The sequence below is a fragment of the Carex rostrata genome, chromosome 19, assembly GCF_964058835.1.
Source record: "Carex rostrata chromosome 19, lpCarRost1.2, whole genome shotgun sequence".
Taxonomy (NCBI): domain Eukaryota; kingdom Viridiplantae; phylum Streptophyta; class Magnoliopsida; order Poales; family Cyperaceae; genus Carex; species Carex rostrata.
In genome coordinates this window covers 3,002,675-3,074,763 of record NC_135936.1, presented here as the reverse complement: position 1 = coordinate 3,074,763, position 72,089 = coordinate 3,002,675, and the positions used below count along the sequence as shown (strand labels likewise).

Sequence of the window (72,089 nt, the reverse complement as noted above, 5' to 3'; positions counted from 1 at the left end):
CGCTATATCTGGGTATGTAATAAGCGCAGGTTTGTCATGGTCGCCATAAACGGCCACAGATACCGGTCCGTGGTGCGTGTGTATGTGATGCTCCTGAGAAACGAAAAAATAAATCAAATATTAACAATATTGCAAAATACACCCAAATCATGCCAGAATTACCTTGGTACAAATCAACTGAAATTTCCTTTTTTTTAGTTTAAAAAGAGTGAACCAGTGCTACAACGAGAATATTAATATTCCTAACTTGATGAAGCATTTGACCACCAAAAAGAATAGCCAGAGCCAAATTGAATGCAGACAGCTAAGAAATGTGATAATTTAGTCATCTACCAGGCAAAAGAGTTTACCCAAAAACACTCGTGTTTTGCAAAGAGTAAAAAAGAACAGTGAAATACAAAGCCCAACCATTAAAATATAGAACGCTCGTACCAACGCACTCTCACAAAATTAAAGAGAAACAAGAAAAGAGGTAATGCGGGCTCTTAACTAGATCCGAGATTTCGCAAACTTCAACACGAACAGAAATCGAAACAAAACAATTAGAAAAAATTTCAAGAATTAAGCGAACAAACCTTTCCTCCAAAAGAGATCCTCTCTACATCCAGAGAAACTGAACCACTCGATTCCCCCATTAATTATTTGGTACTTCTTCAAGAGGAGGCGTCCACTAGACGAGACCCCCTCCTTTTTTTTCTCTCTCTTCAGTATCTAAGCTTTTTCTCTCTCTTTCTCAGAGAGGGAGGAGGTTCGCCTCTTTTATTTTCTTTTCTTCTCTTTTTCTGTTTGGAAAATTTTTCTTTCTTTCACTCCTCTTTCTCGTTTCTTCTATTTCGCTTCACTTTTTTCTTGGAGCTGTGGGTTGGATTATAAACTAGCGTCGCCTTCTATTCTCTTCCCTTCTCTAGCTCTCAAGGGAAGAATAAGAATTAAGAAATAAGTCGCTTACTCCAGGTGCACGCTTTTGTTGTGCCTTAACCTACTCCTACCCTATTTTTATATTCCAAATGTTTAAAATTATCTTTTTCCAAACAAATACAAGTACAGACTAATTATAACTGTGATATACGAGTTCTTAGTAAAAAATAACAACCGGAAAAAAAAATCTACTAATATACATTTTGGCCAACTGAATTATCTCCTTGAAATTTAATGTATAATAAAGTATTTTTTCCATTGGAAAAAAAAAATGACTTATCCAATATCTTAGAACTGAATTTGGAAAACTTATTAATATATGTAGGACATCCTAGAAACAGTTAATATAATTTTTAACTTTTAAAATTGACATGTACATTTATTTGTTTTGCACAAAAATATATATTATCCATTTATAGTTTTTTTCCATATTGAAAATAATCTGCTATTTGATAAGATTATATCTAAATTAAGAAACAAGATATACTAAATTTTCAGATCCATGTTGCTCGATTAGCGTTCTTTTTTAGCTCTTATTCCATCAGATAATATATTTGTTCCCTTTCCCCAGTGAGTCAGTGACTAGATTTCTAGCTTTTGATCTTTATCGTTATTAATTGTTAAATATTAGTTTAATGCGTACCACTAATATTTTTCTAAGAACATGTAAATCTACGTGTATAACACTGTGTGAAAATGATCATTTAGTCTGACTAATTAGCCAATTTGTCGTTGACAGTGATCAAAACGTTACGAATCGTCTGTTTATCATTTATACTGTTAATTAGTTTTTTTTTTTTATTATTTTTTCTACATTTATATGTTATATGTACTATATTTTGTTTTTTCTTATCTGAGTTTTCATAAATTACAATTTTATAAAAAATTATTAATTAATAATAAAATTAAGTTAAAATAAATTTATTTAATGAGTTTAATGAGTTATATTAATTATTTTTAATAATTAAAAATATATGAACATAATTTTATGAAAACATAAAATAATTTATAAAATTTTAATTAATAATCCGCACATCCATCCCACAAGCACATACTCTTATTACAATATTGTATAACTATAAGAACTTTTGGCTATGCCAATATAATTTCTTAAAAATACAGGGTGCCATTCATGAAAATTCTTCATTAAAATCTTTCGTTCTTCACCGAGGCCTACTGTCTCCTGTTCCTGGTCCATGCATATGATGATGATCCGTAAAATCATATATGTTCTTCTGCAAAGCCGACTAGCCGACGAGGATTTAACCCACCGACGTTTCTCTCCTCCCTGTTCTTTTTCCGCGAGTAAGCGTACCGACACTCAGCCTGCCTGAACAGTGCACACTAGCTCTATCTCATATACTTTCTAGCTCATATAACAGATTACTAAAATACCCTCCACGAATCCGAGTCAACCCAGTCATCGTTATCCTCCGTTTATCCAAAATCGAACGGTCCTCTTTGAACGTGATATGCTGTCGTGACCTGGCTGGAACAGCTTGGGCCGCACACGTGAGGACAAGACTTCGCCGCTCAAATGGTTCTTGCATACACCCGGAATAGTTACGGTGTCCTTTAAGATTCACTGACAGGTTGGTCACAAATTAAGGCAACTTTTCGCATGCTTTGCTGTCAAAAAAGGATGACTCTAGGCCGCTTGTGGTGTCCCACTAGGCGACCGTTAGATTCGTGTCTTTCGGAACACGTGGCTGGTTTTGATTGGAGGAAGGCCCACAGGTGGCGTCGGCAGGAAGCAGTACATGGATCAAGGGGAAGGGGGTACACCTGGCATCCGAACCAGATTCGGTTTCAACGGAGAGGATCTCGTCACGCATGCAAATTATCTGCCTCGTGATCCTTTGTGATTGCGGTATCTGTTGCCTCGAACCAGGTTGATCATATTTTACAATTAATTTTACCATGAATTAACTACATACAAGAAGCAGTTCGCTAATGATTAATCATGCACTAAAATATATCTTTTATCATTTTTTCTGCATTTTTTTCCCATTTGTCCACTGTTTTAAAATGTTTAATTAGGCTTGATATCAGTCAAAGTCAAATGGTTAGTAAATTGGTTTTGTTCATTTGTTGTGAATGCATTTAAGTTTTCCTTAGCTTGTACCAAAGCAAGGCATAGAAAATGCAATTTATTTACATATTAAATTTTCTAGAACAGATAATTTTCAAGTAACCTCAGTATTTTTTATATTTTTTTTCCTTCAAATACAAGTCTAAAGACAAATTTTTTTTCTTGTTTACTCCATGCATATCAAAAGTGGAGTAAGTTTGAACAGTTTTAAAAAATATATATATATATTTACTTCAAAATAACTTTCAGTACTATACTAAAGGGCAATAATAATCACACAAAACTAATTCACTTTGTAATTGATGTTATGGAGCCATATTTTCAAACTACGGGGTTAAATACAAATCAGAGTCAATCATATAAAATATTCATAGTGCAAGGTTATTTTTTTCATTACCTGTAGCGTTTGCTCTTAACTATATAAAAATATATACATAAGCATGAAAATTTTCAAAATGAATGGGATCAATCGATTCTCATTCACTAAGAGCGAATCCGTCCTGGATGTTACCGTGTTGAACATAAGTACCGATTATGTTTGTGATAAGCAATCCATATTTGCGCTTAACACAAACAAAAATAATAGTTTGAGTAACATGACGCACGTTCCTTGATGGACAGAAGAAATCAGTATTCATAAATATATAATAGTTTTATTACAGAGAAAATTATTAAATTAACAAGCTATATAAAAATATATGGATAATTATATGAATAAGTTTGTGAAAACCAATATATATACCGGAACTAAGATTTTAACTATCCGTGCATTATATAAAAGGAGGAGAAATAAATTAAGATTAAAGTTAATATGATATTGTGATAAATTACATAACAAATTTGGTATGATAAGAATCGTTATGTCATAAATCAACCGTCAATAATATTAAATTGTTAATTTTCTCAATTTGAAATTAATTCCGTCAGTTGTGATTTGTAACTATTGTTAAATAATTTTGTTATGACTTATGATCATCACATTTGTAAATAAATTCATTTTTAGTAAAATATTCTTAGGATCTACTACATATACAGTACTACTTAAAAGAAAATAATTAGAATATGGATTTAAATCTAAAATCTTTGAAAAGGTAAGATCACATACCTATATCATTTAGTACGTTCAATGCATGGTTTATCCACCCATTCAAGATCCACATCAAATTTCCATAGCTCCAAAATCTCTAGTGGATCCAAGTGATTCCTCCGACCAGTGTGTGTGTGTGTGTGCATGCACTCTCCATATCATTGTCCTACATGGCATGTTGGCATTTTTTATGGATTTCGTTTTCATCATAAATGAGGTGAATTTACTAACATACGGCATATACTGTAGACTGTAGAATCTTTTCTTTTCTTTTGGTAAAATATTGATAGGTCTAAATTATATACATATTCGATCTAATTTTTATCACGAAATAACATTAAATATCTTGTATTTTGAATATAAAGTGAATATAATACACCTAGGATCAAGTTACTGCGTTTGTTTGATTTTAATTTGCAGAAAATGAAAAAAAACGATAAAAAACGAAGAAAAATGTCCAGTGCGGACGCACGGTTTGCGATATGGCTGCACTAAGTACTTAGATGGATTTCTGGACGCGTGCCAATTTTAAAAATGTATAATAAGCTATTCATCAAAATTCGTGCGGACGCACGGATTTCGATGCGGACGAAATCTGGACGCACAGGAAAAACCGAGCCCAGTGCGGATGGCCTGGACGCACTGTAGCAAAACGCATAACTGGAGCCTGAACTTAAAATAGTCATAACTTTTGACTCGTAACTCCGTTTTCGGCATACGACCACTTTTTGGAAAGCTAAGAAGAAGATCTACAATATGAGAAACTAAAAAAAGGAAATTTGGAGTCAGTCGGATGCACTAAACTCGCAGAAAGCCAAAATTACACGTTTTCAACACGGTTTCTATTTTTGGCGCACCAAGGACACGTTTTTACAGCTAAACTTGGACAAAACATCCTGGGGAAACAATCCAAATATAGCACCCACTAACTCCACTTCCTAGCCTCTTAATTGGGCATAGTCTTTGGCTATAAAAGAGGGGGTTCATTCTCCATTTAAGGCATCTCTTCGCAAAGATCAATTTCATCTCTCAAAATCTCTTCTTCACCAATACTTAGCGTAAAATTCTGCAATCAAGGAAGCAATTCAAGGAGGAAGAAGAAGAAGATTTCAAGAAGAAGGCAAGAATAAGAGTTATTCATCTAGATAAGGGTGTAATCTATTTCTCTATTTAATTTCTCTTTATTTTAGCCAATGTTTGTAATGAATCTTTTGTTGAATTCTTGCATCTCCATGAGAGGCGAGTTTTCCTCTCTAGGGGTTTAGGTCAATGCATGAACTTGTTTAATTCTATTTTATTCGGATATTTGTTTTTGTTATGATTGTTTTATGGAATTTGAGGTTAATTTCTGTGATTTATCATTTGTGTTAATTACATAATTAGTACTTGAAATCGCAGTAGTCCCGTGTTGGATTCGAAAGAACCAATATTGTTAGGATGAGAGGAGAGTACCAAATTATGAATGCAAATACCCTAGGTTTGGATTAGGATCTAACCAATTTGTAATCTAAGCTGGAACTATAGAAATTAAGGTTAGGAACTTGGTGAAGGACCTAACCGTGAAGCCAAACCTTAATTAGGACATCTCTGTCACACCCCGCGGCCACGGGTCGTAACAGTCTCCCGCCGTAAGCATACAACGCTGTGTATGCTTACAAGGCTACTCACAATTCAAACCAAACAACACGCAATTCAAACAAGTTTCTAATATAAAGATTAGAGTACACAGTCTGGACAGTAAATAATACAACAAAAGTATCACATCCGGATACCAACCATGAGGCCTACCCTAAATCTATACAACAAAATATCTAGGGTCCTGAGATGGTAAGCTACTATGGCCCACTACTCGCGTGCCTCTCCGGAATCAGTCGTACCTGTACCTGTAAAATAACCGGGAGGGTGGGGGTGAGAATAAAATTCTCAGTGCGAATTTGCCACAATTCAGACTATTGGACTTGCAATCAAACTCTATATTCAAAAATGAAACCCAAACAATAACAATGCAAACAGATATACATATAGTCATAAATAACAGTATACCAATGCTCGACAACAATTAATCAACCTGAAACACAGTTTACGGAATTTCCAAGATGAATTTCAAACACAACAAATATTTGTCTTAACTTAATTCATTAGGGCTTGTAGCAACTACAGATGTTCTTTCGAGCTGGACCGTTATCAAACCCACATCTGTAGGGTTACAGACGCCTACAGATGGCCAACCAAGCTGGACCCTTTTTCTGACACCCATCTGTAGCTGTTTGGCTTAACCATTTCCTAAGGTCCGGTTACAAGTCACCTATGCAGGTCAACTTGACAAAAATGCAATCACACGGAATCAAAGTCAGCCATACCGCTCAACTTTGCAATTTCATTCAAATCGAATCACAATCAGCTATCAGCCTTGCACAATTCATTAAACAGGTCAACGGATAGGTCACCGTCACCTTATCCAGCCACCTAAACAGGTCGGTCTGGCAAATTCATAACAGGTCAACGCATAAGTCAGCAGCGTCACCTTAATCCAGCCACCTAAACAGGTCGGTCTGGCAAATTCATAACAGGTCAACGCATAAGTCAGCAGCGTCACCTTAATCCATCCACCTAAACAGGTCGGTCTGGCAAATTCATAAACACAGGTCAACGGATAGGTCACCGTTACCTTATCCAGCCACCTAAACAGGTCGGCCTGGCAGATTCATTCACACCAAGAACAATTAATAGAACTAATCAAATAATAACCATACCAACATGCCAATTAATCTTAACCGAACAATTCAAATCATTCTCATTTATGCAAGAATCAATATACAACATGAATTCCAAAATATGCAACAATTAAGCATTCAACATGACAAACGAATAAACAATTTAATTCCTGAAAATAAAGTATCAAACAAGTCCAAGAATCCCGCACCTTATTTTGATGAGCGTACCGCTTAGTTACGGATCGGGCGTCTCGAATTGTCTCGCGACGTCTTGCTCGACCAAGCCTACACCTATATTACACGTATACTAGGTTTAATTCGGGTTCAGTGGTCTATACGTTTACTTAGGGTTTGTACAGTCCTAAATAAATTCTTATGTTTTGGTATCGATTCTTTTCGGTTCCTTCTTTCTTACCAAAATCTCACATAACGGTACACAATTTCAGCTAGGCCCTCCAGCCATATATTATTTCACTTTGGTGACCATCAATCACCGTTTCACTACTTTGGTTCTCGGATCAATTCGATTCACCGTTTGGTTAACCCTAATTTGGTCAAAATCTCAAATCAGCCGTTAAATGTTCTAAAAATTCACGATCAGGAGGTAACCCTACCGATTACAAGTCTAATTGGTCGGGTTAAACAAATCAAATCACGATTATGCCAACTTTCAATTTTGGCACGAAACCCTAGAAATCAGATTTCATAAATCGGAAGAAATCGGGAAAAATATTGGCAAACAAACTAGTAAGGAGTGTAGAGGAACTAGTCCTCGAGAAATTCAAACACAAATCTCGGGTTTAAAACGAGAATCTGAGAAATCGAGAAAATTCGAGGTTTCGAAAGAAATACCAAATATGAGGGTTCGGAGAGATCCTCGGCTGCTTTCTCGGTTCCAAACTCGATTTCTCGCAACAATCGGGAGTCTGAAAGAAACGGAAACTCACGGGCTCTTTTTCTTCTCTCTTGGACGAAAATCACTTAAAAATGGGGAATGGTGGAAGAGAGAGCGAGAGAGAAGCTTTGATTTGGATTTTAGGGTTAAAATTACCCTGAATGCAGATGCACCCATCCGCACTGCGGGTGGCTTGATCCGCACTCGAGACTTAGAAAGTTTTCAGACCAAATTCAAGAAAATCCGAGCCTAGTGCGGATGAACCCCACCCACACTGCGGGTCAACCTCATCCGCACTCACTACTTAGCCGATTTCAGGAAAATTCAGTGCAATACAGAAATTCATGAGTGCGGCTGGACCCATCCGCACTGCGGGTCACTCACCCGCACTCAGTACTTAGTCAATTTTGGACCAACACAGAATTGCATGAGTGCGGATGCACCCACCCGCACTGCGGGTCAATCTCATCTGCACTGAGCCTATAAAGTTCCGAAATCTCAAAATTTCGACGCGGTTTCGATTCACACTTAACTTACTTATTTAGGGGAACCTTAATTAAGGTTTAAACTTCCATTTTATTAACACAATTCACTTGATTCTTGTTCTTAATTCATTAGAATTTAATTGTAAAAATTTCGTAACGTAACAATCTCAAATCGAATCGGGTATTGGTATGATGGACTTAATCGTGAAGTACCAATATTTGAGGAGATGAGAGACTAACAAGAGCTTATGGTCTAGGTAGCTAGGGTAAAGGACCTAATCGTGAGGTCCGAATTACTTAGACACGTTATTTATTCACGAAAGTGACCCTTAATGACATATTAGGTTAGAAACCTCATCAAATCATACATGAACTTAAACAAATACCGAATAGATAGAATTAACAAGGAATTGTAAACCAAATGCCCCTAGATCTTCCAATTCCTGAAAGCAACCAAGATTCGATTTTACTTTCCTTTTTTACTTTTATTGTTTTAAACCTCCTCTTCTCGGGTATTGAACCCAAAATCTTAGAATTGTTAGAACAAAACCCCCCATTTAATTTTACTTTCTTTCAAAAATCTGAAACGAATCAATAGAGTTAAAGATTAGTATTTCCCGATTTCCTTGTGGATCGATACCCAAAGTACTACAATGATAGGTTGTGCGCTTGCAACTAACCTTTCTTTGAGTATTTAGGTTTATAAATATAAAGGCATAAAGAGTATAAAATAATCATAATTCTCTATCTCCAAAATACTCAACAAATATATTGTTAGAGAATAGAGATACGGTATAAATGTATAATTGACTACGACAACATTGCCAAGTCATGAGAATCTTAAAAAAATCTCCACTGGATTTATTAATAAATTGCAAAAGTTGATTTTTTTTTTTTTTTTCTTTTTTTTGGAAAGACTGGATCCCGGAATTCCTTCTCACCATTCCTTGTTTTTCCCCGCATTCATTTAATTATTTTATTTGAGATATAGTTTGATTGTTGCTAAAAGGGAAAAGTATTTCTAGATCCGTTTTTTATAAGGAAAAGATTTTTAGACTATTTAATGTTGTAGATTCCATCACCTTTGCTTGAGTGATTAGAAATGATTGTTTGGCTGTCAATTTAAAGTAGACTTAAAAGGATAATATCTTATTTATTGATGGATTAAATTAATGCCTATTTGCAGCGGGCCATGAAAACTAATGCCTATTTCCTTCCTATATTAATGACTTGCATTTGATTTCAAATTTTTCTATCCTTATACATAATTTTTTTATATAGTTTATAGTAAAATATTATCAAACTGAAACATTGACCTCATACCTATATAATTGATCTTTAATGTGTGTTTTGACCCACATTATCACATAACTTGAAAATCTGACTCCGCTCCTTATTGAACACGAAAATAATATTAAGACAGCTTTAATTAGACAGTTAATATGAATGGGACACCCTGATCACTGTTCATGCTGAAATGCAAAAGAATAAAGATAACTCCAACTTAAGTAGAGAATGTATAAATGCAATACTAAAATGTCGACCATTAATTTGGCTAACAACCAGATTTAAATGATTAGACTGCTCTCTAACTTTTTCATTGTGCAAATCATTCAGGGAGGACATCTGGTACAGCTTATGCCCTTATTCCACGCTGGTGCGGCTTAAATTATTTGTCTGCTTAAAAAAAAACATTATAAATAGCTAGAATAAAGATTGACATCTGGTGGCTTTGAAGAAAGATTGACATCTAGGTATGTGTTTGGATGTGTCCAAAGTACAAGTTATTTTAGAATATGAGTTATTCGGAATAAAAAAAGTATATTTAAACGATATTTTTACCATTATAAATAGCTAGAATAACTACTATTTTCTATTTTTTGTAAATGTTGAAATAACTACTATTCGGAAGTGTGAAAAGAGAGACAATAATGTTTTCTTCTCGGATTTCCACCAACATAGTTCCAAAATGACAAAATTGACATCACTTTTGTTATCCCCACATCGTAACAATTTGTTTGAGACCTCCCTTGCCTATTTTTTTTCTTAATTAGCACCTTGTTATATAACACTATTATTTATTGGTTACAGTTACTCATTATTTCAAATATACAATAAAAACAACATTTTTATTAATCCGAATAGCACGATTTTCACACTAATCTAAAAATCACTATTTTTTATCTATTCTCGTTTAACATTCTCAAATTTTGTTATTCTAACTATTCTAGCGCTCATCCAAATCAATATATTTGGTGGGGTTGAGAATAGAATATTCTTGAAGTTGGGTTGAGAATAGAATATTATTAAATATATATATATATATATATTTAATCAAACGTACTCGTTGGGATGATTAGTTGGTTTCTTTTAGCCAAAATAAAAAATAATTAATCAAAGATGGAATTTAAGTACTGAACTTTTAGCCTCTGGGGTTCACTGCAAAAACTAGTTCGCAACTTCATTTTTTGTTTATTTTTTTGCAAATTAGCAAGCTTAAGTTTTACAAAAAAATCGACGCATGTATAACATTCTAGATGGTTACCTCATCTCGGTAAATATCAAGAATGGATCTAAATGGATTGAATAGAAAATCGATTGACTTTTTTTTGTGTTTATACATAATTATTTATATAATTTAGAGTTAAATTAATCTCATACTTAGTATAAAATTTTTATATAATTGAAATCTAATATGTATTTGATCATCATAGCTAAAAAATCTAACTCCATTTCTGATAAATAGATACCTATACTATATACAAAGCTCCAAATTACACATCACAAGATCATATTCCAATTTAATAAGAGAAGGGTTTATCTAAATAAATAGTAAAAAAATTCCAAAAACTGTAAAATTTGGTCTCTAAGCATATTTTAATATGTAGAACAAGATGAACGGTTCGGATCGACTGTTTGAAATTTGTAAACGGAGATAAATACGTGGGATATAGTTGGGGCACAAAACCAATGGTGCATTTTAACCCTACTCTTTAATAATACTGTTAATATTTTCTGGTAGTGCAAGTTTTAAGAGCTCTGTATTCATAACATTTCAATAAAGAGAGGCTGATTAAGTCTTCATCTCCGATAGGAAAATCAAATTTCAACGGATGCCAAACAGGACCAATTGTGACTATGTGAGCTTATGGTTCCATATATACCAACTTATTGAAATTGTTAATCGTACCGCAAGTTATGGCGCTTGATTGGAAAACGATGTCAAGTTTAGGTTTATTTAATTTTATTACAACTAGTTACAAACGCATGCATTGGACTATATTTTATATTTTATTTTTCTATTACAAACTAGTAGACAAATTAAGATTCCTCATTTTCTCCCCAATTCATCTCAATGCAAGTTTAATCTTTGTTTTTTGTAAGTTCCAAATCCTATCTTTTGAATTTCTCGCCTAACAGCGATTAAGAGTATGTGCATCAACTATAACTGCTTACGTGGCAATTATAATATATATAGCAGAAATATAAAACTAATATTTAAGTAAGACAATGTTGTTATATATTTTAAAAGAGGAGGGTTCAAATGCCTCCATGTTTTTGTGCCTCCATCATGCCTCCATCTCTTTCCATCATTTTCAAAGTTCAAACAGTCGATCCGAACCGCTCAACTTAACCTCCATACTAAAATATGTTTGGAGACCAAATTTTATATTTTTAGGAATTTTTTTACTATTTTTTTAGATAGGTACAAAAATATTGTTTTTAGATGGTTCAGATTTACTGATTTTGTACCTATCTAAAAAAATTCCTAAAAATATAAAATTTGGTCTCCAAACATATTTTAGTATGGAGGTTAGGTTGAACGGTTCGGATCGACTGTTTGAACTTTGAAAATGATAGAGAGAGATGGAGGCATGATGGAGGCACAAAAACATGGAGGCATTTGAACCCTCCTCATTTTAAAATATGCCCCGCAAGTTTTCCGCTCCACAAACTTATAATAAGGTCAGTCTTAAAAATGTATTAAGAATCAACTTTTAATCTAGTGAGAAAAACAATGCTCTTTGTATAGTAATTCAGATCTCTTATGAATATTCACTCAGTTGTAATTGGAGCAAAGTTAGTGTGTGTTGTGCTAATCAAATATGTAACTTCAAAAATCTATCGGATTGATTTCAAATGATGAATCCAAGCAGTTAAAAACGATCTACTTCACGAGTGATGCATGTATATGCAAAATTTTGAAAATTTCGAATTCATTTATTACAAGATCAAGCGATCAAAAAATATAATGAAAAATGAATGCATAAATAATTTATTAAAAGTTTATTTTTTTTACCTCTTGACTTTGTACTAAATAAATTCGAAACTTTCAAAATTTTATTGTACATGCATTATTCGTAAAATATATCGGTTTTAACAGTTTAAGATTGTCATTTAAAACCAATTCAATAGTTATTTAGAGTTGTGTTCATCAAACTCTCTTCTCTAAGCACAACACAAGCTAATTTGGAACAAGTAATTAATTGCTAATATTGTTTATGTTACAGGCAGAGATCATATTCGCCATTGCAAAAGATAAACAATAAATTGTGTGCAATAATCAAAGGCAGGAAGGCTTCCTTAATTGGCCAAATTCCCACCTCCTTAGTAGCTCTGTTTTCTCTTTACTGATTACCTTTAATTATTTTCTTTATGGAGTGGATAACTCAACTTTAATAAGTCCTTTTTTTTAAATATATTTTATCTTATTATCTTTTCCTTTTACCTTTGTTTCACTGTCTTAAGTCTAAATAATGTTATCATCTGTAATGATTCAATAAAATTAGTACATGATCCAGATTTTATCTCAGAAAAAGTTGTCAATAATAAATATGCTCTTACAGCCAGATTGCAAAGTCAGCGTAAAAAAAAAAATTTCAAAATGTTAGGATTATATTATAAACATAAGTACATAACATATACCACAACCTTGACAGTTATACTAAATTCCATAAGTGATAACATAAGTTACAGAAAACATTTTCAGAATTTTAAGTATTTCTTTCTAATTTAATAATGAAATGTATTGTTGTCTGTTTATATTGTCAAATAAATCTACTGTCTACATCCGTGAAACTCTTGGAGTTTCTAAATAACTATTAACTAATTTTTAGAAATTTTGTCTCTGAAAGTTTCTAAACCCCCACATCCCTGAAACTAAAATTAGAGTTTCTTAATTGCCATATCAGCAAATAAATTACAAGATAAAATAATTTCAGCGAATTATTTGGCCACGTCAGAGTTTATAAACGATTTCTTATTAAGAAACTTTAGAGCAAAGTTGCTAAATAAGAAACTCATATGTATTCCTGAAACTAGTTTAAAAACTGCCACATCAGATTAGAAACTCAAAGAGTTTCAGGAATGTAGATGCTCTAAATAAGTATACTGTCATCGTAGTATGTCTCTTCAATAAATTACAGCCAACATATATCATACCTTTACTGAACATTCAATACTCCAACTGCGTATCATATTGCAATAAACATCTAATATCCATCTTGCATTTTTTTTTTTTCCATTCTATTCATTACAATTGTTGACACAATGTGTTACGTTTCTTTTTTTTCTCCTTTCAAATGTATCTTTTTCTCATAGAGTCGTGCGATATTATGCACAATAAACTAGTAGAAAATGAGGATCAATTAATTTCATTCTTTTCTCAGAAACTTGTGATCACCAGCTGTATTTTAAAAATAATATCACATGAATGTTTATTTGGTTCCTATACTTATAAGGTTTTTAAGATTGACCCTTGTACTTTTCTAAAAAAAAATCAATACACGACATTGACTCTTATACTTTTGTAAATACTTTTATGTATATTAATCTATTCTTATAGTACAAAATTTGGGCTGTAATATATACACCACATTGTATGGTGACCCGTACGCATAGTACCGTTTTGTCTTTTTTATTTAAATTAACAACACAACAATGCCTATAAGAATTATATTTCTACCAGGTTCTATTTGAAATATGCTCGGTTGCTTGCGTATTTTGATGGTTTCTTGCGACGCTAACCGCCAAACTACTATACTTGGTATTAGAAAAATACAAGTACAAAAATTTTAATACAAATGTTCAAATTTAGGCCACATTATATATATAACTAATGCGAAAATTTGTACCGGTTCTGCGAGGTCAATAGATCGCTGTTTTGGTTGTTACTGTCGTGTCATATGGACTAGAGAGCGACTTTCAATTTTCTGATGGGTTGGTTGTATTGTCAAACTTGTACACTTTTTTATCCTGCCTAAAAAACCGTAGAGTGTAGACATAATTCATTTAGTATTCTGCTAACAAACTAAACAATAAAATCAAATTAGATAGAATCTCCAGATTTTGATTGGACAGGGCTACAGACTTTGTTGATGAAAGGAGATTATGTTGTGGAAACTTGAGAATTATCAATTCACACTTGAGTTCGGCAGAGGCAAGAGAAAAGCGAGAGTGGGCAACAAAATTCACGATTGTATTGTGGAATGTGTGGAAACAGAGGAATGAGGTTATCTTTAGAGGCTCGGTACTACCGTCAACAATACTTGCTGCTAAGTTTATTGAGGAGATGGGCTATGGCTACGGTTTTGTAGGGGAATGAGTGCAACCGGCCATAGACAACCGTTGAGGATAACAATGATGAGAGTAGCAGCATTTCTTAGTATTTTTTTTGTGGGTTTGTGATGTAAGCACATTTATATAATTCAATCTTGGTAGTCTCTATCAAGCATTTAAAAAAAAAAAATCTTTTGTTAGAAAATTTAAATTGTAATACATTTTGTTAGAATTTCAACCAAGTCTTCACAATTGTATAGTGAAATTTTAACTACTAATAAGTTACAATAACATATTAATTATTTTATTAGAGGACTAAAGAATATATAAACTTAAAAAAAATCAATTAAATTTCAATTGATCCGTCTCTGAAAGCATTGCCCGTGAACTATATTTGAGTAAAGTTAAAATTGAATATTAAATTTGTTAGTGTGTTTTTTCTTTTTCAAAAAGTTTCTTGGATTTAATTAAGATGATTAAATTAACTTCTCGACTTTGATCTAACCAAGAACCGAGTATTTATATTCAGAAGTTTTAACTTTTTTGAATTTGTGTATAAAATTAAGATTATGTTTGATTAAGGAGTAAGAGGTAAGAGTAAACTCCTTACTTCATAATTAAACTGTCAAGTGAGAATTAAAAATGGGAGTAAGATGATGTAAGAGGTAAGTTTATTCGGAATAAGTTATTTCACTTCTCTAAGTATATTAACTTAAATTGTTGTTATATATTAATTTACTTCACGCATACTCTGTTTGTACGTAGGACCACTGGTACAGACAGAGACTCATTTTCTAACATAGACAGATTAATTTAAGTCATAACCTAATCTATCAAACGAGATGTAAAATAGTAGAAGTAAACAAGTTAATCTTTACCAATTTTACTTCACAATCAAATATGATCTAAGAAAATATATTATTAAAAATAAATAAGCCTCCAATTAATTTAACTTTTAGTATCTTAATCTTCTTTGGAACAAATTAAAAATTCATAAAAGAAATTGAGGATTTGACGATTGTTGAAATTAAGCTCTTGAACTCATTGCTCGACTTAAGCCATTTAACTTTCTTTTATATTGTTATACTAATGTGTCACACATTTGAAATTTTAAATAAAGGGAACGAGGATAAAGAACGCCAAGCTTCCAGGGGTGTAAACGGATACGGATAAACCGCTCCATATTTGCTTTGTATTCGGAGATTATTCAAATCCAGATTAAAATGGATACGGATAATTGCAGATATGGATACGGATAAATTTTGCATATGGTGAAATAATTGGCGGATACGGATATTGATAATTTCATGAAGGCGAATATCCGTATCCGTATCCGCAATTATCCGGATCCGAAATTACTCCCAACCAGTTTTGACTTTACTGCTCCGGATAGAAGTTGTTATATATTATCCCATATTCATTTCAGTATTGGTTGTAGTATAAATGATAATACGATATGATTTTCAATTTTAATCTCTTTTTCGTTAATGATGATACAATAATTCAATTTTCTTTCTTTTTTACCTCCATTTCTTCACTCTCTATTCTTTTTCATTCAAGACTTTAGTCCGTGAATGTAATATGCTTTTAGTCTCTGTTAAATTGGTTTTAGTCACTATTTTATATCTTAAAGTGCATAACTCAATTATCCGACAATTATTCGTTTCGTATCCATAGATTATCCGCTCCGTATCCGTATTCATTTAAGGTGAATATGATTTTAAATTTTGATATCTGTTTACTATCCGTATCCGTATTCATCCATTAAAAAACGGATACGGATATAATATTAGCATTATCCGCTCCAAATCTGCTCCGTTTACACCCCTACAAGCTTCTCACCGTCTCACGTCTATAAATTGAAATTTTATTTGTTTTTCCTTTGAAATTTATATCTTCTACAGACTACTGTTCTAGAAGCATTAATATTATTTTTTGATAAAATAATTATACTCTATTAATTCATTCTACCTTTAATTTTATTTACTATTCAATTCGTAGATATTTTCCAAAACATAGGACAGGGCCGGCCCTTATTAGATAAAAAAAAAATGAAATAAAACTTCCACGTGGCATACTGGCATGAGCCGCCGCTAGAAGATGGGACCCACCAGGCACCAGCCAGCCATGACTCGATATTTTCAAATTCGATAAGGGGTCGAAATCATAGGAAAAGCTAAGTTCGTCATTCGTCAGACAGGCTATAAATTGGCAAAAAGAAATGCAAGTTACACAAATGGTTGTTTAAAGCATGGAAAGTTTCCAGATTGGTCCCAATTTTATTAAAATATAATTTATTCCTCTTGCTCCTTGTTTTTAAGAGTTCTCTCGAAGCCTGGAACCTTTACAGCATTACAATTATAGAGTAGAACTAGGGTGCTCTTAAACTCATCAAAGTTTTGGTGAGCTTAACTCTAAAACTCATAAAATCGATTTCAAATGACGAATTCGAACCGTTGCAATCCACTTACCTTACGTGTGATGCATATACATATGAAATTTTTAAACATTCGAATTAATTTAGTATAAAGTCAAGCGGTCAAAATTAGAAGGTTAATAAATTAATTTTAGTGCATTCATTTTTGAACGTTTTTTGACCGCTTGACTTTATACTAAATTAATTTGAATGTTTAAAAATTTCACATGTAGATGCATCACACGTAAGGTAGGCGGGTTTCAACGGTTCGGATTCGTCATTTGAAATCGATTTGATAAGTTTTAGAGTTAAGCTCACCAAAACTTTGGTGAGCTTAAGAGCACGTTCTACTCACAATTATAAACATGCGCTGGAAAAATATAACTCATACACAAAATTACAAATTTAAAATTTGAATAAAATTAATGTAGGTTCCCTTTGTATAATATTCTGATATGGTATATATTCTGGTATGTTTATTACCTGAACTTTGACGTATTTGAAGAATATATTCCGCATGATTTGTTTCTTTTTGGAATAAAGAGAACAAAAATGGAGGTCCAAATCAAATATAATTCTTGGGAACAAAAAAAGCAAGTAAAGAGGAGCATGATAAACATGTATATTTAAGATGTCTGACCAACTAAGAAATGTGTGATTTTAGACCTTTGACAATCCATATTAGGTTCAACTATTTTTAATTCCATCATGATATTTCAATTTTGATGTCATTGCTTAACTGCAAACAAAAGTGCAATCCACATGGAAAAATTGCCAAGGGTCATCTTGAAAATTTAGGTATGAAATAAAACTGTAGATAGAAAAAAGGAATAAACAAAACATGGTGATTGGTGAATTTTCAATTTTGGAACAAAAAAAATGCAAAACGATAAAAACGCTGCCCCCACAAAAATGGAACCTACAAAAGGGTTCCCCTCTCATGAATAATGAGAGGTGTATAATGCTTATGATAAAAGAAACACACACCAGATATTAAGCCAAGAACTAAGATAACGTTGAATTGAAGAAAGGTACAAAATAGTTTCCTTCCCACACAGCTAATAAAGACAATTTTTTATTGAATCCGGAATGAGACTTTCAAGCCTCCTTGATGGGACGAAATTGGTACCTACCTAGACTGTCAATTTTCGATAGTTTAGAGGGCCCTTCTATAAAGTGTTCTCTATCATTTACTTTCTTTGATTGTATAGTTAACATCACATGTTAAAGGCCGGGAGGGTAACAATTGTTTAGTGAGTATATCAACACTACCGCAGAGTACAGATGGACCTTTTAATAAATGTTTTTATTATTTTTTTAGATGGCAGAAAATTATTTGATTTGAAAGTTCTAAACCATCCATAAACAGTAATTTTATATCTATCTAAATAAATAGTAAAAATAGTTCTAAAAACGTAAAATTTGATTTATAAGAATATATTTATATGAAGACCACATTGAACAGTTTGAATCGATTATTATAATTTTGAAAACAAAAATATTAATTTATAATAGAAACCAAACTGCGCTATGCATAGTACCATAGCCTCACTACTCTTAAATATAAATCCTACTTAATATTGAATTTGTGCTGTAATAACACTTGTCAGATTAGATTTGAAAATGATTGATGTTTCTTAGTGAAATATATATATATATAGAGGTTGGCTAAGATCAAAGTGGTAGTTCCTGAGCTTTGGTGCTACCAATTCGTTTTTTAATTTTCAAAGTTCAAAACGTCGATCCGAACCGTTCAAGTTGTTCTCCATATTAAATTGTGCTTGGAGACCAAATTTTACATTTTTCTGAATTTTTTTACTATTTATTAAGCCACTTTGAAAATCGTTGATCCAACGGTGGCTTAACAAAATAGTAAAATCCGAAGCCACCATTAGATCAGCTGTTTTCAAAGTGGCTTAATAAATAATAAAAAAATTCAGAAAAATATAAAATTTGGTCTCCAAGCACAATTTAATATGAAAAACGAATTGGTAGCACCAAAGCTCAGGAACTACCACTTTGATCTTAGCCAACCTCTATATATATATATATATAGAGAGAGAGAGAGAGAGAGAGAATGGCTAATATCAAAACGTTTGCACAACGTCTCCCGTGCAACCAAGTCATTTTCCGATTTTTAAAGTCCAAATGATAAATCTAAACCGTTAGATGTGTTCTCCATATTAAAATGTGCTTGGAGACCAAATTTTACATTTTTTGGAATTTTTTTACTATTTATTAAGCCACTTTGAAAATCGCTGATCCAACGGTGGCTGTTTGGAACAGTAAAATCAGAAGCCACCGTTGGATCATCGATTTTCAAAGTGGCTTAATAAATAGTAAAAAAATTCCAAAAAATGTAAAATTTGGTCTCCAAGTACATTTTAATATGGAGAACACATCTAACGGTTTAGATTTATCATTTGGACTTTAAAAATCGGAAAATAACTTGGTTGCACGGGAGACGTGGTGCAAACGTTTTGATATTAGCCTATCTCTCTCTATATATATATATATTTGTATTAATCGTGATTTTTATATGAAGGTGAATTTTGTGTGAATTCCTTAGTATTTTTATTTTTTTGAAATGATTAATTGATGTTTCTTAGTGAATTTTATGTGAATTTTTACAGAATTTATATTTCTAGTTATTTGGCACATTAAAATCTGAGGTGGTGTATCAATATTCACGGTAACGCATCAAAATTTATGCGAATGAATTTCAGACAAAAATCATCTTGAATAATTATTTTGCTGGTCTCAAGCAGAGACAGATCCATATTATTGAGAGAATGAGATCGATTGACATCATTATTTAAAAAATATATATATAGTTATACATAATTTTTTGTATGGTTTATAGTAAATAATATGGATAGTGTAAAATTAATTTTCATATACAACATGAAAATTTTATATGATAAATATTTGTTTACTTTTGACACTCATAGTTTAAAAGTCTAATTCCGCTCTTGATTACAATTACTTAATATGCATCATTGTACAAGATAAATCACGTGATTATCATATCTATTTTCTTGTAGATATTTTAAATCGACATAATAGGGAAACAAAACTAATATACAAGTATATGCACATGACAAAATAATCAATTTTTACTTTAATGTTCATAAAGAATCTTTCATTTGAGTTTCAAACTCACCATCTTCTACACAGAAAATGTTACTCTTTATTACTAGATCAAAATCGAATTCTTTGAAATTTGAAAATGTTAAAACAAAACATTAGTTATAGGAAAGTTATATAGGAGAAACAAATAAAGTCCATTAATTAGTAGTTACCAACATATATGCTTCATATTATACGGTGCACATTGATCACGAGCACTTTATTGTATGAGCAGGGGCGGATCTACTATAGCACAGAGGGGGAAGCCACCCCCCCCTCCCCTTTCTCTCTGAATTTCGAGTTTTAGTGGTGATTTATTGGTACCGATCGACTTTGCTCCTCTCTGAAAATTTTTTTGCCCCCTATGAATGTTTGATTTGTAATTCGGGTTAAATTTAGTGTTAAAATCAAAATAATTTTTTTGAATTATGATTGGTAATATTAATTATAAGTTATAGGATCATAAATTATAAGTTAGAGTATTGGAAAATATATGTCAAAATATTATTTTTTTATCGAGTACCCAATTAGTTAATGGGTTTAAATTCGATAAACTATTTAAACCCGATTCGATTTTTTTTTTTGCCCCCCTCTGACGAAAATCCTGAGTCCGCCCCTGTGTATGAGATGCTTATATTGCCATGTTTATTGTCACTTTTGCGCTGATGAAATACCAAGTTATAAAAAATTATTATGATTGCACACAATTTGATTGTTAAAAAATGCTGTCATAAAGATCATGATGTAAAGGGTTAGGATCAATTAAATACATTAAACTTGATATTCTTGATAATGTTAAAAATAATTTATACTTTTAAAATTCGATCATTAAATGATATCTAATGTGAATTTTACTGTAATTTAAACTTACAACGGTCTGTATTTATTATTTAATAATATATATATTTTTAAGGATTAAAATTATATTTAAAATTGAATACTCGATCAATTCATAAACCCAACAACATACTTGAAAATTTTAAATTAATTTATAAATATATCATCACAAATTCACAATTCTTAAAATATTCATTGTTTTCCCACCCATCCAACCATATGTAAAATGCACCAAGAATATGCTCCGTAACTTTGAATCTTTTAGAAAGGTATTGATGTGACACGAGGTCAAACCACAATTAATTCTATGTGTGTTCCACTGTTCCTTAGTACCAATACTGAAAACCACGTTTATTTAATGGCAAATGCTTATGTGCATACAAGGACCTATTTGTAAAATGAACATATTTTTATTTTCAAAGTTCAAACAGTCGATCCGAACCGTTCAACTTGTTCTCCATATTAATATGTGCTTGGAGACCAAATTTTACATTTTTCTGAATTTTTTTACTATTTATTAAGATGGGTACAAAATTCAATAGTAAAAAATTTCAGAAAAATGTAAAATTTGGTCTCCAAGCACATATTAATATGGAGAACAAAATGAACGGTTCGGATCGACTGTTTGAACTTTGAAAATAAAAATATGTTCATTTTACAAATAGATCCTTGTATGCACAGAAGCATCACTCTTATTTAATTCAATTGGACCTTAATACCTTATCGTGTACCTTTACAAGTACTTATTTTATTATTTAGTTAGGTGAGCAGTCTGGTTTCTTCACTTTCTTGTGACTTTTTTTTAGCGCTTAATACGTTGCAAATTCACAGAGTTCGCACATTTTTTATTTTATCAAGAAAAGCTCAGAAGCTCTCATTAAATTCGCTAGGAATATACGTTGGAAAATTGAAATATATCCATAAAATCACAAGTGCTATTTTTAGAGAAGTATTTACCTCACATGAAGTGGACTCATGATGATATAAGTCTATATATAATTGGATTGTTGGCTACTTCTGTAGAAAATTTTGTCCGTCCTCGAACAACCCACAAACTGAATTAGTAAATTCACAGTAGTCCACAACCCGTTAATTGTATCAGTAAAATTTATTGCATGTCTCTGATTAAAATATTGGCAACGTCCCTAAACACCCCACTTGAAGGATCAAAGTTGAATTTGATTGCAACAATCAGGAGTGTCAATGAGTACGATATGGATCGAATGAAAGCATTTTTATACATGTATCTGTTACGTTACGAAATTTTAACAATTAATTTTTAATGATTTAAAGGCAAGAATCAAAAATTGTGCTAACAAAATGGAAGTTAAAACCTTAATTAAGGTTCCTCTAATTAAGTAAGTTAAGTGTGAATCGAAACCGCGTCGAAATTTCGAGAATTTGAGACTTTATAGGCTCAGTGCGTCCGCACTGGTGGTGAGTGCAGGTGACTGACCCGCACTGACTTCTGTTTTCCTTAAATTGCCTTTGAAATTTCTGTGAGTGCGGGTGGCTGCGTCCGCACTCATGAAGTTCTGTGTGAACTGAAATTCCTTAATTTGGCTAAGTACTGAGTGCGGGTGGGTGCGTCCGCATTACGCTCGGAACTTTTTTCTGAAATTCTGTCAAAAAATTGACTAAGTGCCGAGTGCGGGTGAAGTGACCCGCACTGTGGATGGAGGACCCGCACCGACACCAATTTTTCTTCTGGAAAGTGCTGGAAAGATCAGCTAAGTGCTGAGTGCGTCCGCACTCAAGTCCAGTGCGGGTGAGCGATCCGCACTGGATGAATCTGAGGGTTTATTTGCATAAATCCTGTTCTCTCTCTCTCTCCCACTTCATTCCTTTCCCCATTTTAAGTGACATTTCACCCGAGAGAGAGAAAAAGAGCGAGAGAGTTTCTCGTTCCTCTCAAACCCCCAATTGTTGCGAGAAATCAAAACTGGAACCGAGTAAGCGCTTGTGAATCTCTCCTAACTCTCCGATTCGGTATTCTTTTCTCTCCTTCTCTCTTTCAAAACCTCGAATTTTCTTGATTTCTCAGATTTTTGTTTTAAACTCGAGATTTGTGTTCGAATTGCTCGAGGATTAGTTCCTCTACACTCCTTGCTTATTTATTTGTCAATCTTTTTCCCGATTTCTTCCGATTTGTGAATTTTGGATTTCTAGGGTTTCGTGCCAAAACTGAAATTGGGCATAATCGTGAATTGATTTGCTTAACCCAACCAATTAGACTTGTAATCGGTAGGGTTGCCCCTTGATCTTGAATTTTTAGAACGTTTAACGGTTAATTTGAGGTTTTGACCAAATTAGAGTTTAACCAATCAGTATGTTGAATTGTTCCGAGCACTAAAGTAGTGAAACGGTGAATGGATTGCTACCTAATTGGAATTGTATATGGTCAAGAGGACATAGAGGTAAATGTATGAGATTGTTGGTAAGAAAAGAGAAATCAAAAGAATTGATACCAAAAGTATAGGAATTGATTAAAGAAGGTATAAGCCCTAGAAGTAACTCGAGTAAACCTCTCGATCGTGAACCAATGTTAAACCTAGTATACGTGTAATATAAGTGTAGGCTCGGTCGAGCAAGACGTAGTGAGACAGTTCAAGACGCCCGATCCGTAATTAAGCGGTACGCTCGTCATAATAAGGTGCGGGATTCTTGGACTTGTTTGATACTTTCTTTTCAGGAATTAAACTGTGTATTCGTTTGTCATGTTGAATATCATTGATTGCATCATTGAATTGTGTAAAGCATTTGCATAGCCCAATCAAATTAAACTCGAATTGATGTGACTTGAGTGATTTGCATGCTGGTATGGTTGTAGGTTGTGTCGATCTTATGATCTGATTTTGATTGAAAGTCACCACGAACTATGTATGTGAATGGATTTACGAAGTTAAGCACTTGGATCCAATGAATTTGCAAAGTCGGGCTGTATGCTGGCTTTGATTCCCAGGATCCTAAATGGCCTTAGGTGAACGGCCCTCAATGTTTCCCAGTACCGGTTGGGATGAGGGAGGGTGATTATGTTATGATGTGTGAATTGAGATCGTGGGTGACTAATGTGTAACGTCTATGGCTCGGTGGCATTCTCCTACGAGTTAATGCATTTGGAAGGTCAATTGAATATTGCGAATATTGGAAACGACATCTCAAGAGAATTTTCTTTATGTGACTTGAACCAGACCTTAATAACTGTTAAGCTAAGCAATTGCAGATGGGTGTCAGATAAAGGGTCCAGCTCGGTGGGCCATCTGTAGGTGTCAGTAACCTTACAGATGCGGGTTTGATAAAGGGTCCAGCTCGAAAGAACATCTGTAATTGCTACAAGCCCTAATGAATTGAGTTAAGCCAAAATATCTGTTGTGTTTGAAATTCATCTTGGAAATTCCGTAAACTATGATTCAGTTTGATTAATTGTTGTCGAGCATTGGCATTCTGTTATTTATGAATATATATCTGTTTGAACTGTTATGGTTTGGGTTTCATTTTTGAATATAGAGTCTGATTGCAAGTCCAATAATCTAAACTGTGGCAAATTTCGCACTGGAAATTTATTCTCACCCCCACCCTTTGGGTTACTTTACAAGTATTGGTGCGACTGATTCCGGAGAGGCACGAGAGTAGTAGGCCTTAATAGCTTACCACTTGATAACCTTAGATATGTTTTGTTATATAGATTTAGGGTAGGCCTCATGGTTGGTATCCGGATGTGATACTTTTGTTGTATTATTTACTGTCCAGACTGTGTACTCTGATTTTATATTAGAAACTTGTTTCTATTGCTTGTTGTTGTGTTTGAACTGTGTAATTGCCTTGTAAGCATACACGGCGTTGTATGCTTACGGCGGGGGACTGTTACGACCCGTGGCCGCGAGGTGTGACAGTACCTCGTTAAGCTAATGTAAAAAAGAAATTAATTCATACACGCACTCAAAAAAATTTTGTATCCGTATGTTCTAGTAAATACGATACGGATAAAATGGTGCCACTAACATCTCTATTTGTGTTTCCAGTAAAAAAAACATTAAAGAGAAAGAAATAAAAAAAATAAAAAATAACTTGGGAGTCACGGTGTAATTAATTTTTGTATGATTCTGAGGTGATGAATTAGGAATAAAACTAATTTGTCTTATAAAAATTTGAAAAAAGTGAACCGTTATTGAGAAAATGAAAATAAAGGGGCTCAAGACCCAGAGGCGAAGTTTCACTCCTTTAAAAAAAAAGAAAGAGGATTGACAAAAACTAATTCTAGAGCAGCTTCCAACCTCTCTCCAACGAAGGAATCAAATCTCCTGCCCCCTAGGATGCAGGAAATTCCTGCCTCTAGAGTCATTGCGGGGTGGGCCCGGTTACTGTTAAAGAGTTTAGGATTAAAATGGTTTAGGGTTTAGAGTTAAATGGGGGCCCACTCTGCAGTGACTCTGGGGGCGGGAATTTCCTGCCCCCAGAGGGGCAGACGATTCGGTTCCCTCCAACGAAACCTTTTCTCTTCATTCCACCTCTTCTATCTAAAGTTTAGACTTTATTATTGATAACAATATTTCTCTCTTCACTCTACCTATTCGAGGGAAGAGGAGAGAATGAGGGAGAGGAGATCGAGAGAGCCGAATCGAGCAGAGCTAATTAGAGTCAAGAGTGCAATATTGTCAGTGTTTAGAGTATTAAATTCTCATTTTGATTGAAACGCAACGGTAAGTAGATCCGGTCGTCGGAGCGTAACGACAGTCGAAAGAGTAGATTCAGTCGTGGAACGAAATGGAGATTATAGTATTAGAGTAATTATGAGTGTGTATAAGTAGGATTAGTAGAGTAGATTTACTAATTTAAACAGTGATTAAGGATGATTAAAATAATTTTGAGTAATTTAAAAGATTTCGTAAGAATACAAATTGTTAGTAGGCAGCCACTAATTTTTAAAAAGAAAAATGTACAAAACGCTAAATTCTTGAGCTGGATCATGAGAATTTGGATAAACGGTTGAAAAATGAATGAAAGAAAAATTTAGAGCTATGTCATATACATTTTGATCATAAATAAAATTATATCATGCCATGCCTAAACCGACCGACGGCCAGCCCCAAGTGACCAAGTCCCTTATATCATAAAAGAAATTTAACTTTAATACCATTCATTGATAAATACAATATTAGGTTGGTAACCGTAGGGTTATAATCTTGAACAATATAAAATTAATTAGCTCAAATTAATTTTCTATCAACATATGACATCTAATAAGTTGATATTTTAGCCTAATGGTAGTGACATGGTTTCTAACATTCAATTTAAAAAAAAAATGATAGTAACTAAATTGAGATTATGAGAACCATTTTCGCTAAATTAACTAAAGTAATATTTTCCGTGTGAAAAATACATGTTTAATATGGACTAAATAGCTTTGGTCTATTAATGATTATTTTACAAGTGCAAATTGTATAGATGACTTAGAACATAACTTTCCAAAAAAAAAAGTGGCACTTCTAATTTTTGTCAAGAAAAACAATATTAAGTTTTTTTTTTTGTATATGCTTGGTGCATTCACTTTTTTTATTACAATGCAAATTGCAAAACACTCTACTTTAGAAACATGTATTTTCTTAATTTTTATTAATCCCTCCAAACCTTTTTAACTTCAATTTCCGCCCAATTACATCAACATGTTTCATTTCAAATCCAAATTATGCACAAATTACAAATTAAATTGTCAAAGGTATTAATTTTCGGGACTTCTTTTATGAAGCTTCAGCTTCTAATCTTACAATTTTCTTAAATATAATTCAAGATTGACTAGTGAATTTTTTTTTTTTTAACAATCAATTGGAAAACTATGAAGTGATCCAATTTGCAGCAATAATAATTCATTTTCAGTGAATTTAACCCACTGTGTAAAATCCAGTAGATATCATGACGAGTTGACAAACTTGGGTGTAACTTGGAGACTTGGAATATATATATTAGAAATGCTGAATAGTTTACAACTAGGGACTATCAAAAAAGACCTCCAAAATAGACACCCCAACTAAGGGGAAGATAGACCTTGACTCTTGCTTTGTTCCATTCAAGTATTTAATGAGGCAAAACCCAAAAGACAAAAAAGAGAGAAAAAGAAAAGGCCAGAAGCTTGGCTTTCTTATAATAGGAACTTTGCTGTCTTTTCTCTAATTACAAAACAATTGTTCAAAAAAATAACATATAGCTTCTTTTAAAAGCAATGCCTTCAACGAATCAGTTAGTTTTCAACAGCAACTGCATCAATCAAAGAAGAGTATGTACTGAAAAGCGGTTAGCTCATGGAGCATGCAGCTTATAATTAAATAGTAATACAACTTTGAGCAAGAATAGTTTATACAAATATATAGTTTGAACATCTCCGTCCATGAAATAAGACTGAAATTATTACAACTATTGTAAAGATAATTAAAATTAATACTTGAAATTTCACAACTCATACATTCATTGCTTCATGCAATGCAATTGCTTTTACGAAGGAGAGAAAAGAGAGGAGAGAGAGCGACAATGACAGACAAAAGGAATTGATTATTTTATGAGTGTGGATATGTGAAGAGATTTTATGAGTGTGAAATTTTTCAAAATTAGCAATTGCACTACATTGTTGACAGTAAAGTTGAAAGTGCCAACAAAAATTTTGAAACTGTCAACAGAAATTTTGAAATTTAATATGCATGCACATGATGATGGTAAAAATATGTCTTTTTTTTGCTAAAAAGAAATATTAGTCAGCAAGCTACAGAAGCCATATATGTACATTTCTGATGAAATATATATGAGAGATAAATATTCTTTTTGAAGGGTAGGTATAAGAGAAAGATCAATAAGCTTGCGTGATACAGATTTTTCTTTCTATATATAAATGAGATTAAAAGCTCTAATAGCAACATGAACTCCCTTGCCTTTTTTTTTCCACAACAAGGTGTTATTATTATAAAAAATATAACTCATATAATTGATTCAATCTGATTTCTCCTCCATACTTATCATGGGAATCCATCGACAATTAATTGTTTTTAAAACCTAGACAATTGTCAAAAAAATATACACTTTATCCATATCATATGCATAAAAAAATACATATTAGAGGCCCATATGCATATCATTTAAAAAATGATGAGAAGAAGGGAAAGATTACGAGTTACATAGGGCAACGGCCTGCTAAACTAAGCTGGGTTTTTTTTTGGGCTTCAACAGGCCGTGAGGCCCAAAATCAGTTGCTTGTGCAAATAAGTAAATGAAGGATCACCACCTATGTCTCTTGGTCTCCGCTCAAAAACCCTAAACAAACCTAGTACATTGCTTTTTGGCGTGTTAGTTTGCTCCGGTTGCTTCTCATCAGTCTTTAGGTATCGAATCTCCATCTTCGATTTTGAAATTTATCATCTCCATGTTAGGTATCGAATGCTCTTTTTGAAATTTATCATCTCCATCTGCTCTTTTTGGTTATTAAATATTTTTAACTGTTAATTTCGTATAATAATTTGTTTTCTTAGGCAGCTTAAACAATTAAAATCTGAAAATTGTTTTTTTAAATCTGACAGGTAAAATGCAAGTAAAATGCATTATACATATCATGCAAGTAAAATTGCAGCTAAGTTTTTTAAATCTGGCAAGTAAAATTGCAGCTAAGTTTTTTAAATCTGACAAGTAAAATGCAATAGACACTCTATACATATCATATGCATAAAAAATTCCGAAATTTTTAAATGTACCATTTTCTAAAAAAAAAAAAAAAAAAAAAAAACCACAATTTATGTACAATTATAAATTTACCACGGCCGCATCTAAGAAATGCAGACCCAATTACTGAGGACCACATCTAGAGAATGCGCCTGTTTTTTTTTTTCTCTCAAAGTCTAAGATTCTGATCTCAAAGGATACGAATTTGTATTGATTTTAATATATAATATATTATTTTATTTTATGGTTATTTTTCACCGAAGATCCTAGAAGTTTATTCACTGATAACCCTGAATTATTTTTTATTAGAAAGAAGTCTAATTAGATATATATTATTTTATGTTATTGTTATTTTTCACCGAAGACCCAAGAAATTTATTCGCCGATATCTCTAAATTTAATATTATTACAAAGAAGTCCAATAACATATATATTATTTTATTTTATTTTGTGATTATTTTTCACCGAAGACTCTATAAATTTAATCGCCGATACCTCTGGTCTATTGACGAATAAAATTCTAGGGTCTTCGGTGAAAAATAATAATAAAATAAAATAATATATATGTTATTGGATTGCTATGTTATAAAAATTAATTTAGGGCTATCGGCGAATAAACTTTTAGGATTTTTGATGAAAAATAATCACAAAATAAAATAAAATAATCTATATGTTATTGGATTTTTTTGTATTAAAAATAAATTTAGATATATCGACGAATAAACTTTTAGGGTCTTTGATAAAAAAATAACCATAAAATAAAATAATATATAACTAATTAGACTTCTTTATAATAAAAATTAATTTAGAGTTATCGGCGAATAAACTTCTAGAATCTTTCATGAAAAATAACCATAAAATAATATATTATATATTAAAATCAATACAAATCCGTACCCTCTAAGATCATAATCTTAGACTTTGAGAAAAAAAAAAAAAATAGGGTCGCATGTAGCGGATGCGGACTCTATTTTGGAGTCGCATCCCCGAAAATTGGGTCCGCATTCTTTAGATGCGGCCGTGGTAGATTTATAATTGTACAAAAATGGTTGTTTTTTGGTTTTTTTTTTTGGAGAAATGGTGTTTTTAAACAATTCGGTAAAAAATTATGAACTTTATGGAATTTTCATTGTTCATAAATGACATAAAATTTACAACAGTTCATATTTAACGTGATATTTAAATTATGAAAATCAATACATTAGTTCTTTAAGAAGAATAACATGTCTCTAATTTTATTGGACATGATTTGAGAGTGTTGTCAAGATGAACCAATCCCCACCATGTATTATATTGGAACTTTTTTTAGCTCCCCTGCGACACATTAGTCCCAGTGGACTATTTTGGGTAGAACTAGGGTGTTCTTAAGTTCATCAAGCCCTTGATAAACTTAAGTCCAAAACTCGTCAAATTGGCTTCAAATGACGAATCTGAACTGTTAAAATCCGCCTACCTTACGAGTGATGTGTCTATATATGAAAATTTTAAACATTTGAATTAATTTAGTATAAAGTCAAGCGATCAAAATTAGAAGGTTAATAAATTAATTTTAATGTATTCATTTTTTGAATATTTTTTGACCACTTAACTCTATACAAAATTAATTTTTTTTTTTACATATAAACATCAATTATAAGATAGACGGATTTTAACGGTTCGAATTTGTTATTTAAAACCAATTTGATAAATTTAAACTTGAATTCACCAAAAAGCTTGATGAACTTAAGAACACCCTAGTTCTACTCAGTACTCACTATTTTTCCCATTTGAAAGGCTTCGGCCTTGCCTGAGATTTCTCATCTCACGATTTATTATAACTTAAGTGAATGTTAAATATTTTAAATTTCCGGCCTCTGCTGTTCTTAGTTTTCTCATTAAAGGCCTAAGTTGGGCTCCGATGGGCCATACTAAACCTCCTCTAAAACACGTCGAAAATCCAATGTGGAACTTCCTTATTGGATGAATCAAAAGACGCTCAACCTCTCCATTCCAAACAAAGCAGGGAATTTCCTTGGTACCTATTATGTACTCACAAGTCATAACCATATTACTGAGATAAATTAATGAAGATATTTAAGGAAAAGTTCTCAATTTGCAACAGATTCATGCTGCTATATGTATGATTATTTAGTAGCATTTTTTAAATCTACGTGAAAGTGAATGATCTCTTGATAAAGAATAGCATAAGCAAATTTCATGTAACATGTCTTGCGAATAAGCTCTCCATTACTCTCCTCATATATTTAGCTCTACCTAAGTATCGATAATGTGATGGTGGTTGGTCTGATTTTATAATAATAATAATAATAATAATAATAAAGACAACTGCACATGTCCTGTTTGATTAACTGGAGAGCATTCCAAAGTACTAAAACTGTTCTATGAAGTGAAACGCTCAAGCACTAGGAGAAACAAGAAAGAAACACAGCAATCCATGGCGAGAGTTGTATCTTTGACATTGTTTGTCATCTCATGGCTTCTCCTCTTCTCTTATGCTGCCTCGAAGAAAGCGCCCTCCACGTCAGCGAGGAAGGAGGATATACCTTACATAAAGTGCCAGGTATGCGAGAAGATCGCACACCAGATCCATCAACAGGTGCAGAAGAAAGAGGCTGACATATCTCCCAAAAAGGTGCATATATATATATATATCTGCAATTCAAAGGTTTTTTATTTCCTTGATTTAATTTTGTACTAAATTTCGTTTTTTTTTATTAATTATGAGCATCAGGTGTCAGAGCTTGAGATAATTGAGATCGTTGAGAATGTTTGCAATCTAAAGAAGCAAGAGGCTGATTGGATTTTGCAAATCGACATTGTTGAAAAGGGGGCCAAATTGGAGGTGAACTTTTAGTTTTAATTTTAATGTGCCACTTAGTGTCAACGGATTGGTTAAATTATGTTCGTTTAATGTTACTAAATTTTGAGCTAATCTCTTATTCAGTTGTCCCACGTTCACATTATATGACAGCAAGTATAACATGACCTTTGTTTTTTGTTTTTTAATTTTAGTTGGTTGAGCAAGGTGTAGAAGGGCATTGCAATTCAAAGTGTAAAACCATTGAACGGGCATGCCAAGAGGTAATAACACTAATTATATTGGTGTATTTAATTCTTTATTTTCATGTCGCATGTTATTTAGTGGAAAAAAAATGATACAAGTGAATTTTCATACCCACTGTCAGCTAAGACCAAAGACTTCAAATAAATTACCATTTGTAGGAGATAATAAAACCCTGGTTGGTATAATTTCTCTAAGGCTACAAGCCTGCAATTTTTTGTTGATTGGTAATAATCAATTAAAATGTTGTTCAGGTAATGGGATTTGCCGACACAGATGTTGCTGAATTTTTCTACAAAAAGCGACCATCCATTGAAGAATTGGCGAATTATCTCTGCCATGACCTCTCTGATGCTTGTTCAGTGAAGACACCTCCTGTTCCAAAGGTATATTCTTATTGCACATACAATACGCATCTCCTATCCGAAAGTGACTACTTCACTGCCCATACTGTATACTAACAGTTTTAAAACCAGATCTTTCTTCTTTGTGTGGTAGTCCAGCACCAGTCTTCGCTTTTAAGATTGAATTTTGTTATGTTGACATTGGGCCCGTTTGATGTATTCGGAAAAGCAGGAATCCAAGAAAATATGAGAAATACTTTTCAAGGATCTATGTTTCTTGTATTTTCTGGCAAAACTTTGAAGAAAACATGTGAGACAATGGACTACTTTCCTTCGTTTCTTTCATTTTCCAACAAATCAAACAACATTGATCCAGGAAAAATCTTCAGAAAACATTGATTCTGGAAAATTTGCTATTTTTCTCCATTTTTCTTCATTTTCTAGCACATCAAACAAGACCACTGTGGCATAATTGAGGATAGACTGGGAAAACTGTGATTGAAGTCATTGAACTTCCATCTTATTTGATGACAAATCACAACCAGACGAAGCTTGATGTCGTTTGAGTGCACACACAAGAGTACCTTGTTGTAGTGAATGTGTTTTTGTTGTACTTTTATTTATTAGCATGTATTTATTTATTTTGTCTAATTCCAAACAAATATAAACCTACAAACTACAGGATAGAATTCCTGGCGAACCATTCGTCCCAAAACCATCGAAGGATGCTGAGATGGAAAAGATAATGAGGTCAATGCAGGTAAGTTGACAAATAGGATAAAAGAAGAAAGTTGAAAATGTAGATTGGTTTTTACTTCATGCTATTTTTTTTTACTTTGTGCAAAAACCTTTTTGATATGTGAAGACCCAAATTTGTTGCTATTGGCAACTGGCATCCAATGTTTTGTCATAAAATCCACCATTTGACGCTGTTGCAACTGACAGCATAGGGGCAGAATTGCCAACACTTTATTGTAGCATACCTATTCTGTCATACTAGGTTGCATTTGAATTGATCCAAAACATGTTGGGTGTTACTAGCATATTTGAGTAATATTATTGCAATTACTTTATTGTAGCATACCTATTCCATCTTACTAGTTCCATTTTTTTTAATTCTAAAAAAAAAGTAAAGGGAAAAAAAAACAAATAATGAAGTAGGGAAACATACTATTGTTCGTAAGGAAGTTGTTGGAAATTGAGAATGCTTGTTCTTTATCCAGGATATGCCCGGTGCACCTAATATGAAGATGTATTCAAAAGAAGCTTTAATGAATAATAATTTTGGTGATGATGATGATGAAGAAGATGAAGATGATGACGACGACGAAGACAGCATCACTAACAACTTGGTAACCTACTTTTATTATTGTTGTGATATTCTTCCTTTTTGTTTCCACCAACATCCTTCATGTCAGTAAAGTTGTCAATTGATTCAGAGGTTTGCTTGCATACATACCCTCTTAAAGATTTTTTACTAATATTGTTTCCTGAAATATTTTTGTTGACAACCCTCATGGAAGGAAGCAACCAAAACTCTTTTCTTAGTCATTTCATAACATGGTCATAAACTGCATATTAATTGATTCTTTTTGCATGAATGTTCCTTTTGTATCACCTTTTGGAGAATGCGAAAAATATATATTTTAGATGACCATAAAGCTTGAGAAACCAATTGATTCTTGCGTTACTGTCAGAAAATACTGGACTTTGTGTTGGACTTCTTACAGATGCAAATTATGTTTTAGGGAAAGATTATGAAAAACAAGGGAGCACCAAAGAAGGACTTGAAAGAGAAAATCCTTCGAGGAGTAGCTGAGAAGAGTAAGCAAGTCAAACAGCACATAAATAAAGCTTCACAAAAGATCAAGAAATGGTGGAAGGGAATTAAAAAATCTGGGAAAAAAGCTCCTTCAAAGTCTCCAAAGTCAAGCAAGTCCGAGCTTTGAGTACCTAAAGAATATCATATGTTGACCTGGTTGATGCATGATATTTCTATTGCACAAAGAGACTTGTAGAGGAGAATAGCAGGGGCAAGAAAAACAACTCAGGCCATTGTAGCATGTAGTGTCTTTTCTGTTCGATTAGTGTGAGAAATTTTTGGTGTAGAGCTGTTAGAACAGCTTTTTTTTATAGAACTTACCAGCAAATGCTAGTTATTTATTGATTGAGCTGTTTCGATTTTCTTGCTATGCTCAAAGAAGAAATACAGAACTGCTTTTTTGATACATGAATTTAAATCATGATCGCAAAAGTGTTTAAAAATGCCATTTTAATGTATCTCCAAGTATAATAGGCACTAATAATAAACTGTGCTCGTGAGCCGACATGCAACACACCCTGATTTTCTTGTAATTCCCTATTGAGGGAGGCTCAGTCGGAGAGAGAAGAGCCAGTAAATTACCTCAAAAAGTATCGCTTGTTTTTTATTTTCATATTTCAAAAATATTATTTTGATTCTTGTGGTTTTTTAAATTATTCAAATTGATCATGATTTTTTTTTTTATCGGTTATACAATACAATGGAAAACATGTTAACATCTGTCATGATAATAGTTAGAAGGCGATAATCTTTATAAATATTTTTATTAATTTATAACAGTATCTATTAAACTAAAACATTTACAGAAATTGATAGTCAAAACTACATAGATTGAAATTGAATGCGATATTCGATAAGATATGACTCTCATTATTTCGACATTGAACTTGTAACATTGCTTGAGAAATAACATATTAGCATTGCACTAGATATTTTAATTTTTTTAATTAAAAAACTTAAATTGTAGAAGCTAGACGATGATAACCCAAGATTTAGACTAATCATTTTAATATAATAATTCTCCAATGGTTTTTTGTTGTTCATGTTGTTTGCGTAACTATATCCTTTCTTTCTAAATTTCAGATTAATTATAAGATTAACACTATCTCCACCAAAGCATACTTTACAAGACTTCCGCAAAACCTTACTATAAGCTCGATTTAACCTCTATCATCACTTTGTTAGCGAAGGAACATTCATCTGCTGCAAATTATACTAGAACAACAACACTTTCAATTCAAACCACCATTTCCCTCTGTGTATTGTCCTCAATTCTCACTGTTGATTTGGATTGAAACTCGGTTTATCTTAGCTTGTCTATCTTACGGATTTTTTTAATTTCAAAAAAAAATCTTACGGATTTTTCATATAGGATAGTTGATATTCATCTTACATAGAAAATTAGGAATAAAGCTAGCATGTATTATGCTCACTAAGAGGGCTTGGTGAGCACAAATTTATTCATAATACACACCCTGTTCACAATAAATATATAAAGATTTAAGAGTTCAAATTTTATTCCTGTATCATCATCCTCCAGATTACACTTTCATTGAACTGCATACCAGCAAAGACATCTATGAGGAATTTCCACACCATTGTCTTCTAAATTTACAGCTCGACAGATCAAAAGAATTCTATTTGAACTCTCATTAGAGACTAAGTTCATTTCTTCAGAGGCCAAGGTGCCCCAGCCATCACTGCCTCTATTTCCCATGTCTCTCTCGGGCAATTTGTCATATTCCTGCATCCCCCAGCAGTAACACACTGAAAAAAAAAGGAAACAAAACAGGAAAAAAAAAATGAGAAGAACAAGTGCGGTAATGGCAGAAAGAAAGAATGATACCTAGACTCGTATGGCTTAATATTATACACAGCAAGTTACAGGACAGCGTTGATTATTTGGTTGTGCAAAGTATTATATTCTCAAATAGGATACCGGTGGCCACCAAAGTGGTAGCTCCAATTGTCTCCACTTCCCAGTATACCACCTTTTATGTTTAGTAAACTTTATGGGATCAATATCCATATACCCTTTTGTGACTACTTATTTTCAGACATTACCAGTCCCCTTTCAAATAATGCAAACCATAGCTGATATGACAACACCATACCACATCACTTTCAATTCTGACTCCACCAAACTTTCTGAATTTCTCGAGTTTTTCATGATTCAAGAATTTCGTGATAGCTGGATTTTCTGCAGCAGGAATCAACAGCGCTTCAATGAAGTAGCAACCCGGCTCCACAGTTATAACCTACCATGTCAGATCAAATAGAATATTAAGAACCCTTCACCATGTTTGGATGAAGAGTAGAGGAAGGGATGGGAGGTAAAGAATAGAAGGGAAGGGAATGGAATAGAAATGAAGATTATAATATTTAACCTCTTCGTGTTTGGATGATTAATGAGAGAAAATAAATTTAACTTTTCTTTCTTGTTTTGTTAATGAGAAATTCGGTCTGTTGTAGGTTTGAGGAAAAAATCTTGTATGAAAATTATATATGTAAGATATATATAGGATTAGGCATTTGTGTCATTTTTTCTAAAAATATTTGTAACAAAATTTCTTTTCATCCGTTACACTCTAATTTGGGAGGGAAACCGATTCTATTAATTATAATGATACAAGGTTAAACCTTTCACCTCCTGTACCCTTCACCTCCGACATAATTTTATCAACCAAACACGATTCAACGGAAAATTTTTGTTCCTTTCCATTCCCTCCCTTCCTCTACTCTCCATCCAAACAAGGTGTTAATTAATGTTATATCTTCGCAAAGGATTATAATCTCAGAGATTGATACTTCTTTTTGTCAATTCATCAACCAAGATAGAGAATATATCATTCAAAACAGTTGCAAATGAAAATCAAAATAAACTTTAAAACACTAACCATGCCTTCCTTGAGCTCCCTCACAGTCCTCAAGGAGCTTAACCCAGGTTCTTTAGGTCTCTCCAGTCCCTACAAAACATGGGACAATTAGTACCAGTATTAACTAACCAACAGCAATTAAATCAGGTCACAAAAATACAATTTAGAACCAACTCAATGAAATGCCCACCCTCTAAAATGAAAAATGTCATTGCATTTTCCCACCATAAAACATAACAAATATCATGCATCTCACTACACGTTATGATCAGCTTTTGCAGCAAGAACTTAGAATAACACCAACACTCAACAAAGACAATGAATTATGTCCCTGTAAAATTACCGACGCTCCTTCCTGCTATGATGTTACTTGACGTGCAATAACATCAATATGTCTATCATAGATATGTGCCCAGGATCAATCAACCTTTTGGATCTCATTAACCAAAGAAATACTGTTGGGCTATGGTTAACCCAGCTCCTCCAAAGAAGAAAACCCAATATACTCCAAGTATTCTTGCCTCTTTGTATATGTTTGTTCCAACCTTCAACCCAAGAATGTTCCTCCTCGTTGGTGCTCTCCATGGTGCTGAACTTTATTTTCCAAGGTACTACCAATTTTCATTGATATTTGGAACAACAGAAAGTATATGAAAAGAATTGCTCTCCCAAAAGGAGTGACTAGTACCAAACTCGATATTCTACAGTTTCCACAAATGATTTGGCATTGTTTGTAAAAACTTAAGAGGAGTTTACGTGATATTTGTTTTTCTTATTTGGTGTAATAAAGCTTTAAGTTCAAACCTCTGCATAACCACCAGGATCATGCGTGTCAATTCCAAGCAAATGTCCTAAACCATGAGGCATAAACACTGCACCTACTCTTTCAGCCATCATTTCATCTACATTACTGAAACCAAAAAGAAATTTATTTATCATTTCAATCACTTTTCACATACTTTCATATTAACAAGTAATCAAGGTTATACGGCATACCCCTGAACAATTTCCGCTTTGTTCAAGGCCTCGAGGATTGTTTTCTCTGCCAACCTATACAGAAAAATGTGAAGTCACATTAATTAAGCATAATAACAGATAAGTACATGCTTCCCTCTAGGCCTGTCCAATCAAGATTCATATCACAGTCTACATTCTTCATCTGTTAATCTGGTTTGAGAATTGAATTGTATTACAAGTGCAAAAGTTCGTAAATTCATTTTAGAACATATCCATTGCACATGGATAATTAGGTCCTGATTTCCAGTTAATATGGCAGAAGTCAGATAACATATCAAGTACAATATGAAAAATAACACAGAGAAGAAATTGTGTGTTAAATAATCATAATATTTGAATCAACCTCGAATCGCTTGAAATATTAAATGGGTTTGTCAATTCTCCAACAGCTTCACACCAGTAAGAAAATATCCAACTAAGATTAATTTAATTTCTTTGCAGTCCACAATTCACTTACTTGTGCATGTCAACCCAACTAACTCCTGGATGCATGGATGATATGACATTGTTATGAGCCTGAAGCACAGCCTGAAAGCCATCTCAAAATTAGGTCTAGTTTTCACTTAAGATAACAGAATTTGTCATAGAAATGTATATTATCAGAATAGGCCCTTACATTGTAGATGATAGTCTGATCTTTAGTAAATTTTCCATTAATCTAAAAAAGAGCACCAATATTAATATGCTGTTGGAAATTATAAAAAATAGAGAGTATAAATGCAACACAGAGATTGTAATACTCACAGGAAAAGAACAGGTAATATCTGAACCATAGAAGTGATATTCAGCTCCCATATCCATCAATGCTATATCCCCATCTTCCAAAGTCTGGAAACAAGGTACGCAATAAAATAACTAGGTAAATGAATATAAAGATAAATGTATCCAAAGTTGTGTCATATACATGAACTGGAAAGGAAACAATACTTTATCATTTGGAGCTGCCGCATGACCATAATGAAGAACAGAGCTACAAAACAAATGAAAATAAATATTAAGTAATAGATGTTACCAAAAAGCTTCAATACTTTCCCGGACATCATTGGTGCCACTAGAAATAACCAGTAAAGGAAAAGAAAAAGAGACCTGTTATGCCCAGTAGCACAAATACATGTATAAGAGTTGTGTCTACAGCCACCATACATATATGTGTGGTGTAGAAATATGCTTTCTAGCTGGTACTCCTTCATGCCTGCTTTTGCATTTCTCATAACCTAATAGCATATGTTTCAGAACTCAATATTGGAATTTATAATTTTGCTAATTTGAAAAAATAACCAAGGGTGTTAAAAACAAGAAATAACTAATTCACTGAAGTCATGTCTAATTGAAAAATTAAATAGGAAAGTGCAGAACATGTATACAGAAGTCTAATTCTGCTCCAGATTTCTAATCGAACAATATTTGTCAGACAACTAAGGTCAAAACATCATAAAATAGTTCGGATCAGGAATGCAAAGAACCCATGTAATGACAAAAGGTACATTATTATTTGTTAATTCGCAGTGGGCTTTATATAATCTAGAAGTAACACAAATAGTTGGATGCTCTGCGACTTCGGTGAAATAGTTAGTGGTGTTTGAAAAGGAAAAAAAGAGCCCCTTCAAAAATTAAATGTTTAAAGAATAAGAAGATTGAAGTACCTGAATATGAGCTTCTGAGCTTACATCATTGGCATATTGTATTATAGAAAGTTCTTGCTCAGACTTTATAACACGGCATTCAGTCAAAATTGGATGAAGTGTATTCAAATCAATTTCAAAATTCTCCATTCCCTGTGCAACTTAATGGTTAGTTTCATTTTGTTGTCTTGTGGGGTGTAACTACAAATTGTCCAAGAAGAATCAGATATAACTAAGATAAATCATAACCTTATGTCAAAAACAGCATGATTTTGCAAATAGATACCTTGTCTCTGACATTATGAGAAAATATTTCACCGATTTTACAAACTACATCATTTGTTGATGACAAATGAGATATTTTCTTTTTTGAAAAGAGAGAAAAGGCTGGTTCTCTCTCTACACATAACTAATGTGTCAATCATCAGCGGCTATTTATGTGCCCAGTAGTGTTGCAAGTACGGTACCAACAGACATTAGAATTGTATATAATTAGATTAATAAGGATATCCAAAGTCTCAATCACCTCAAATTTAGCAGGTTTGGAATAATTGTTGCTGTCTGTATTCATCCCATACAACATATAAAGAAGAGGCTTATTCTCCTTTTCCTTGAATAAATTTTGAAGTGTTTGTGTCATCTCATCAACATAAAAGACCAGATCAACCATATATCTTTCCTGTTGAAACAAAGAAAAGGCCAAACCCTCATGGTCAAAATTGTCATCTTTTATTTCGTTGGTTTCAGATCAATTGCAAATTTGGGATACCGGTATATGCTCTACCTGGTTTTAGTATAGATTATGTCTAAAAAGCAGAAAGTAAAATCACCTTGAAGTAAGACAATGGTTTTATTTCACCAAGCCAAACAGCATAATCAGCTGGTAACCTTGGGGCAAAGAGTATAGATTTTCCAGTAGAAATGTCCTTTAGAAAAAAAATAGAAAGAAATAGAGGTGTGTTAGCTAAAAAAAAAAAAGTTACTTTATTATAAGTTCAACTCAACTAAAGGCACTCCCAAAAATTCATTCTACTAGATATTCATCAATCCACATGCTATTATACTATTTAATTCTCCATTTTCCCTTTAAAAAAAAAAACAAACAAGAGAGCTCTAAACTTCTCATTGAAATTTGGATGTTTAAAAATGTGACCTAAGGCTCTGATGTCTAAATTTGCATTTTATCACATAAAGGATGTAATTACTATGACCGATTTAATTGATTACTACACTCAAGTTAGTAAAACTTACAATCTGGTTTGGTACTGTATTCTTATAACAACGTTCTGGTATAACATGCAAGAGAATCAATCTGACTTGAATCATGAATAAGACTTATCAACCTAAACAACATCAACAGAATCGAAAACAAATTGAATTCAAAGAGGAAAAGAGATAGAACTCACAATTGCTCCATAAAATCCTGGCTCACATACGCCAAACAAATAGGCGAAGTAACTCTCTTGCCTACGTAGTCAGATATTTACTTTCAAATGCAAGGAAACCATGATATATTAATTTAACACAAATAGGGGTTTACAGTTAACCCCCTCATTCCTGATCAAATCGTTTGGAAATGGAATACCACAGGATTTTTCACAGTTCATTCTTTTTATGCAAGGTTAGAGTTTAGAGGTATAGTAAACCATAAATAAATGACACTATTTGGAAGGTAAATATAAACCTTAAAATTTCTTGTGATTAGCCAAGAGAAGAAAAAAAAAATCTAACTGCTGACTTATTAGTGAAAAAAAAGGGTAGCAAGAAGAGTTGATCATTTGTTTGTTAATTGCTCAGTTGCTAAAACTCTTTGGAATTAAATTGCCACATCCAATAATTTCCAATTTGTCGGGAATACAGAAACATAGTAAATAATTGACACACATGAGCTTAAAAGGTAAAATTAGATTTTACAGGGATGTATCTGAGTGAGATCAAGAAACATTCGATTGACCATGGTAACATATAATGATTTACGGTTTTACATACACACCTGAAGAGCTCGATGTGATCCGTGCAATATCTTGTCTGTTCTTCCCCTCCCTTCTCACAAAAAAAAGAAAAGAAACAACAACAACAACAACCATCAAATTTCAAATATAAAAGAAATAGAAGCTATCGCATACTTTGATGCGTATCTCCCAATTCTCCCATTAATGCTGTAAATTTACCTGGAGGAGAACAAAACCGTGGGAGGGACGGGAGGAGGCAGAGAGATGGTCGCGAAGGGAATCGAGAAGCTTCTTGCGGTTGCTAACGTGGAGGTCCATGGGGACCACAGGAGGTGACAGCGTGGAAGGAGGAGAGGCCATGGCGAGATCACCTCCGCCTCTTGCACTGCCCATTCGGGCTTTAGTTGTACTGGAGTCGTGCTGCCAAAGGCCCGGGCCTCGTTTTGGTTTATAGAAATAAATCGTCTCTGCCTACGGGCTCTCGTTAGTAGGGAAAAGAGAACAGAAACAAAAGTAAAAATAGTTTTTTAGGAGTAGAATTAGGGTACTTTTTAGTTCATCGAGTTTCTTCGTGAATTAACTCAAAAATATAGTTTATCGGATTAATTTTAAATGACTCATCTAAACTGTTAAACAAATTTAATGCATAAATAATACGTTTAAATATCAAATTTATAAAATTTTGAATTAATTTAGTACAAAATCAAGAGGTAAAAGAAATATGATTTATGAGTTAATTTTAATATGTTTATTTTTCATTATTTTTTAGCATTTTATTTGTACTAAATTAGTTAAAAATATATATAAATTTAATATGTAAACACATTACTCATAAAGTAGATCGATATCAACGATTTTGATAAATCATTAAAAAAAAATTCGATAAATTTTTAAATTAAGTTCACAAAAGAATTTAATGAACTTTGGAGCACTCTAGTTCAAATCCGTATCACTTCAGGTACCTGAGTTGCAAGCTGAAAATCAGAACCATTCTTTTATCATGGCACAAATCTTAAAACAGCCTCCTACAATCACAGCAGCTACCGAATTAAGTTTGATCTGAATAGAATTAATCTAGACTTCTTTTAAATTGCAGTACCTGGGCGGATACGCACTCCTCTAGTTCTACCCGTTTATTAGACTATGATTTATATTCTAGAGCGAGTGAGGCTACGGTAATACGCCTAACGTATGTTTGTCCTATTATGAAATAATATTTTCAATCAGTCAAAATTGTTCAATCTTCATATAAATATATTTATAGATCAAATTTTATATTCTTTGAAGTTCATATATTTTTTAAGTAGATAAATAAATTACTTAATTTGATTTTTTAGACCATCTAAAAATAGTAATTTTATGTTTATTTAAAAAAAGAGTAAATATATTTTAAAAGGTATACTGATTCAAGTAGTTATCATATATAATTTTTTTAAAAGGTAAAAAAAATGCTGTACCAAAGAAGGCATTGCATAAGCCGAATAGAATAAGTATTGTTTGAAAAAAAAAATATGTTGTTCCATTTATATATAAGACCTGTTTGTTTTACCGGTGAGATGAACTAAGCAAGATATCGCACGCAGTATGTGCATCTTTTTTACTAGATGGAAATTTGCATAATGCATTCCAAACGAGCAAAGGGATGTTCTCTTTTAACTTATCCTGAAAAAAAAAATTGTGATGATTTTGTTAAATGAGTACAGTTTTACCGTTGGAGATTTTTTATGGTGCAGAGTGCCACTTCGATCATTGCATGTGATATAGTTCAATACTTCCATTTCGTTAACTCTTGTCAAAACATATTGAAAAATTTAATAATTTCATACAATTATGTATCGCTTGCGGGTAACATAAATCATCAATGGTTTAATTCGTTTAGTTTTGAAAGTTTGCAATATCACGCGGAAAAAATGTGACAATTGTGTTAAAATAACTAACACATGACAGTGAAATTTGTGTAAATATCCAATAAAATAATCAGTCCCTTGTTGTTTCTATGCTGCTTTCGGCTTTCCTCGTCGACATTTAGATTTTTTCGTCTACTTCTCTATCAATACTTTGATTATTCGACAGTGGTTTTATATTATTGTCGCCTCTGTAATATAAAGGTAAAGCTTGTGGAGCAAGAACTGTAGGAAGAAGAGTATAATCAAAGCGACTCTAATCAACCAATGGCTTACCTGCGTCTCAAATTTTTCATTTCACGAATAAATTTTGTAAATGATCAATAGTACAATCACTTAATCATACACAAATTAAACTAAATACTGGAGAACTTGAAACATAAACACCCGGAACGTTAACAAGAATAATGCTCTCACCGGTCTCTTAGTGAGCACAAGCTTTATAACAACTTCACTCAACCAAAAGGGCACAACAGTCACAAGCTAGCCAGAAAGGCACATCAGTCACATGCGGCTTCCAACGAACATACCAAATACAGAGATAACAAGTATGCATGCTGACACACTGACAATTATCAATATTTTAAACTAGATGCAAAACTCAAAGTTTCCAACAAAAAGTTTCCTTACTGGAAACACCATTATCCTATACTAGAAACCAAACCTAACAAAAGTTTCCAACAAAAGCTAAGTTCACAACAATTATGACAAAGATCCAAGAAAAATATTTTTTAACTGGGAGGAGTCTTACTGCCAGCAGCAACTGGTGCACCACCACCAGGTACAGCCTGTGCAACGCCACCTGGTGCACCGGATCCGGACCCCGGAGCAGCAGTACCATCCTTTGAATATGCTGGAGCTGGTACCTGGCCGTAGGCACCACTGCCACCATACGACGACTCACTATACTGACCATAACCCCCATATCCAGTGCCATAGCCAGATTGAGGTGGTGCAGCCTGACCCTGTGGGTAGCCTGGTTGAGCGTACCCAGTTTGAGCAGAACCAGTTGGTGGAGCCTGGCCATAGACAGGTTGTGGTAGTGGCGGTCTTTGTCCATATGCTGCTGCTTGTCCATAACCAGGTTGACTAGAACTGTACCCTGGCTGTGATGGTACAGGGGGATACCCTTGTGTTGGATAACTTGTAGGAGTGGTCATGGATGGTTGGCTAAGATACCCTTGCTGAACAGAGGGGGCCCCAGAGGACGGTGTTTGCTGAGCTGGTGATGCCTGTGGAGGAGTAGAGTTGGTTGTAGTGCCACCTTGTGCAGTATAATTGGATGCTGACCCATCCTGGCTGGAAGTTTTTGTAGGTGGTGTGTAACTAGTTGCAGCACTATAGTTGTAGCCAGCCTGAGCCTGAGGCTGGGAATAACCTTGGGAATAGCCGCTTGAATAGGCTGATGCATCCCCGTAAGAGCCTTGCGAGGTATAACTAGGTGGCTGAGCATAACTATAGCCAGTAGGGTCAGTTGCAGTAGGTGGCACAGTGGAAGCTCCAGTTGGCTGTGACTGTGCTGGCTGCGGCGCTTGGTGTTGCTGTTGGTTGTAGTAATCATAGCCACCTGAAGTGGGCTGTTGAGGTTGTGCTGATTGATTGGACGACTGATCCCACCCTCCAGTTTGGTATGATGAAGGCGGGTAGCCAGCGTACTGGGGCTGAGGCATGTTGTACTGAGGTTGGGAGGCCCCAGGATATGCAGAAGTAGGCTGCATATAGCTGTTGTAAGAGGGTTGCGATGGAGGTGGGGGCCAGGTATTTGACTGAGGCCGTGGGGCTCGGTAGCCGCCACCTGATGGATTCCTGAGACGAGTCTGACAAAATAAATAAACAAATTATATTTCACATGCTACTCCAAAAAGGATATATTACAATAGATAGGATAATTGCAGGAGAACCAAGGAAAGAGACATGCGACAAAAGAGGCGAATGAAGAACAAAAGAAGTTCAACAGAGTCAAACATAGCAATCAATGTGAATTCAGAAAAAAAAAAATCTACTTACCAATAAAGAGAAAAGAGGCTGGTGCCATTGACAGATGCCCCCACCTATGCTCTCTCCCCAGGAGAAAAACTATGGTCTATAAAACAGTTGCCACAACTATATACCAAGTACAGTTTGCAACAAAACCAATATTGATTGCCATACATAGGCATATGTAGTTTAACCGATTTTAAATTTCTGTTAACAAGATATATTTGAGATACTATCTGTAGTGATAGCAATTAATAACACAAAACTAGTGTACTTTGTTAGCAAGTTTATCTATAGTAACTATACTATACCTGTAACCTGGGATTGAGAGCAACATGAGAAAAGAAATAATAGATACAAGACAAGCATATGGTTGACAGAAGATGCAAAAGTAAATAACCAAAAAAATGTTCAGTATACCAACAAATTGGTTATTCAGGAAGCGCAACTAGACCAGCTTTAAAAAGAGGATAGTAAGAATCATGAGTGAATCAAATAAAACTATAATGTGGGTGAAGCCATCCTGCAGAGAGTAGCATATCCAAACATATATGTGATAGGACAAGCAAGCAATAATATAATATGAACTTCTTAAGTATCAATTATTCCAAATTAAACCAAATTTTATTACTCCTCCAGAACAGAGATAAACAGAGAGAAGGAGAGAGATTCTAGAGCCATTACTACGATGAGAAAGGAATAAGAATGTACAATTTCAATTGAAAAATAATGCAAGCACTAATAAGGAAAATTGCACAGTACAATGCACTAAGAAACTTCCAGAAAGAAAAAAAAAAAGAATAAAACTTATTGCATACCTCACTTAGTATTTCATTGAGCAATTGCTTTGCAACTTCTATCTGTTCTTCTGTGCCATCTACATAAACTGTTCTCTCCGTTGAAGTGTCTCCAGGTGGCAAATGTAATGGAATAACCTAGTAATAATACAAGCAAAACATGCTATCCATATATATTGAAAATAACAAAGAAGTACCAAAAACATCACCTTGACTTTTTACAGTTAAAATTTGGAACTACCTTTTTCTTATGTCAAGTATAAACAACAGGCTTTAACCAAAAAAAAAAACTAAAAACAGCACCAGTGCGGTCACTACAAAGAGCACAAAGCTCGACAAGAGTAAGTTCATCCATCAGTACCGCACCACCTCAAAGTACTGATATGAACTGGCCTGTTAGTAATATTCTTATATGATTTCACTAGTGTGAGTCAACAGAAGAATTGATAAAGGTAAAACCATAAAATTAGAATTATTCTAGCCATAACATTTTCATTTCTGAAATTGTAAGAAACCAAAGAATAAATAAATGGAGCAATTCAAGGTCATCTCAGCAATTTAATTTGCACCTATACTGAAGACCAGCATAAAAATAGCAATTTGCATAAACAGACATAAATGGCATACTAACAACAAACAAAGAAAACAGCTAAAACTCCATTCAGTCATCAACTAGCATTAAGAAAACAATAGCAGAATGTAAACCTGGATCCGAGCACCAGACTTGGCTTGCATGCTTTTTATAGTCTCGCCACCTTTCCCTATAACCAGACCAACCTGGAGAGATTTTCAGCTTTATAGCATTTGACAAAATGTGGTAATATAGAATTTAAGAGGAAAAAATAAATTTTGAAATTAATTAATTCACATAAATTCATATACCTTGTTATTACCAATTTTTATCTGGTATGTTTCTCCGCCAGTCTGGGCAGGACCGCCCACACGGCGGCTTGATACTATGTCAGAGACGCCCGCATCAGCCTACATAAACATTAAAAAACATCTTACAAATTTTGAAATTGCATGGACTAAAGATATTAAAGAGAACGTTCTAGTTTGACCATTATATCATCAGCAAAGCAATCTGAGCACTAATTTTATAAATGAAATTCAATTGTAAGCCAATTTGTACAACAGTTGGATCAAATATAGGTACAAAAGAACCCTGTAATTAAGGAACTGGCCATAGAGCTATCCTGTTCAACCGGTTCTTGTAAGGGGCATGGAAATTGCAACATAGTATTAACACATCATTTTTTTATCATACTTGTAAGCAAATAAAGGGATGAACTTAGGGAAAAACAAATGAAAGTTGACCTGAGCAAGAACTTCAGCAATGAGCTCCTCAGCCTTAGCAATCTGTTCTGGAGTGCCTTGAATCTCAACAGACCGGGTTGGAGAATTGGGATCCGCATCCATGTCCCTGGTGACCTGAATCTTGGCTCCTGATTGCACCTGCAGGTACTTAATAGTATCCCCTCCTTTCCCAATAATAACACCCACCTACAATTGGCCAATCAGTTGCAGACTTAGTTAGAAATTCGCTTGGCTTTTCTCACATTATCATCATCTCTTCTACTTTTTGGTAGGAATTTGATGAGGGATGGCGTGACTTCAGAATAATTCATTTTGAAAAGCTCTCAGTAACTAGACTGCATTATAGATACGTTGCATGGAAACACAGCTACATGTTCAATTTTGAAATTCTTCTGGCTGCAACATTTTTCAGACGGTTAATTATAAGCATCATAGATCTCCGCCAGTAACAGCACAGTTACCCTTTTATAGATAGACAAAGAGAAAGAGGAAGGGGGAGAGTCATACCCGCCCATTTGGTATGTCAATTTTCTTGCTGGAGCCATGATAATTATATGATGCAAATGAAGTGGTGCTGGCTTGAGGAGGAGGTAAGGGTTGACTTGTGAACTTGCTCATGTAAGCTGCAACAAAGAGAAAAAAAAAAGTTGGAAAGTCGCAAAACAATCAAAGAGTTAATGCATGTTTTTCGATAGATATTATCAATGAAATGCAGGCTATCTTTAATCCTTATATATCATATAATTGTAGCTGATAAGGAACCCTGACCCTATAAAACTAAACCAAATACAGCGGCCTCCCACAATTAAGTCACAATGCTGCAGATTAAACCTCATGCTTTTCATCCACAATACATTTCAAAACACTACAACAGCAAAAAGGATTAGGGTTTTGACAAATATGCTGAATCAACAACAGTCTGATAAAGAGAAACCAACACGCCCAGCGCGCTAGTAATAGAGGAGCAAACTGTTTTTCATCCAGACAACTCTTCATCCAAATCAACTAATTCCCTCTTCATATTATAAAAATTAACACAAATTTGTCAGTAACTCGTGAGAAAAAAAAGCAGGAGAAACTCCCGTACCATTACCTAAATCAGATCCGTTGTCGGTCTTGGGCCGCTTCGCCTCAGCATCGCTGAACAGCTTGGCTGCGATCGCCTGAGCGCGCTGCTTGGCTGCCTCTATTTCATCCATCGGCGGAGGCACGTTATTGTACGACTGTGACGGCGCTTTATCCTGCGTGGGAGCGGACGAGAATCCAGACTGTCGGCGCGGCGGAGGCGTGTCCGAGTCATCATATTTCCTCTTGAAATCCGATCGGGACGAATACCCAAGCTCCTCCGCCATTTTTGGGATTAGGGTTAGGTTTTGGGCTAAAATCGGCGAGAGGATAGAAAGCAGAAAGGATAACAAAGGAACAGGTGGCGAAGGCGGTGAGATGTGTTTTATTGATTCCGGTCTTTACATATTAACCCCCGTACTTTTACCTTATTCGAAAACACTATTCAAGTATCCCCGTTTACAGGCACAAGCCGCACAACCATTGTTTAAGCTATCAAAAGTAACCGTCAGTCCGTCATACCTCAAAATGTATAATATTATTTATACTTATATTAAATATCATTTCGAAAGAATATTTTAAACGTAAAAATGTATAATATTATACTTATGTTAAATCCTATACATATTAGATATTTTTGTTCATTATGGATATGGTTATACTTGATAGTGATAACATCAATCTGACAATCTTGTTTCAAATAATATTTAAAACAATTACAAATTATTATTAGAGTAATTTCAAAGAATATATAAATTTTTAGTCCATGATAGGTGTAGTACTGGATTTTTACGTATTGCATGCACATACAAAATTTATTTATTAACTTTTGAGCTATTTCAGATTATTAAACCACCAAATGAACTTTTTTTTATTTTTTTTATTTTCGCAGAAGCTACAAAGTCGTGAGGAGGAATCGAACTCTTCCCCTTTGGGTACAACAACTCTAGGACTTTTTTCTACCCAATTATGCTACCTCCACTTCAACCCAAATCAACTGTTATACCTCAAATATTATCTAATAATTGCTAGCACAATTTCGTACGGATACATTGATTTCTATAACAAATTGCATGCGTAATAAATGTTTTTGATTAAATATGGGGTCACTTTTAGTGATTAAACCACAAGAATTGTAGTTGCGTCAAAATATAATGTCATAATTGCACCGGTAGCTATTATGATAACTTTGAAAATGAAGCGGTAATACAATTGGTTAAAAAAAGTTCTAGAACATTTGAATACTCTTTTGAAAAAAATCAAATAAAATGCTCTATTTCAAATTTATTTGACAGCTCATAGAGGTATGTTATGATGTGTCAAGAATAAAGACTGTTCGAGAAATAATCTCTATTCAGAATAATAATGGTAATTCAAATAATATTTTTGTTATTCGTAATAGCTATAGTAGTTTATATTATTTAATCCTTGTAAATGTTGAAATAATGACTATTTGAAAATGTGAAAAAAGACAAACAAATGTTTTTTTCTCGTATTTCCGCCAACACAATCTCGAAATGATAAAATTGGTGTTAATATGTCATTTAAGGATGTTTATATGTGAATGTCATTTAATAGATAATTTAAAAAATGCTATTTGTCCATTTAGTCTATATACTTTTATAAAAATATGTCATTGTATAAAAAAAAAATTCTTATAACATGTCTATTTTGTAACACACATACACAGTACTAATTATATATTATGTGAGATTTTAAATTTAAACCGTTGTTGACTTGGTCGTCCTAATTTGGGTCTTGTTTCAGATTCAATAAATTCAAACGATTATTGATTAAATGATTTGGGTATATATTATGCAGCTTCAAATCGCATCCTATTAAAATTTGTGTTTCGGATAATTCAGGTTTAATTATATTTGCAATTGGATACTTACTATTTTAGTGATGTATCAAATTTATGGAAATAACCATGAAGAAAGAGAAAGATAACAAAATTTTAGAGGAAAGAAAGGATACCATTAATTTTAATTTTAGTGTAAAAATAATATTATTCGGATTAGTTAAAATGTTGTTTGGATTATATATTCGAAATAGTGAATAACTGTAAGGGGAAAAATAGTGTTAACAATATGCTAATTGAAAGGAAAAAAAGATAAGTGGGATCTCAAACGAATTCTCACATAGTAGAGTATTAAATGACATATATATATATTTTTTTATCTTTTTTACATATTTTTATAAAAAAAATAATTATACAAACTAACATATTAAATAGGGGAAATTAGATCAATGCCACCCCAAAACTTCAAATTTAGAAATATGCCACCCCAAAGTTTTGATTTTGTTAAATGCTACTCCAAATCTCACTTATTAAGATCCATGCCACTAATACAATATGAATGTATAATTTTAATTTAACAATTTACATAATAATTGAAGTTACCAAAATAACCTTGAACCAAAACCCTCCTCTCCGCTCCAACAGATGATATGAAACAGATCGCTATGGAACAAATGAAGGCGACAAAGAGAATTGATTAACGCCAACCCTAACTCGCCTCCTCTTCGTTGGCCTCCACCTTCGGCCCGCCTCCTCTCCACCGTCCTCTCCACTTCGCCTTCCTCTCCACTCCCTCTCCTCTCCGCCCTTCCTCTCCTCTCCGTCCTTCCTCTCTTTATGTAAAGGTAATATCATGACATATTGGTCGAAACAGAATTCGACTACTATTGCACTAACTTTGGCTTGAGAAGCAATAGTGTAGTATCTGTTAAAAGAACAACTATTCAGAAGCAACTCGTACATTTGTGTTGTAACTAGTGAAGCCAGAAATTTATAAGTCTAATCTATACAAGTCAGTCATTCAAGATGCCTCAACAATAGTTCCTCATATTCTGGGATTCATTCAAAATATACTAAAAAAACAAGGATTCATTCAGAAATTTACACAGGCAACAAGGAGTCATTCAAAATAGCATACACAAGCAACAAGGATTCATTCAGAAATTTACAAAAAAACAAACAACTACTACTATTTCTCAGCCATGTTCCTTGAATGTAATGTATCATCACAACTAGTACTACTATTACTTGCATATTATTGCAATAAATATACCAATCATCACAACTAAAATCATAAAAATCATAGCAACAAGTAACTTAATCTGATTCGCTAATGCAACAAGTTGGGGAGTTTGATTGTTGATTTCTCGCATATCGTCCAATCGAGTTTCGTTTATGCCTCATACTCCTCCCATATGAAATGCCTCCAAACCCCTACGCAATGTCACAACTCCTAATTCGCTAAGAAATGCCTCGTACTCGTTCTCCCACATCTAGAACTTGCATTTTGGCATCCGCTGTTATTTCAAAAAAATAAAATAAAAAACAATTAGAAATAAGTGGGAGTTCTAATTCCTTTTTGTACCCATATATAAGTGGGAGCTCTTGAACTAGAATTGCCATACCTGATCCTCATGCTGTTCTAATACTGGTATAAACCAAGCAAAGGTCTAAATGAAATGAAACATTGAGATCCAAAGAACCCAAATTTGGTATGCCAATGTATTCGTTACACAAATTTGGTATGCCATTATTTTATTTTGTTTTATATTTGTTTCATTGCTTTTAAAAAAAAAGTAGACTATGAAAAGCTACTGGCAACAAAATAAAAACAACAATCACAATAAAAATATATTATAACCCAATGACTAAATTAAAAAAAAAAGATTAAAATGATCATAAATTGTGTTAAAAAGGAAGCTAATGCCTGGTTTGTTACTGCCCCTTGTAGTAATGCCTGGTTTGAGACTGCATAGAAAAACTAGTTGTAGTTCTGAGAAGAATGTATTTCTGGTAACAAAATGTCCTAAAAACAATGATCAAAACCAACGTCTTAAAAGACCAGCCTCTTAATTGACTATACAAAGAAACAAGCAATAGTTGACACATGTCATCTTAAAAAAATGCATCAAGCTTTATTATAACAAGCATTTTGCTTTAGTAATGTGTATATAGCTATTTTAGCACTTATTTCTTGTAAGCATGGCAGTTTTTTGAGGGATCAGAAAGCTGACTATATCTTACCAGTACGCAAATTTTTCCAATAACAATATATCAAGAACTGAACTAAGGCCATTTATTATTAGTCAGCAGGTTTAATTGGAGATTAACCCCTCCCCACACAAAAATTCAAGCAAGAAAGGTAAGCATTACTGCTTTCGTTATCTGCTTCCTATTTCCGAATTTTAAATTGTTTATGATCAAACTTAATGAAAACTATTTGGAAATTTGCTGTGAAGTGGAACTTGAAATTGCTTAACACATATTGTATCTCTAGTTTATTGTGTGTGCATTACTAGTACCATCAATTTCATTGTCAACCCACAATTCGCAATACCCAAAAAATTGAGATTAGAACACGGTACCGTTTTATTAGCCAAGCATTTGTAGAACACCTTCCCTGGATTGTCGTCTGTACCGCTCACGAGCCTTAGCAATTACTTCCCGCAGTCCGGGCACCTCATACTCGGCAAGGAGGAATCGCTTGGGTGGTTGCGACTGGGAGGAGAGGCGGACGACAACAACTAGACGGGGTGGCGGCGACTGGGAGGAGAGGCTCGACGGAACTTCTTTTCGCCTGGGAAGAGAGGATGCGGAAAGAACGACGGGTGAGGGTTTTGTACTGTTTAACCTATCAAATTTGGATCGGATCATACCCATTAAAGGTGTAGAAATGAAAGGGTGAGGGTATTTGTGGAATATACAAAAATACCATTCAAAATACAACATTTTATGTTTATTTTTTATTACAAATGTATAATAATTTGGTATTGGTGGCATGGATCTTAATAAGTGAGATTTGGAGTGGCATTTAACAAAATCAAAACTTTGGAGTGACATATTTCTAAATCTGAAGTTTTGAGGTGGCATGGATCTAATTTCTCCTATTAAATAACAAATAATATTCCTTAAATGATATTGAAAGAATAGAAAGAAATGAAGACATGGCCAATCAATTATCAATCAATTCAAAATTCCTTAAATGACATTTAAAAAATAAAAATAAATCATGACCAATCCTAAAAAGATGATACAATTTGCATATGAATAGTATGTGCGGTGAATACATGTCGAAATAAATTCAGACTTCTTCGCGTAAACAAACATCAAATAGATGCATGAGATCATAATATTTGATCTAAGAACTAATATTCAATATGAAATTTCATCTTTTAATTAAAGCCGTTAGCGAATCAGGACATCTATATACTTAATATAAGAATGAAGATAAATCAATCTTGGAGCAAATTCCTAGATTTTTACGCAAAAAATAATTAGATTAGGATTTCGATTATATTTACAACAATTTCTTTAGCAATCACAATTACCAATCCAATTCTTAATAAAAAAAATGAATTTTAATGTAAATATAGTTTTTAATCTAAATACATTTATCAAATTTGATGGCAATTGAGAATCAATTTTGTATCCATAAAACAAATTGAGAAAATAGAAAGTAAGATTTATCAATATTAATACCTGAACAAACAAAATCCTAAATTGCAGTAATTTGATACAAGATGTATTTAAATTATAAACAAGAAAATATAATCACGATTGCAGTGGTTCACCTTAAATGAGTTTGATTTGAAACAATATTCAAGAATTATTTAAAGCTGTTATCGATTCAATTGTTTTAGTCAATGTATTTGGTTTTCATATTAATGAAAATCGGTGGATGAGTACACGCGCTGAATTCCGCTGCTCTCAAAATAGGAGAGCAGAATTCTGCTATTCAAAACCTAACCGTTCATCTGTGTTAAGATTCGTGCATAAAAAAATTCAATGGTTAAATTTTAAATAGCAGGCTCTTGCTCTCCTATTTGGAGAGGAGCGGAGTACAATTCTTTCAAAAAAAAGATTCAATTGTTTTAGAGCAATTTGATTATTTCGTGATACCCCTCGCCATTCCATGCATAGAAGGTAACGATGACAAAGCAATTACAGCTTGCATAAAGCCATAAATATAAAAAATCTTTCTAAAAGTCATATTGTGTCGTGCACGATCAGTTCTAAAAGCAATTTTGGATCGAACGGCCAAGATAAATACCATGGATTGTTTTTCTATCGTCAATTCGTCATTATGGCAACGGAAACGAATTTATTGGTGCAGCCAATATATATAAATATAAAAAGTAAAAATATTTTCGTATTTTAATTATAGATAAATTAACAAGAAAATATTGCGTGTCACGAAACGAGTTTAAGGACTTACATGATACATTTTTGTCACCTTAATTCATAGTATTAGAATTATTATTTTGATTTCACTTCGAAAAGAATAACATTTATTTCATAATAAATTAAATTTTTACAACAATAATTTCTATAAAAAATTACGATCAAGTAGATTTTAGAGGAAAATAAATGTTTTTTTTTTCTAAACTCTAAAAATATTTTATAGTAAAAGACAACACGTTTAATCACAGAAATTAATAAAAATAATACAAGCATATTTTTTAAAATACGAAGATAGAATGAGAAAATATGTATTTGTGGATCAAAATTTATGAGAGTGTCGATGAGCAAAAAGAAAAATACATTAAATATTTGGAGGGAGGAGTGGAGACAACCAAAAAAGTATGAAGAGTAAATTGGGAGAAAAAATAAATTATATGGGTGGGACGGTGGGTTTGAGGTGTTTTGTCAATAAATCTTGAGAGAGGATATTTTGATCTGATAGAATATAAATTGCAGACTTCGATCCATTAATACATATTGTCAGTCAATCAAATAAAGACTGCAAGATCCATATTTATTTTCAAAAGAAGATTGCCAGAACACAACGCAGACGAATCAGTATCACCCTAGGTACCTGAGGTGCAAGTGGTGAATCTGGACCGTTCATTTCACTTGGCACGAATCTCAAAGCAGAACCCCTAGCCCTCAACAAGCACCGGATTGCGTTGAAATTGATATGAGCGGTCCATTTTTTTCAATTACAGCTCTGATACCTGAGGGGACATGGACTCAACGCAAACGCAGCCAATAAAATAAGAAAGCAGATCACCTGCCCTCCGGGGTGCACGAAAATCCTGCCCCCTCAATCACTGCAGCTGGGGCCGGTCACTGTTAATTTTTGAGTTTGGGGCCCACTAACAGTGACTCTGGAGGCAGGAATTTCCTGCCTCCAGAGGGACAGAGAATTCGATCTCATAAAATAACAGGAGAAAACAGCTTAAAAAAGTAATCTCCAAACAGCAAAGCTACACTAACATACAACTACATCTCGTAGTTATCCAGATAAAGCTTGAGCTTGCTGATGTTTTTATCTGAAACAAGACTTAAGTTGTAAACTTCTTTTGTGCGAATCTGACCAAGTGTAAAATCATGCAAAAATGCTAACTCCTAGTCATGTTAGCAAGTAAAATTTAGTTTATCTACTTATTCAGGATCAGGTTCTCTGAATCAGAAAATGAGTCCAGATCTGCTCAATTTTGAGTTCGGTCCGAACCATCCGATCTGAATCCGGATCAATCCGGTCTGAGATAGAATGCACAAACCCTTTAATATTTGTGTCAAAACAGATCTGATGGTATGGATCTAAGCTCAAAATTGAAGTTACTTTAGGTGATATGAATTCTCAGAAAATACAAATCAACAGTGCGAAAAAGGTCAGAAAGGAGTGTCGAATGTTTGGCTTTAATTTAACTCTGGAAAATGTGCAAAACAATCCTCAGGAATATTTGCAAATGTTACAATTCTAATTTCTAAGTTGGGTGTATTCCAAATTTCAACAAAACACGCAGAGAATGAATTCAAGAGAAGCCATTGCCGGTCCGTCTCCAAGATCCAATGTGTGGAACTATCCAAAGAAAAAAAATAATCCAGAATTTGAGCTAAAAGAAAGATTACATTCTAATATAAAAACATTTGTCAATTGGTTGTTCAAAAACGATGCGGTATAAAGAATTAAAATTTATTATCAGATAATTTGAATATGTCATACATCGTATGGGGCTCCTAATTGGTTAAAGTCACGAGAAAACATGTTAAATGTGTTGTGAATGTATTTTGGAAAAATTGAATGCTCAATAGCTATTATATCATTTAAAATTAGCACAGGTGAACATAAGTCCGAATTTGTGATAATATATATATTTTTTTTGGTAAAACGTTCGTAGGCTTTAGATTAGATCATGAACATTCAGTACATCGATATTACATTATTGAGCAAGCAACACTCAGAGGGTATGTAAATTACATAAGCAACTCTTTGTAGTCTAGCTAAACCGGGCAGTTGGTGAACCTGTATACTTTGATCCCTCTGAATATATTGATGGGCCAATTTGTGATAATATTTCAGACCATATTTCAGTTTTGAGATCCTAGAATCTGAAATGCCGAATAAATTAAAAATATTAACAAATTTACACTGCGCTATAAAAATGCATCCAAACAGTTATGCATAATATTTGATCTATGTTTCCTTAATATGCACAAATAAATTTAATAGTGTTCGGCAACAATAAAACTGAGAATATTCAAGACTGAAATATGTGGAACAATACAACAGTTATACATAACGTAGTGTTTTTTTTTTTTTTTTTTTTCAGTTGACTGCACTTGTGTTCGGCTTCGTGGAATGGATCCAATTTCAAGACTGATGAAATATATTACTTACTGGAACTCATCAAGCCTATAAAATAAGATATTCAATCTTCGATGTGAAATATCCTATACAGTTGAAATAGGGAGAGATCTAATTGCAAAGTGGATGGGTTTTATTGTCAAATTCACTTTCTTACGATTTTTTTTTTTAAATAGAACTAAATAAAATAGTTTAAACAAAATCAGTATAGAAATTTTAGAAATTACAAAACGGTGGAGGAAGAATGAATGAATAAATAAATGGTAAAAATTTATCAAATGAGTCCATAAATCATCTTCCACCGTAGCAGTACCACAGTGGAGTTTTTTTTGTAACTTTTAAACGCTTTGTACTTATTTAGTTATATTTTTAAAGAAAAATCCCTCTATTATACCATTCTCTATTCATCATTAATGATATATTTCACTCAATCTAAGGAGTTCGTATCCTCTCAGGTATTGCAGAGGATTACCCTCACTTTACGTTGGGTCACCATAGGGGGGCAGATTATTGGGCTTTGAGATTCGTGCCAAGTTAAAAAGAACGGTCCATATCTAGTAATTGTAAAAGATTTCCTTATCAGGTATTGGAGAGGATGTGAATTCCAATCTAAGTAAGTTGGTTTGGTGGGAGGAAAAAAAGATAAATAGATTACTAGGTTCTATTCCAGCCGAATAAGAAATAAGTCTAGTGGAATTATTAAAAAAATAAAATTAAGTTTGAACTTTTGCAATTAATACTTACTTTTTACAAATAAGTCCTTTTTCTATTTCTTAATTAACAAATTCTCATCCTATGAAGAGGTGGAATAAGATGAATTAATTTTTTTTTTAAAAGATAAAATTGTCTCATTTATTAAAATATTATTTCACACATCCATCTCCAATCCAACAAACTAAAAAAGCTTGGAATTCTATTCGGAATTTTACTTTTCCTTTCTCCTTTATCTGTTCACTATTCCATCTACAGCCGAACAGGCCTACTGTCTGTTCGACAGTCTTTTTACTCGCTTCCATTATAGTCTTCTAGCTTTGCGGAATGCGTACCTAGTGAATTGTTTTTTTGCAACTTTCGAATCAACCTAGATTTGACGATGCCTATGTTTGTTGAAGTGATTTCTCAAAGTATATAGCATATTCTGATCAACAGATAAAACAATAAGAATTCTATCCACACGCTTTTCTCAGCATGATACAACTTGACAGCTCTTTATATCTCTCGTCCCTTCCTCCAAATATCTAATTGTTCACGAGCTTCCCAAAGCTCGTATTATATGAATTATGGCCATCTTACAAATTGGCACGTGGCTTTCTTCTACAGAAATAAGGTACAATATTTGATAAAACCATAAGTTTCTTGCTTTAACGCCTTTGACGATCTACCATTTGTGTTGTGCTGGACATTATTTCACTATGTGGATAAATAATCCTTGGCTCAAATTAAGCAGAACTAAGTTGACTTTTATATTCTTTCAATAAACGGCCTTTAAAATATGTTTCTAAATTCAGTTCCCAAAATTATGCAAAAATCGATGGGCCGTGGCCCGGAGGGGACTAAATTCTATTGGGCCACGTTACTATACCCGCACAGCACTCAGAGGTTTCAGGCTCTCAGCAAAAGAGGATGGACAGGCTTCAATGATTACGATTAAATACGAGAGAAAAGCAGCGAAAAATAAGAAAAGCTTGCGAAAAATAGAAAAAAATAGAAACAGCCACAACACAACCCTCCCTCTCTCGCTCGCCCCCCCTCGAGAGAAGACAATAGAGACGTAAGCAAGAGAGAGAAAACAGAGAAAGAAAGAGAGAGATAGAGAGAGGACACAACACCTCCTTTACATTATTCCCCTTTTTCTCTCAGAATCTCTCTCAGTTTCACGCCTCAACTATCAATTCATCAGTTGTTAGCACAAATCGGGTGAAGCCATGGGCATATAAGGCGTTTAAATCTTCGTCTTTGGATGATCTCTCCTTGGATCCGTACAGTTGCGAGATGAATCCGAAGGCGGCGGACGTGGCTGAATGTGGGCCGTCTGATTCGCCGCCCCTGCCGCTCGATTGGAGGTTCTCCCAGGTCTTTGGCGAGCGTACGGCTGGAGAAGAAGTACAGGAAGGTACCTATATTCCTTTCCATTGTCAGTATTATTTGAGATCCGCAGCATCTTTTTTGGTTGAAGTTAATTTTTCCGAGAGTGCTTTCTAGGTTGTTTTTTATTGGCTTGAAAATTTACGCTGATATGATTGGATGCTATTTGAATCTTGAGAGAGAAGCTACGGTGAGCTGTAAATTTGGAGAATTTGTAACTTCTAAATTGAGAGACTAGTTAGTGGATAGATGCATATTGTTTGCAACTTGTGTTGACTTGGGTTTGCTAGCTAGATTCCTTGTAGTGAACTCGACTTGAGATAATCTAGTGGACTTGAGTTGAGATAACCCGTGTAAATTCACAGGATAGTTGTTCAACAGTGTTGGCATGAAATTGTAAGTTTCTTATACATAAGGCAATGGTCATATTAGCTATAAATTGTAAGCTTGATATATTAGTAAGCTGATTATGTTTTCATGATGGGATCAAAGGTTGTTTTTCATTAGGTAATGGTTAGATTTATATAGTCCTAATGTTCATCTAAATTTTTTTATGTAAACTCTCTTATGTAAGAAAACTTTTGGTGCGGTGAATAGGGAAAAAACAGCAAAATAATTTTCTCAACTGAGTTTAGTGAATTTGGCTGCATGACACTGACTACTGAATTAATTTCTAAACTCATAATTGGTTTCTGTTGAATGAAATCAGTGGGGGGATACTCCACTTTCTTCACAAAAAAAGTTTCTTAACTCGTAATTTGGTTTGCATTCAATTATGGATGTGACTGCTATTTATTAATGGTACGTTTGGATGAAACAAAGAATAGAGCTAATCTCAAGTTTGAGAATAGTAGCTAACCCAACTTTTGGTTGGGTTAGTAGAATAGTGAGCTAATCCATATAAGACAAACAAAGAATAGTGGGTTAGTGCTATTCTTGCTCCATCCAAACATCGAATAGCTCAAAAGAATAGTGCTATTCTTGTTCCATCGAATAGCTCAAAAGAATGATGAGTTATCAACATATTTTTTATTTTTGGGCCTGCTTCTTGTTGGTACAACCAGTACTATGTGTGTTTATTGTCTGATACGTGGATGATCTACCCTAGATTCCATGCATGCAACAAGAGAGAAGTGGATAAAAGAGTTTCATTCGCTACATTTGAAAAGGAACAGTTGCAATTAGTTTATTGTTGTTTTTTCTCATTGCATTTATATATTGTCTGATACGTGTAAGATAAAGAAGGGGATGAAAGAATTCATTTGGTTCCTTCAAAGAGGGACACTTGTGATTCTCCTGTTTCTTCCGAAGTAATTTGGTATATTAGTCAGTTGTCATTTTCCACTTTGCAATTTGTCGGTTATAAATTGATGCTTGACCAATCAATTTCTGTGACAAAATCTCTGAATTTCCTTTCTCAATTGTTCACGTGCAATCATTACGAGTGCCTTTTATTTATTTGATCATTCAAAGCTGATCAATGCTGCATAATGTTGCAAAACAGAGCTATGTGAGTGTGTGTTTCATTTTTAAAAGCTTGCTTTTACAATTATTGTACTGCCAAATTCAACAACACAGCTGATCATTACAAGTGCCTTTTATTTTGTGAAAAAAGGCCATCTCGGTGGCAAAAGCAATGCAAGCTTGTGTGTGCTCTTGTAGAACTATAACATGCATATAGTCAAGTTCCAAAATAGCTGCTTTAGATAACCTAAGAATGCAGTTTCACAATTATAATTATGCTATTGTTTTGACATCTTTTGACTTTTATAAGTAAATGATTGCATGTCTTACTTTATTCCTTATTTTTATCTTTTGACGCAGTTGACATAATATCTGCAATAGAGTTTGACAAATCTGGTGACCATCTTGCCACTGGAGACCGAGGTGGCCGTGTGGTCTTGTTTGAAAGGACCGATAATTTCAGGGATGTAAGTGTGACATTATTTCACAATTCTAATTTATTTTATCATGTCATCAATGAAGTGCAGAGTTATCCATAGAAGAAAGATTTGGCACGTGGCTCCAAAATACTGTAATATCTTATTGTTTACCCTTGGAAATCGAGATTTACCTCCAATACCTATTCACCTTAGGAAGTATCCGACCAATCTTTCCAATCCTACATCAAGAGCACCCAAAATGTCCTTTAATCCAAATAGCATGGCACCAAATATCCTTTCTCCCAATTATGTGGTCGGAAACAGATGGGGAAGAGTAATTTCGGGCCTTTGCCAAAGATAATTCTTCTTTTTAGTGCGAACATATCCCATGTTTCTTTGGGTGCATGCATGATTTTGTGGGGCAGGGGGGGCACTGCCCCACAACTTAATAATTTGCAAAATTATGCTTACCTTTGCTATGGGTTTTTATAAAAAATAGGTTGAAATATATGCTTGTTATTCAGAATAATTGTAAGATTATCATTCTATGGAATTTCCTGTCTCTGCTTCTGTTTATGTGCTGGTTTAATATATATATATATCTTTTTGTTTTGTTCTATAGAATGAAGATAGAAGGGAATTGGAGAGGCAAGATTATTCGACCAATAGACATCCTGAATTCCGTTACAAGACGGAATTTCAGAGCCATGAACCTGAGGTACTCCTTTAGTACTAATTTTTAAATCATACCTCAGCACAATGACTAAAATGCAAGAGCATCTGTGTGTTATAATTATCCCAAGACTTCTCTGTAGTTAATATTCTTCATAATTGATAATTTGCATAAATGCCCAAGCTTTTTACGGACATAAATTCTTGGATACCTTCATGTTTCTTACATAACTATATCCTGATACTTGAAATTGTCAGCGACCTCATAATTTGTATTTGCATGCATCCCCTCAAATAGTCATAAGTGCCCGACTTATGCCGACTCCCCCCTCAGTTGGACAACCTTATATCCTGACACTGTGGAATTCTCACTGGACCTCATACTTTGATACTTTGATACTTCGATCTTTAGTATCATCATACATAATACTATGCATTTGCTAATGACAAAATGTGAAGTCATTTAACGCATGGTTTTGCTGCACATCAAACAATATGAAATTTTAGGTTGTCTGTGATTATCAATACTATCAAATGATACTTAAATTATACAAAATTTTATAGGTAAGCTGTCTATATGCTAAACATTCCTACAAACAATTATTTTAAATGATCCTAATTTTTCCCTATTTTGCCCATTTGAAATTGAATTGATCTTTGTTTTGTTTATTACCTTGTATACCCTGACGGCTTCTGTCAGATCAACTTCCCTCATAATGTACAGTTAGCTAATCCCCCTTCAGGAAAAGTCAGGATATGATTAACCACTTGGGCATTTATGCTAATGTCTTTTTAGGAAAAGATGGACATGTAAGAGTTATCCTTACAGGTGACGTGATGCACATTTAGGATATTAATCAATTATTGTTCGGTAAAGATTTAATTTTATATGCTTTTTGTGGGATTAAACTTTGTTTTCAGTTTGACTATCTGAAAAGTTTGGAAATAGAAGAGAAAATCAACAAGATTAGATGGTGCCAGACAGCTAACAATGCACTCTTCCTCCTTTCTACAAATGACAAAACCATCAAATACTGGAAGGTTTGTGTTAATTTTGGGATTTCGTTGTTTGAAAAAAAAAAGATGTGCATCTAAGGCCTAATGTGAGCCTAGTTAAATCGTGGAGTTAAAGTGTGAATTAAGCCTGAATGGTATGCTACCTTTTCAAAAATATTCATGAAATTGAAGCTTGTCCTATGTCAAGCAATTGTTCATATCCAACCGGTGCATTAAGCCTCAGAAGAATGGTTTTTGTATCAACCCTCCAATTTTTTTTAATCCAAAAAAGACAAATAAATAAGAGTACGAAATAAAAAAAGGTGAAAAGAAAGTGTCAGCTGACCATCACAACATATCTAGTTGTTTGAAAAAAAAAAGAGATGTGCATCTAAGGCCTAATTGAACCTAGTTAAATCGTGGAGTTAAGTGTGAATTAAGCCTGAATGGTATGGTACCTTTTCAAAAATATTCATGAAATTGAAGCTTGTCCTATGTCAAGCCATTGTTCATACCCAATCGGTGCATTAAGCCTCAGCAGAGTGGTTTTTGTATCAACCCTCAATTTTTTTTTTAATCCAAAAAAGACAAATAAATAAGAGTAAGAAATAAAAAAGGTGAAAAGAAAGTGTCAGCTGACCATTACAACAGATCTAGTTGTCAATCTTTGGTCATATGTTTCCATTTATATATGTAATATTGTTTTATCGTTTTGTACTATAGGTACAAGAAAAGAAGGTGAAGCGGGTCGCAGTTATGAACATGGATTCAACCCAAAATGGAGGTGGCGGGTCAGCTTCCAGCTCTAGAGCCGTGTCTCCCCTACCAAATGGTGGATCCTATGATCCATCATTTCCTCCAGGGGGGCTTCCCTCCTTACGCTTGCCTGTGGTAGTTGTGTTTTACCTGAAACAAATTTAGTCCTTTGACAAACTGAACCTTAATTTAAACTGTGCAAGTTTTGCAAACAACTGCAGCTTATACCAACTTTACAGGTGATTATATTAACACTACTTATCTTTTTATTAACACAACATTATCTAAATATTTTGATATATAGACAATTTTACCCTTCATTAATTATTTCCTTTAAAAACCGCTTCTCTCTCATACTTTAAAAGTTATGTTTATAAAATATGTTATTTTATTTGAATATGTTTCTCTCTCATACATTGATTGTCTTTCCTTGAAAGTTAGATTTATAAAATAGATAAATAGTTTGCCGTATTCGTTATTTGTATATCATTACATTTTTAAGGTTTTTAAAGAGAATACAAGAGTGGAGATATTATTATATTATGAAAATTTATCAACATTGTATATATCGATTTATTTTACCCAGCTCCACAAATTTTATTGACAATCTATTTTATAAAAAAAATATTTTGACAATTTACTTTTAATCTTATTTTCACAAAAATCAATAAAGAAAATAACACGATTACTTCTATAAATTAAACATGAATTGATCATAGAAAAGCATATTGAATGCAAATTATCATGACTAATTTTGACAATCGACTTAAGATTAAATTTTTTAAATAACAATACAATTTAACACTACAATAAAAAAATTGCATCAATCATGCTAAAAAAGAATAAGGTAAATACATACCTTGACTTGACTACTTGAATTGTAATTGATGTATTCTCTTTTGTAAATTATTTAGCTTTATTTATATGAGTTTAATCCACAAGTTAAAATGAATGGGAACGTGCTCAAGTAAAATGAACTATATTCCTAACATGTTTTTGTGATGCACAATATTGAGTTGGTCCAAAAATTTCTTTCGTGTATAATGCAAAATCAGAATAAAGGAAAGAGTATCTGGTAATTATGGAAATCAAATAATTTATAAATGATTACAATATATATTACATTATGAAAAGATATGGAAGCTAGAAAGATATTTGAAGAGGGTTGAAATTGTCCATACATTTAAATTTTAAAAAATATTATTTTAATAAAAAGATTAGTAGTGTTAAGATGCCTACCCCAACTTTACCTCAATTATAACAACTATGCTTCGATCTCAATAGGAAGGTCCAATAACTCTCGGTTGTTCAGCTATGTGTTACTTAAGCCTCCATTTTACTTGCATTGGTATCAGTCTTCTTCGTCCCTCCTGTAGGAATTACTTGTTGTTATATTTCCTTGGTAATTGAACATGGACCGAGGAATTTTCAGTCAATTGCCCCAAGCAACTCTCAATTTCTGATGAAAATTTTGGTTCTTACTTGTTTCTGACCATATAAGTTATATTTTGATGACTACATGTACTAATTGTTGAATCCTTTTGATTGTTGCTTTCGTTCATACTAATTTTTAATCTTGATGATCTTTTGTTATAAAACTTAGGTGACAAACCAAGAGTCAAACCTTGTTGCCAGATGCCGCCGTGTATATGCCCATGCTCATGATTATCACATTAACTCTGTTTCAAATAATAGGTATATTTCTAGTTCTTAATATACACTGTATGTGTTGTGCTTCTTTTTTAGTTTGATTTATTTTTTTGGTTTTTTATGAACCTATAGATGGAATTGCAATATTTTTTTGGGGGTTGACATTTAACTTTGTATTTGTGTTTAATATTTCTTTTCAGTTTGTGGTTTATTTTATTCATTCTAATTTGCAGTGATGGTGAAACATTCATATCTGCTGATGATCTGAGAATTAATTTATGGAATTTGGAAATTAGCAACCAGAGCTTTAACATTGTTGATGTAAAACCTGCAAATATGGAGGACCTCACTGGTACTTCTTATTCTCAAATTATTTTACAAATTGTTGAAATAACATATTTATTGCAGAAAGGGCCTGTTTTATGGAAAATTCACCATCTCATTGGAGAAGTTTAGTGTGCTATCAGCTGATTAAGTATGGAATCTTAAGTAGTTTATTTTTATTAGATGCTACTGAAAAGATTGGAGTGCTCATATGATGTAGAGAGTCTTAATTGAAAGCAGTCGCCATTTAAAATTTGAAAAATACATTAAAGTTAGGCCTAAATTGAGGGGGGGGGGGATTATGAACAAAGATTGCAGGCAATACCCCATTTCAAAAGAAGGCAATTCAATTAAAAAGGGGATGCATATGTCAAATGTAATAACCAAAGACAAATTGATTACAAAAACGGGTAAACTGAGACAAAAGGGTCACTACTAATACTACTAAACTGACTTCCTTTACTTCATTGAAAATTTTCAGAGGTGATAACATGTGCTGAGTTCCACCCTACCCATTGCAATACGCTTGCCTATAGTAGCTCCAAGGGCTCCATCCGCCTCCTTGACCTTAGACAATCGGCTCTATTGGATAACCACTCTAAGTTGTTAGTCTGCTCGACTCAATAATTAATACACAATGACACAAACAACTACGACAATGGACAAAACGGTTATCAAATTAAAAGAAAAAAAAGAAAATTGCAGATATGTTTTCTATAGTATAGATAGGTTGTTTATCAAATTCAGTGCAATTTGGGAATTGTTTGGTGTCTGATCGATCAATTGTTGATTAAATGGAGCAGTTGTTATTAATTTTTCTTCTTCTTCTTCTTCTTATTATTATTATTATTATTTTTATTTTTATTTTTATTATTATTAATATTATTATTATTACTACTACTACTACTACTACTTTATGAAACCACTTGTGATTACCAGTCGGTTTTTAAATTCCAATAAATCGATACATTACCTATCTAAACTATAAAGAAGATATCTGTAATTTTCCTTCTTGTTATTTTGATAACTGTAAGATTGGTTGCCACGGTTGTCAAACAAACTTGCTGCCAATATAACCTATCCTAACATCATACTGATGTGACCTGAATTGATTGTTTATGGGATGTTTTACGTCCTTCTTAAATGTGGTTAGTATTAGGTATGCCTCACTTCGTCCAATTTGTTTAAGAATGTTTTTCCCCTTTGCTTCATCATTTCTGTCAAGATTAAACGGCCAGTTGGGTTACTGTTGTTTGTGAAGCAAATGTGGAATGCATTTCTGGATTTTGCAGGTGTATACACAACCTTTTGCACCTCTACGCAAACACAACATTGGACATATGAGTAACTAGAGGATTACAAGTATCTAAAATTTTGAAGTATCATGAAAAATTAATTCAATTACCAAATTTTTGATAGGTTTGAGGAGCACGAGGCTCCTGGGACAAGATCTTTTTTCACTGAAATAATTGCCTCGATTTCAGACATTAAGTTTGCCAGGGATGGGAGACATATCCTCAGCCGTGACTATATGACTCTCAAGGTTCTTTTTTTTTGTTGTTGTTGTTGTTGTCTTCCTTACTGACTTCTTTCCTAGGTAACCATGCAATGGGTTAAACAATTGTCTCCCTTATTTAAGAGTGACAAGACTAGCTTTGTAATTTGCAAACGCAATTGCTTCACCAGCATCTTGTCACTCTTTTGCATCTGGCATAGTGTAGTTTTGGTTGATAACTTGCTAGGAAAGTTAGAAAATAATGGCATATCTAACATTTGTGTCCAAAAAAACTGCTTTGACATTATATGATTTTTTTAGTGTGAAAAGATTTTCTCTTTGTGCACCAGCTGTGGGATATAAACATGGATTCAGGCCCGGTTGCGACCTTCCAGGTCCATGAGTATTTAAGGCCCAAGGTAAAAAGTTCTTGTATTCATACATTGGTTTGCATCAATAACAATTCAATTTGGTTAATTATTGTTTTTTATACTTTTCTAGCTGTGTGATCTGTATGAGAACGATTCAATCTTTGATAAATTCGAGTGTTGTCTGAGTGGAGACGGGCTTCGGGTTGCTACTGGTTCTTACAGGTAAATACATTCTTCGGCCTTCTGGTACATCTGTATGTATGTCCAATGAATTATACAAATTGTGGTGCTAGAGATGGCAAAGACATGCCAGATTGGCTGGGGTCCAAGTCTGGCTCTGATCTGAGTTGGGTTCAGAAAAAAGTATTAAATAAGCTTAAATCCCTGTGCACCTACATACAAAGTGAATGCGAGTAGACAAGTAATCACTTATCAATGAAATGAAAACCCAATAAAATTGAACCAGCAGTTTTTGATGGTCCTTGGTATTATTATGTTTATATATATATATATAATTTTCTGAAAGAGGTCAATAAATATTTGGTTGAATTTTTGTTTCAGCAATCTTTTCCGAGTATTGGGTTGCTCTCCTGGAAGCACAGAGGCAACAACCTTAGAAGCAAGCAGAAACCCAATGAGGTGACTTTCCTATAATAATCGTATATTTTATTTTCAGAGCTTTGAATTGCACGATGTATCTGTGTAAAATACTAAAAATAGAAAAGCAATAATTAAAAATCCTTTTTTTTATTGCTTGCTTAGTAGGTTTGCCCCCTAGTTGTTTTATTTTTGAGCTGGACTGTGATGTTTGGATGTTTATTAAACCTTAGTTAAGAGTTAATTAAGCAATCTACACACCAAAAGTCAAACAAAATACTAGAGAAAAACAAACCAAACAGAATGCTAAAATCAAGGTCAATTAGTGTATAAGCTGGTCTGAATTTCATCCCAGCTGGTGCATGGTGTTATAATGCTGGCAGAGTCGTTCATTATACATTGGCCGTTAGGCACACAATATTGTGTGATTTTCTTTCTTGTGGGGACTAGATGCTGGATGAATTTTCCTTTTTCTAATACATGATGGATTAACAGGCGTCAGGTTCAGAATGCTACACGGCCAGCAAGATCTTTGATGACTCGGGTTGTCAGAAGAGGCATGTGTTTCTATACTTTTCAATTGCTGTAATATTATTTTTAAACTTTAAAAATAGGGTACTGAAATCAGTGATGGTTGAAGGAGTAACAAAAATGGTAGGGTGATTAACTGGCCAGCTGGTGCATACTGGTAATTATCTTGGTGGAGTACCTGACCTTCCGTTTATGGTATTGGCATACGGTGGGGTAATCCTTGAGTTGGCTTAATTATTTGAAGGTGTTAAAGAATCAGGAGGATTAAAGCTGATATGGGTCTAATCTCACTAAAGGGGGAAAAAGTTATTGAGTCAGCTTAAACAACAAATTTCAACTATTTATCAAGATTTACCTCATGAGTTTATTTGTATAAAAGATCAAGAGGTGAAAATGAATTATTTTAGCTTATCTAGTTCTTAAGAATTTTTTACTTCTTGATCTTAATGCAAAACTAGTTTGAAAAATAAAAAATTAAGAATGTAATGCTTGACTCATGAGTAACATCAAATTCAACGGTTCAATTTCATCATTTGAAGCCAATCTACTGATGATTTTGAGGCTAGGATAACAAATATCCTTGGTGATAGCTTCACTCTATTTTCATGTAACCCCCAACCTATAAATGTTAGAAAGGTATATGTCCTATTCTGTTTTACAAGAACTCCCCAACGTATTAAACAAGTAATTTTTGCTCTAATCAAATTTAAGCTGAAATCAAGCAAGGTATATCTTTGTCTCGTTTATACTCCTAAATGATTGAACGAAATTATTTCTTCACTTCAATCGTTATCTGTTAGCATTTTTTAAACTACTGGGTGTCAGCTGCAAAGGACCAAAAATTTACTGTTTATTCTGGCTAAACTATGTATTGTTTCTTATATGATGAAATACTGGGTTTTGTTTGCAATATTCCTTTTTTGTGTATAACACTACTCACTAATGAAACAGGTGCAGAGAGTTCTGGAGCTGATGTCAATGGGAATGCATATGATTTCACAACCAAGCTACTCCATCTGGCATGGCATCCAACTGAAAATTCAATTGCATGTGCTGCAGCCAATAGTTTGTACATGTATTATGCTTAGAAACCCCTGCCCCCTCCAATCTCATACGGTAAAAAATATTTTGGTGGTTTAATTCTGTGCACTTAAAACTTACTTGACAAAGAATATACCTTTCGTTGTTGGTCGGTTGGTTTTTTGGGGTGGGGGCTTAGTTTGGGGGAGGGGGAGGGGGTAGGGTGGGTTGCAGCTGTTGTTAATGTTGTTCAGTTTAGATGCGGGCCCCTGAAAGCTTGGCAATCCCTTCCAATTCTTTATTAAATGTGCAAATTATTTGATAAAACAAAGCGAGGTGGGAAGTATGTGATTGTAGCTCTCATACAGTCAGTGGTATCAATAGCGGTTTTGCAACCTTTTAACTTCAGACATGGAGATAGAGAAGTTTTTCTTTGGTTTTTGGGTATTTTCTTTTTTATCCTAGCTAATCTGTGTTTAAACAAGGGGATGGCTAATTTGCTTGAAGGGGTGTGTAAGAGTATATATATTCTTTCTCTTTGATTTGTACTAATCAGTGTTGCCAGAATCATTGAAAGATAATCTATTATGTTTCTAGGGGACCAATATGTTGTTCGTTTCTCTTTTAAGCTTGCATCTGCGTAGTTAATTTGAAGATTGTTATTCGTCTATTACTCTTGCAATTACCATCTGAAGCTGCACTTTTGTTAGAGTACTTGAGATCCTAGCTGTTTCAATTCAAACTCTTAAAAATGAAAAGCTATGCACAGGTGTCATAGATTAGGTGATCCCACCACCAATTTTCCATGCATTGGTGAATCAAACAGTGTTCGTTTTGCATTCATTAGCACTAGCAAAGAAAATACAAATACTGTATAGATAGTATATATTATCAAAAATGTTACGTGACCTGTGCTGGGTCGTCGGAGGTGGCCAACCTGAGAAAACGCCCAAACTGTTAGCATTGCATTCGTACGCAGGGTGGTACGGCTGTAGGCACTTCTTTTTCTTTCTAAACGAGACTGGCCGACGGTGTTTATATTTAAAAAAACAATAGGAAAGAAACGTGTATATAAAAATGACATTGTCGACGCAAGGTACAGACATAATTTGTTGATCTAGAGTTTCAACATTTCCATTACCAAGAGTCAAGAGAGTAAGAGAGTTGTGTATGGCACGTTGCAAATATTCAACCATTCTCTTCGGAACTATTTCTCGTAAGAATGACGTTGTCATGCTACCCCTTCACGACAAGGGTGTAATGGAGTAGTACGGTTTAAGAAGAAATTGAAGTATCATTAAATAACGTCTTTTAAGCGGCAGTGCTCTAGAATTATTTTCAATTGATGTTACACTAATGACGTTAGGATCCAGAAAATCGTTCAAGCAGCAATCGCACCAAAGCAACAATCTTTTGGGAGCATTTTCAAGTTTGGTGACCAGCTGAGTTTGGTCCTAGGGACATCTGATACTATAAGATTATCGAGTTTTCCTATGTTTTGGGTGTACAAGCTTTCCGAGTGATTCGCTCCGCCTGGTTTTCAAAACCTTCTAGTAATTTTGAAACATTGGAGAATGATTCTCTATTAATTTTTCAACCTCTTAGTAATATACACAACAAGAGAATGATTCTCTTTTTTGTTGTGTAACCAAAGATAACAAGGCAATCTCCTTTTCTCTGCTAAAAATGCACTACTTGCTTGCATGCCAAGCAGCCGGTCGGAGTTGGACAGGTAGAGAGTCAAAAGATTCAATATAGAGAAATCGATCATTATTTAAAAAATTAAAGAAAACAAATTATCCCAGAAAGACAAATGTATGCATTCTATATCAATCTTTTTTTAGTGTCACTAGACATATTTTAGAGAACATAACACAGAACTTAAATGTGTAGTTACGTCATGCCGTATTGGCACGAAATTCTTTAGTCACTATGCACATTAAATTATAAATAGAAATATGCCGGATGTGCCCAATAGATTTGGTTCCGTTCCCAAGGCAGGTTCAATGCAGAGGCGGATGTATGTGAATGTAATGGGGTCAATTGATCCCTTTTTTTTTTCAAAAACTAGTAGTTATGTATGCCTTTTTAATATTTTTTATTGTAAAATGTTATGGGAACCTCAAAATGACCTCCATATTTTATATGAAAAGTTTATATTGTTGACCCCATTCCTTTTTAAAAGAAAAAAAAGTTATTATATACCATGTATAATTTGAGAAATTATAGCATTTCATATTATTTAGAATTATTCAAAAATTTGACCACCATTAGTCAATTTTCTGGCTCCACCCCTGGTTCAATGTATGTTATATTACTCCAATGACTGAGAAATTTGAAAATGAACCCTTTAAAAAAATTTTTTTGGAAAGAAATAATGAATGAAGCATTTCAAGTTGGTGGCCTGTTAGAAGTGACTAGTGAGTCCCCATTGACTGCTAGAGAAAGCGATGATAATCGGGTCGTAGTTTTTCTAGACCGTCCGATCAAACTAAAATGGTTCAGTAAGACAGT

The 72,089-nt window shown here is 33.6% G+C and overlaps 5 protein-coding genes across 10 annotated transcripts in view; 2 read left to right on the top strand and 3 right to left on the bottom strand.

Moving 5' to 3' along the window:
• LOC144571729 (protein NDL1-like) overlaps window positions 1-894 on the bottom strand; it is a 3,389-nt gene extending 2,495 nt beyond the window's left edge. Inside the window, exons 1-2 of one of the 2 annotated variants that reach the window (XM_078321099.1) lie at window positions 576-894; window positions 1-93 (exon numbers count right to left, since the gene is read on the bottom strand). The exon at window positions 1-93 is cut by the window's left edge and continues 7 nt beyond it. In XM_078321099.1, the coding sequence (XP_078177225.1) occupies window positions 1-93; window positions 576-635 (153 nt within the window). In that variant the 5' untranslated portion in view covers window positions 636-894. The remainder of the gene's footprint in view (window positions 94-575) is intronic. The other variant, XM_078321100.1, reaches the window with a different exon arrangement.
• Window positions 895-31,221: 30,327 nt separating this feature from the next.
• Window positions 31,222-34,398, top strand: LOC144571738 (nucleophosmin). Its single transcript, XM_078321109.1, has 7 exons — window positions 31,222-31,461; window positions 31,561-31,671; window positions 31,842-31,910; window positions 32,145-32,276; window positions 32,917-32,994; window positions 33,458-33,586; window positions 33,983-34,398. The coding sequence occupies exons 1-7, from the start codon at window positions 31,264-31,266 to the stop codon at window positions 34,181-34,183; spliced, it is 918 nt and encodes a 305-aa protein (XP_078177235.1). The 5' UTR covers window positions 31,222-31,263; the 3' UTR covers window positions 34,184-34,398.
• A 1,134-nt stretch (window positions 34,399-35,532) lies between these two features.
• On the bottom strand, window positions 35,533-41,998 carry LOC144571319 (Metallopeptidase M24 family protein). 2 transcript variants are annotated; one of them, XM_078320571.1, is made up of 16 exons: window positions 41,755-41,998; window positions 41,565-41,617; window positions 40,978-41,038; window positions 40,402-40,497; window positions 40,098-40,250; window positions 39,593-39,724; window positions 39,036-39,163; window positions 38,877-38,919; window positions 38,694-38,777; window positions 38,566-38,607; window positions 38,407-38,477; window positions 37,929-37,982; window positions 37,737-37,842; window positions 36,954-37,022; window positions 36,171-36,314; window positions 35,533-35,823 (listed from the first exon to the last, which is right to left on the bottom strand). In XM_078320571.1, exons 1-16 carry the CDS (start codon window positions 41,914-41,916, stop codon window positions 35,722-35,724), a joined length of 1,500 nt encoding a protein of 499 aa, XP_078176697.1. In that variant the 5' UTR covers window positions 41,917-41,998; the 3' UTR covers window positions 35,533-35,721. The 2 variants fall into 2 exon arrangements, with proteins under 2 accessions (XP_078176697.1, XP_078176696.1); XM_078320570.1 differs by having other exon boundaries at window positions 41,565-41,614; window positions 41,743-41,997.
• A 1,823-nt stretch (window positions 41,999-43,821) lies between these two features.
• Window positions 43,822-48,952, bottom strand: LOC144571728 (KH domain-containing protein). Of its 2 annotated transcripts, none has more exons than XM_078321097.1 (7): window positions 48,606-48,952; window positions 48,026-48,141; window positions 47,519-47,704; window positions 47,084-47,182; window positions 46,907-46,978; window positions 46,223-46,339; window positions 43,822-45,244 (listed from the first exon to the last, which is right to left on the bottom strand). In XM_078321097.1, exons 1-7 carry the CDS (start codon window positions 48,868-48,870, stop codon window positions 44,159-44,161), a joined length of 1,941 nt encoding a protein of 646 aa, XP_078177223.1. In that variant the 5' UTR covers window positions 48,871-48,952; the 3' UTR covers window positions 43,822-44,158. The 2 variants fall into 2 exon arrangements, with proteins under 2 accessions (XP_078177223.1, XP_078177224.1); XM_078321098.1 differs by having other exon boundaries at window positions 48,612-48,951.
• Window positions 48,953-58,882: 9,930 nt separating this feature from the next.
• LOC144571296 (serine/threonine protein phosphatase 2A 55 kDa regulatory subunit B beta isoform-like) lies at window positions 58,883-70,180 on the top strand. 3 transcript variants are annotated; one of them, XM_078320532.1, is made up of 14 exons: window positions 58,883-59,308; window positions 61,105-61,211; window positions 61,786-61,881; window positions 62,757-62,876; window positions 63,555-63,722; window positions 65,191-65,282; window positions 65,471-65,589; window positions 66,043-66,166; window positions 66,981-67,104; window positions 67,407-67,475; window positions 67,558-67,649; window positions 67,989-68,066; window positions 68,520-68,581; window positions 69,507-70,180. In XM_078320532.1, the coding sequence occupies exons 1-14, from the start codon at window positions 59,188-59,190 to the stop codon at window positions 69,641-69,643; spliced, it is 1,509 nt and encodes a 502-aa protein (XP_078176658.1). In that variant the 5' UTR covers window positions 58,883-59,187; the 3' UTR covers window positions 69,644-70,180. The 3 variants fall into 3 exon arrangements, with proteins under 3 accessions (XP_078176658.1, XP_078176657.1, XP_078176659.1); XM_078320531.1 differs by having other exon boundaries at window positions 58,904-59,308; window positions 63,555-63,725; XM_078320533.1 differs by lacking the exon at window positions 69,507-70,180 and having other exon boundaries at window positions 58,904-59,308; window positions 63,555-63,725; window positions 68,475-68,523.
• Window positions 70,181-72,089: the final 1,909 nt, after the last annotated feature.

Coding starts and splice junctions, on each gene's coding strand:
- LOC144571738 (XM_078321109.1), top strand. CDS start 31,264: ATGGCGAGAGTTGTATCTTTGACATTGTTTGTCATCTCATGGCTTCTC. Junction 31,911..32,144: donor TTGAACGGGCATGCCAAGAG/GTAATAACACTA, acceptor AATGTTGTTCAG/GTAATGGGATTTGCCGACAC. Junction 33,587..33,982: donor ACAGCATCACTAACAACTTG/GTAACCTACTTT, acceptor ATTATGTTTTAG/GGAAAGATTATGAAAAACAA.
- LOC144571319 (XM_078320570.1), bottom strand. CDS start 41,916: ATGGGCAGTGCAAGAGGCGGAGGTGATCTCGCCATGGCCTCTCCTCCT. Junction 38,608..38,693: donor ATATTACCTGTTCTTTTCCT/GTGAGTATTACA, acceptor GCTCTTTTTTAG/ATTAATGGAAAATTTACTAA. Junction 36,315..36,953: donor GGGAGCTCAAGGAAGGCATG/GTTAGTGTTTTA, acceptor CTGACATGGTAG/GTTATAACTGTGGAGCCGGG.
- LOC144571728 (XM_078321097.1), bottom strand. CDS start 48,870: ATGGCGGAGGAGCTTGGGTATTCGTCCCGATCGGATTTCAAGAGGAAA. Junction 46,979..47,083: donor TAAAAATTGGTAATAACAAG/GTATATGAATTT, acceptor AAATCTCTCCAG/GTTGGTCTGGTTATAGGGAA. Junction 46,340..46,906: donor AGTCTGGTGCTCGGATCCAG/GTTTACATTCTG, acceptor TATTATTACTAG/GTTATTCCATTACATTTGCC.
- LOC144571296 (XM_078320531.1), top strand. CDS start 59,188: ATGAATCCGAAGGCGGCGGACGTGGCTGAATGTGGGCCGTCTGATTCG. Junction 61,212..61,785: donor GGACCGATAATTTCAGGGAT/GTAAGTGTGACA, acceptor TTTGTTCTATAG/AATGAAGATAGAAGGGAATT. Junction 68,067..68,519: donor GCAAGCAGAAACCCAATGAG/GTGACTTTCCTA, acceptor ATGGATTAACAG/GCGTCAGGTTCAGAATGCTA.